Consider the following 72,089-nt stretch of genomic DNA (forward strand, 5'->3'; position numbering starts at 1 on the left):
TCTTCATTAGCAGCTTGAAGAAATAATTCAACCTTGTTTGGTCCTAATGTTAATTTTTCCATTTTCAATAATAAAAAAAATTGCCTTTCAAATTTTCTTAATAATTCTGTAGCTTGTAAATTTTTGTTAGTTTGTTCAATCCATTTCAAGAATAATTCTTGGTAACTCGATTGATATTTATCAAAAAATATTCATCCTTCAATGCATGTGAAAATATCTCCCATGAACTTCCAAATTTCCTCATAATAGATCTTATATGCTCTCTTATCTCTAGTACTGTAGCAAGATCAAATAATTGAATCATCTCCTTCTCAAAAATATGATTCAATTCCATTTCCCGTACATAACATCTTAAATATTTAGAAATATCCCTCCCATCAAATTGGTCAACCTTGTTAATCAGTGCTTGCAATGCTTTGGTTGCCAAAGCCTCTTTGTAATCATTGCCTTCTTGTTGTTGTATAAATAATGTAAATGCTTGAAATATTTTTTTAGTATTTAGATCAACGTATATACCTTATTCACCAATAGAAATTCCACTTGAAGTTGCGCTTGAAGATCCACTTGAAGGTCCATCCAAAGCTCTATCAAAAAGTCTAAATTCAACCTTCTTCTCTTCTTGCGCCATCAATTTCAAATAGCCACAAATATAATCCAATACCTTCTATCTCAAACTTTCATGTTGGTTTCACCACTTATATAGTATTACGTGTTGTCTTGCTCAGGAATGCATCTGGCACCTAGCTGTGGAAGGTGAGATTATGTTTCACAAGTAGGCAAGAAATCCTAATAGGTTTCATCCATGCAAGAAGAATATAATCTGAATTTCAATTAAAAAGTGCTAAAAACACTCTACTTAGTAGTCTTAATCATACATAAGTTCCAATTACCTTGTTACTTTCATATTTAAGGAATTTAGATTTTTCTTGTAAGCCCTAATCCTAATCAGTGAGCTTTAATAAGTTGTAACATCCAATCCGACCGTCCACTTGATGTGGAATTTTGCATACAATTATCAATGCAAGTCTTTTACATGCTCAAGAATTTTTAGCCCAATCCAACTTATAGATTGTGAGAAAACCTCCAAAAAATTGTACTGATGTCACTCGGCGACCAACTTGAAAAGTGAAGCAGAAATCCCAGTAGTGATTTCTTCCTTTCGAATTGTTAAGTTTGTCTCAAAATTAGTATGTAGCTTGATCTTCAAGTCCTTCAATACTATGCCAAACTTCACCTTGATTCAATTGGTAGATCTTTAGATATCATAGAAACCCTATCCAACCTCAAATTGCCACCTTCCATAATCCTCTTGTGCTAAAAACTAGATATCTCTAAACCCTTCCATTAGATTATTACAAAATTTTGTATACACTTAGCACATCCAATAATCCAAATAGTATCAAATTTTTAACTGTAGATATTATGCTAATTACATGAACTAGCCAAAATTACTAGCCATAATTATATTATATAAAATCCAAATCATTGATACAAACCCTGACTTTGAACAATAATTTTTAATTCCATAAGAACCTTTCAAAAACAATTCTTATGCCTCCAAAAGGAACTTCAATCTAGCTTTCAAACCTTATTTTACGAACTTCAAATGCCTCCCTTACTTATCCTTGGTAGTCGTTTTAGTGATGAGAGGTCTGATTTCGATCCTATCTCACAAATGGTCGATCCTTCAATATCAATCTAACTTATATTAAGGTATTTTTAGCCCAATTCTATCCTTAACTTAATCCTTATATCAATTATAATAACTATTTATCTCTTCTACCCTGATTTTATGAATTTATGGTCTTTCTAAGATAATAGAAGTGTCTCTACAACCTAGAAGGTAAAATTACTAAGTAACCTTCAATCTACTAACTATTAAGATAAGAAAATAATCTAAGAGGCTTTTATAAAAGCCATGTTTAGATACCTCAAATTATAATTAAATTAAGATAATTAGATATTAATTAGAAATTCAATATTGATTATAATTTCACTATATAGTCGTATTACATCATGACAACGTTTTATCTTGCCATTTATTCGAGGAAGAACATGTCATTCTTGAGGATCTTCATCTTGATTTTGTCATCTTGAAGGTTGTGACAATCCCGATGTGTCATCTGGTAAGTCCGCAAATAAAAGCTCTTGAGTTGAATCTGATTGTTATTAGTGCTCTATCTCATCACAAATACACAGAAGCTAGAATAAAAGATAGAAGGTAGAATTTTGTTTTCTTTTAATTTTTTTTTTTTATAGCAAAGGTTTTCTATTCTTTATCTTGGTTTTGATGGATTTTGTTGATGAAAGAATCTAACTTTCTTTGTTGCATTTACAAGATTCTTTGATGGCTTCCATGTGTGTTCACTATTATCATATCCATGCCAATGAATAAGATATTCCAACCTATTTTGGCGCCACCTTGAGTCTAAGACTTCTTCTACCTCAAACTATTAGTTATTAACCACTTCTATAGAAGGAGGTGGCATTTTTCTTCTTCTCAAGATATTTAGTGTTTTATACAACTCTAGAAGAGATATGTGAAATATAAGGTGGATCTTCATAGACTCTAGTAGATATAATCAATAGGCAATAGGATTGATTTGCTCACAAATAAGAAAAGATCCATGCCAACGATGTCGTATTACATGCTATCTAGCTTAAGAATGTATTGGGCATCTAGTTGTAGAAGATAAAATGATGTTTTGTAAGTATTCAAGTAGTCTAGTAGGTTTCAACTATCTCATCACAAACTATTTTAGATTTCAATATAATAGCTTAATCCTAATATAAAGTACTTAGAATACTATTTTTAATAGCTTCTAGATATTATAAGCACAGATTCTTTTGTTATTTTTTATTTTTATTTTTATTTTATTTTTTTATTATTATTATTTTATTATTTTATTTTTTTTATTTTTTTTTAAAACCCTAACCTTAGCTAATGAGCCTAAACAAGCTATAATTCTCAATCTGACCGTCTGATTGTTATGACACTTCTACCACTAGTGTCTTTACAAATCTTCTAAATGCTTAAGAAGTTCAATCCAATCCAACTTACAGATTGCAAGAAAACACCATAAATCCACGCTGAAGTCCCTTGACCGTTGCCTAAAAGATTGATGACAAACTTTAACTTACAATTTCTCCTTCTCTGACCGTTAATTCTCATTCAAACTTTGTATACAGCTTTGTCTTTAAGTCCTTGATTTATCGCATCAAAATTCACCTTATTCTAGCTGGTAGATCTCAGATATTATAAAAATCCTAAACAACTCGAATATGTCAACTTATGATACCTCTTAACACTAATGATCAAATATCCTCTATTTGTACAGTAAGATTAATACAAATTTTTGCATGCACTTACTATACTCAATCATCTAGACACCTCTAAAATTTCAACCACAAATGTTTCTTTAATTTTGGAAAACAATAAAGAGTACTAGCCTTTACTTTATTCCAAAAATCCAATTCACCAATACAATACTGACTTTGAACAATGATTGCAAAGTCCTCCCAACTCCTATGAAACCCAATTCTATACCTTTTGAAGGAGCTTGAAGTTAACTCTCCGACCTCCAAAATCTCGATCTACAAATGCCCTCTTTTTTTTCCTCTCTTTTCTTTCAACTCCGTGAAGTCTCCTATTCTTCTGCCTTAGACTCTGAATTGGAACAGCAGACCCGCTTCCATGGAATTTCCGCCTCTTAGAGGAGCTTGCTATGAAAAGAACGTTTTTTCAAAACAGCATAGAAAACAGAACAGCTTGAAATGGAACTGAAGCCTCCGTAATCGGAACCTCATTGGGTTGTCCAACCAAGTCAGGTCTCATACTGAGTAAGAGTCCATTACCAGGACCTGGATTGGATGTCCCCATAATTGGGTCAAATTCGCCCTTCACATCAGACTCACCCGAATATTAAATTGGTCCTTTCTCTTTTTGTCGATTCCAAGTAAGAACAACTCGGACTCATTCCACCTAAATTACTAGAAAATTTTGAGGACCTCGATTTATCTCCTCAATTTTTTCTTGGCTTTGGATCTGTTGATCCCGATTATTAAAATTAAATGGAGCATTATATTGTTGATAAGTATGCCCCAATTGCTTGCTATTCCCACACACTGGCACATAATTATCATTGCCTTTAGGATTGAGACATTCATTAGCATAATGACCAATCTATCTGCAACGGAAACAACGAAGTAGTCTTCTTGTACCCCCATCAGGCATATTGGGTGTCTCCACTGATAGATACCTAAAATAAATAGCTAGAGCATATGTAGGATGAAGACCATCTCGATGTTGTATATTAGAATACGCTTGACAAATATCACATGACTCTATAAATAAGAGCACATCTCGATACATATTTTTCCACCAATATCATTCCTTAAGTTTAGCAAAAGTAGCCCAAATTCTTCTATGTCATATCCATAAACTATCATGAAATTCCTTTAATAATTTTTATTTCTCTTCTTTATTGCCTATCACTCTTTGTGGTATTTCAATTCCTTTCTTTGGTCTCTTCCATAAGAATCCTTCTTGAAGCAAAAATCTATATGCCTTTTTTCTTATTTGTTTAAATTTTTCTGTAGACCAATTTTCTTGGTTAGTCAAGGTATTCAAATAATGACCAATATCCAATAATTCTTCTTCATAAAATTCTTCAAGAAATAGCTTATCTTCTTTGTTAAGATTTGATACTAAATAGAATTTTGATCCAACATCATCATTGTCTTCAACCATTTCGTCTTCTCTTTCATATCTTGCTTGAGATAACATGTTTGCTATTAAATTTTCCTTTCTAACAACATGCTTAAATTCTGGATCTAATAACTTAACATAAGCAATCCATCTTAACATTGCAATATCCGGCATTGAACAATTAATAATCATTCCAAGTAATGGCAAGCAATCTGTTTCAATTACTAATACTGTACTTATCAAATAATCCCTTTCAGCTTTCATAGCCAAAACAACTCTCCAAAGTTCTCTTTTGACTTGCGAATATGTATGTTGATGAATACTTAAAACTTTAACTCCATATCGAACTGTAAATCTATTTCCACTTGAATCATCTTCACCTATAGTCCATCCAATAGCAATAAGACTAGTATCCATAGTAAGAATTACTTATCTATTATAATCATAATCAATTTTTCTTAAAACTGGAGGTGTCACCAATAACATCTTTAGCTTCTGCATTGCTTCAGTATGCTTTTTTTTTTTCTATTTAAATTGATAACTCTTACGTAAAAATTCATACCATGGATCTACTACATGAGTATAATAAGAAATCCATATACAATAAAATACACAAGCTCCTAAAAACTTGCGTACTTCTATTAAAGAGTCACATGAATCCTTCATCCTTCCAATTACATCAATTTTGCTTGGATCTCGCTTTTTCCTATAAAATCTACACAAATGTCCAACAATAAGAACTTCTTGCAATCCAAATATAGATTTTGTTCCTGAAAGTGTAAGATGAACCTCTTCAAGTCGAGTTAAAATCTTTTTACAATCTTATATATGATCAATAACATATTTGCGACATCCCTTTTCATCTAAAGTTTCATCTTTTTTTCCTTCTTACATCCTTTGATAGGAACATCATCTAAAAAAGGCATAGTTTTTTCAGGAATAAAGTCTCTTAATACCTTATTCATCCCATTCATCATATGTACAACTGAGTTAGTAGCACCTTATGGGAGAGTATATATTTTAAGCAATCCAAGTGGCATTCTCATTGTTGTTAGATCTCTACTCCCATACGTAAGTTGAAATTGATTATAACTCGAATATAAATCACTCATTGAATAAATTGTCCTTCCTGCAAACGCTTCTGTAAACTCATCTACTAAAGGTCCTATACATACATTTTTTATAGTTACTGCATTCATTGGTTGCATATCTTGAATAAAATGTAACGATCCATTTTTCTTAAGCACCATAAACCAACGACTAGAATATGGAGCAAAAGAAGGCTCCAAAATTTTTATTTTTATTTTTTCTTTCAATAATTCCACCAATTTAGGTAAATGTATCCTTGGCATGGAAATTGGCCTTAAGTTCCAAGGCACATGAGGTACTGTAAAGATAACCATATGAGCAACAATATTAGGATCTACACATCCTATTTCACGAGACCTAAAGACAAACGATTTACCTCGTTTCGCAAGCATTTTTTAAAATATTCAAATTCTATTGGAAATAAAGAACCATCACATCCAATCTTCAATTCTTCAAAATCTCCTTTCTAAACTCATGTCCAATCTTCTTTGGATCTCTTAAACTCTCTTCTTTTGATGTTTCTTTTATTTGTTCCTTAGAATCTTCTAGTAAAGGTCTGCCAACACATTTTACTTTTTTATCTACTGTTTTATATTTTGTTCCTACAATAACTTCTAGTGCTTGAAAAGATTCAAGTATAGTATAAACCTCCTTCGAATGAATTTCCACAATCTTATCATTATCCCCTTATCGAATAGATGTAGTTAATTCTAAAGAATCATCCAATCTATTTTCTTCATAAATACCTAAAATCTTTTCATCATCTTCTAATGTCCCTAACTTGTGTAATTTCCTTTCAATATTATATATATATATATTTTTTTTTCTTTTAAAATCATCAACTTTCTTCTACATAATATTTCTATTTTTAAAAATATCAATAAAACTCACATCAAAGGCACCTTCATCTCGTGAGAGTACCTCCTCTTTTGTACCTCCATAATTCTACTTTATAGTGGTACTTCTCTAAAATCCTTAAATCCTTCAATAATCTTTGGCAATGGTTTCTCCCTCAATCTATCTCGATTTCGTTCATGATTAGGAGGTACTATTAAAAATTGTACAGCTTTCCTTCTATCTTCACTACGTACCCTTTCATAAGCAGAACCATCATCAAGTACTTTTGTTTTCATCCATGTTGCCATAATATAAGGTTGTCCTAAAATCAATAGATAAGACATTGTATCTTAAACAAAGAAATGTTATTCTGTTATAACATCATTAATCCGAATTTTGATATTTAGACAAGCTCCATATAATTTGCCTTGTGTATTATTAGCTGCTCGTATTGTCGATCCATGTTCCATATCAATTGACCATTTCTGCTTCTTATAAAGATCCTTAGACATAAGATTTTATTTCAGAACCATGGTCAACTAAAGCAACAATTTATTCTTCTATATTTCTTATTTTTACCAATACTTCAATAGTTGCCCTTGCCCAATGTTTCCGAGTATAATGGCTTGAAGCTTCTATTTCTTTATCACTATAATCTTCAAAACGTATTCATTGATTATATCTATTCTTTTCATTTGTTGATTGCTTGTAACCATTATCAACCTCTTCTTCATCTTTATATAATCTTGCATCAATAGCATGACTCATTCTAGCTTCGCCCATTAATTGCCTCTTTTACTTAATGCTGTCAATGATAACATGAAGAAACTCCTTCTTTGCAATTTCCAAAATTTCTTTCAATGTGAGTTCTATCTTAGCATTTAATATACATTCTTCCACCCCTTTTAAATTTGTTATCACTTCAATATCAAAAAATAGCTTACAAGCAATTAATTTACCCTTATCTTTTGTCTCCTTTGCTTTTTCTTACAATGATGTTGAAGTATTCTTTATAGGCAATTCTTATAAAGCCGCTTCACAAGCCATGTCTCCTCAAATTTTTCTCTTAGAAGAATTTCTTTTTCTTGTATCATCAAAATTTCCTTGTCTCTTTTCTTCCATCAAAGCTTCATGTTGGCTCTTAGTAACATATGCATGAACTGAAAGAGACTCAACAGGATCTTCCCAACTTGTTGCACCTCGTATTATAGCTGCAGTCCTCAATAACGCTTTCCGAGGCATTTTTCCTTTTTGCATTGTGGAAATGGCAGAAGTCCAAAATTCACTAGTCTCTATACTTCTATCAAAGTCATCATCTACTCTAGTGCCATAACTTGCACTCTCTCGTGTTGCTATTTCATGTTCTATTAAATAATCTTGAATCAATGCTCTCATACATCCTTTGCCAAAATTGGGTTGAAGGAGATCCTCTATATCCTTTAATGTAATGTTTCCATCTTTTCAGTAAATAACTCCTTGTTGCATCATATTATTAAATTCATTGCAATCCTTCCTACAATGCAAAATGTCATCACATCAGATACATCTTTGTACATACCCTTGTTTTGAAACATTCTTCAAATTATTTGTAGAAGTATTTTTTTCAAGTCTTGCCAATTTGATTTGAAGATCTTGTATTCTACATATAATTTCTTCAATCTCCATCTCTTTTTTTTTTGATAAAGATGTTGAAGGTTGAACAGTAGACATTGTTGGTCATATTGTATGTATTGGAATTTTAGGTGCTTGTACTACTTTTGGAATATTACTCCTATTCTTCCTCCTTTCTCTTTTTGCAAGCAAATCCATGATATTTTCAACATTTTTCTACTTTGTTGTCAATCCTTCAGCTTCTTCTTTGTCTTCAAGAAGCAACTTCAATTTTCTTTGTAACTCTCCATCAGCACCTTGAAGAAATAATTCAACCTTATTCGGCTCTAATGTCAATTTTTCTACCTTCGATAATTGAGAATATTACCTCTCAAATTTCCTTACTAGCTCTGTTGCTTGCAAATTCTTATTAGGCAATTCAATCTATTTTAGAAATAGTTTCTTAGTAACATAATCAATGTCCTCTAAGAAATATTCGTCTTTTAATTCATGTGAAAAATCTTCCATAAATTTCCAAAATGCTCCATAATTGATATAATATGCTCTCTTATTTCTAGTATCATGGCAATTCCAAATAATTCAACCATCTTCTTCTCACAAATCCAATTTAATTCCATTTTTCAACCATAACAACTTAAATACCTTGAAATATCTCTTTCATTAAATTGATCAATTTTATTCATCACTACTTGCAATGCTTTGGTTGCTTAAGCTTTTTTGTGATCATTGCTTTGTTGTTACTGCATAGATAATGATAAGGCTTAAAACATACCAGCAATGGATGGATCCATGTACATATCTTGTCCTTTAGAAGAAGCTCCATTTGAAGTTCCTTCAAAATTTTTATGCTCGTTCTCTATAAGAAAAAAATGAAAATAAATGAATGCCAATACCTCCCACCTTAAGCGATTCACCTCAGATTCACCACTTATGTTGTATTACATATTACCTAGCTTCGAAAATGTAATTGATATCTGATTCTCAATCTGACTATCTGATTGTTGTGAGACTTCTACCACTAGTGTCTTTATAAGTCTTCTAAATACTCAAGAAGTTCAATCCAATCCAACTTTCAGATTGCAAGAAAACATCGTAAATCCATGTTGAAGTCCCTTGATTTCCGCCTAGAAGGTTGATGATGAACTTTAACTTGTAATTTTTCCTTCTCTGACCATTAATTCTCATTCAAACTTTGTGTGCAGCTCCGCCTTTAAGTCCTCGACTTACCATGTCAAAATTCACCTTATTCCAATTAGTAGATCTCAGATATTACAGAAACCCTAAACAACTCCAATATGCCAACTTCTGATATCTCTTTATATTAATGATCAAATATCCTCTCTCTGTACCATAAGTTTAATACAAATTTTTGCATGCACTTACTATACTCAACCATCTAGATACTTCTAAAATTTCAACCACAAATGTCTCTCTAATTTTATAAAACAGTCAAGAGTACTAGCTTTTACTTCATTGCAAAAACCCAATTCACCAATACAAACACTGACTTTGAACAACGATTGCAAAATCCTCCCAAATCCTATGAAATCCAATTCTACATGTTTTGAAGGAGCTTGAAGTTAACTCTCCGACTCCCAAAATCTCGATCTCCAAATGCCTTTTTTCTTTTCCTCTCTTTTCTTTTAACTCCGTAAGGTCCCCTATCTTTCCGCCCTGGACTCCGAATTGGAATAGCAGACCCGCTTCCATAGAATTCTCGCTTCTAAGAGGAACTTTCTATGGAAAGGACGTTTCTCCAAAATAGCATAGAGAACAAAATAGCTTAAAATGGAACTGAAGCCTCCATAATTTGGACCTCATTGGGTTGCCCAATTGAATCAGGTCTCATACTGGATAAGAGGCCCGTAACAAGACCTGGATTGAATGTCCCCGTAATTGGGTCAAATTGGCCCTTCACATCAGACTCACCCGAATATTAAATTGGTCCTTTTTCTTTTTGCCGATTCCAAGTAAGAATAGCTCGAACTCATTCCACCTAAATTACTAGAGAATTTTGAGGACCTCGATTTATCTCTTTATTTTTTTCCTGGCTTTGAGTCTGTTGATCTCGATTATTGAAATTGATGAAACATTACATTGTTGATAAGTATGCCCTGACTACTTGCTATTCCCACACACTGATGCGTAATTGTCACTAGCTTTAGGATTAAGAAATTCACTAGCATAATGACCAATCTGTTAACAACGGAAACAATAAAGTGGTCTTCTTGCACCCCCATCAAGCATATTGGGTGTCTCCACTGGTATATACCTACTAAGCTTGTTCCATGTAGAATTAAAAAATGATCTTGGTCAATCCATTGGTACAGTGTCATGATGTAATACTGCTAACAAGTGAAAGGATGAAGAAAATATCATGTTTTGAGGATCTCACTTCAAAAATATTGTAGCAAATTATCTTGGAAAAATAGATATTAGTCAAAGGGTAGAAAAATTAAAGGTGCTAATGTTGCTTTTTTACAAATTATGCTTCTATTTACTTTGTAAGGCCATAAATAAGACAAAACAAGGTAGATTAGAAAAATAAAGGATATAGGCATATGTAGGGAGGAGTTAAGAGTGCAAATTAGAAAAAATTACCTCAAGAAGACGAAAGTTGATACCCGAGGATGACCGGTTATGAACCTGGGTCGAAATCAGACCCCAAGGAACAAAACCATGCTCTGACGGCAACTCAAGGATTCTTTGGAAGATCGAAGAGCGGAATTAGGAAGAAGACTTGTGGATGGATTCTTGAAAGGTGATTTCGTGTCGTTTGGATCAGTACTAGATTTTTGAGGGATTTTCAAAGCGAGTGATGTTCTCTGTGAATTCAGATCTTGGAGAAATAAAACCAGTTTACAAATTTTTGGATTTCGTGACTTTTGTAGTATTTTTACAAGTGAAAATTTAGAAACTTATTGGTATGCTTGTTGTAAATGTGTATAAGGGATTTGAGGTCAATCGAATGGCTAGATTGATACATATGAAGGTTTTTGTGGGCTAAGGTCTCGAGATTTAGGGATTTGAGGACCAGTAAGGATTTCTTAGATATCTAGCAATCTGCTAATTAAATTAGAGAGATTTTTGGTTCTATCAATAGAAGACTTGATTTTCTATATGCAAGTAAAATTTAAAAGCAATCGAACAATGGAAAAGGGAGATATCAGCACTGGAAGTTGGCATTAAGATTGGAGAAGGAGAGACCTGCCAACATCTGAGCAGAATTTTGAGGTCATCGACTAATTGGTAAGTGCAATTTTCTTCAAAATTTGTGAGCTGGTTTCTAATTTAAACTCCAAGAAGTGTACAAATTTTGAATTAGAATCAATGATTCAATCTTTAGTTATTTAATTTTTAAATTTGTGATTAGGGTTTGGTTTGGATTAGGGTTTGGTTAGGATTTGGTTTAAGGTTTAGGATTTAGGATTTCGTTTAGGATTTGATTTAGAATTTAGGATTTGGATTAGGATTTGGATTAGGATTTGGATTAGGATTTAGGATTTGGTTTAGGATTTGGTTAGGGATTGATTTAAGGTTTAGGATTTGATTAAGGTTTGATTAGGATTTGGTTTAGGATTTAGGATTTGTCTAGGATTTGATTAAGGTTGGACTAGGATTAGGGGTTGGTTAGAATTTAAGGTTTTATTAGATTTTTGTTAGTATTTGACTAATTTTTCTTTGATATTCTTTCATATTTCTTTAGGATTTCTTTGTGTTTCTTTTATAACTTCAATAAAATTTAATTGAGCTTGCTTAATATTTGATTATGATTGTTAACATTTAATTGTAAATTCTTTATAATCCTATTGGATTGTTAGGATATTTTTTTGCAATTTTTTTTTACCTTCCACAATCAGGTGCTCAGTGCATTTTCAAACAAGACTTCACGTTATACGACATATTTGGTGAACCCGACGTGAAAAACTTGAGGTAGGAGATATTTGGAGTTTCTTTGATCTATGTGGGTTATGGAGAAGGAAGGAAAGAGAATGGAAGGAGGAGCTTTTGGTGGTGCTTCAAGTAGAGTTGGAAGTGGAGCTTCAATTGAAAGACAAGGTATGTATTTTGATCTCAACTATGCAAGCATGTTTGAGGTATTGGCCTTATTCATGCAACAACAATAAGTTAAAGATCGCAAAGAGGGCATGGTAGATAAAGCATTACAAGCTGTTGTAGACAAGATTGATCAATTTGAAGGGAAGGATATTACAAAATATTTAAGGTGTTACGTAAAAAAAATGGAATTGTAGTATATTTCAGAGAAGGAGATGGTTCAGCTATTTGAATTGGTTATTGCACCAGAAATAAGAAATCATGTAAAATCCATTATAGGACATTTTGGAGGTTCATGGAAAAAATTATCTCAAGCATTAAAGGATGAGTATTTTTTAGAAGATAGTGACCGAGTTATAAAGAAGTCATTCTTTGAATGGATTGAAAGGCCTAAGAAGGATCTACTAGCAATGGAGTTACTAAGGGAGTTTAAAAAGCAATATTCTTATTTATCAAAGAAGGAGAGGTAATTATTAGATCCAAGTAAAGTGGAGCTTTTTCTTCAAGCGACTAATGTAGAGTTGCAAGAGAAGTTGGAAATTTTGCTGGAAAATAAAGAAGAAGTTGAAGGATTGACAAAAAATTGGGAGAAAGTAGAAGAGGCAATTGGGGTACTTGCGAAAAGAGAAAGGAGAAAAGATAGGATAGAAATTCAAAGACTATTGCAAGCATCTAAAGGAAAAATGCCTGCTATCTATCCTACATCTATCATTCAACCTTCAATGGCTACATCAAAGAGAGTAGAAATGGACATTGATAAAATCATACGAGGGATGAGAGATTTGCAAATAAAATTTATAAAACTTGAAGAGATCAGTCAATCATCAAGAATATCAACAAGACAAAATTTAAGACCAATAGAAAGTATGGTACAAATCATGAAAAAAATAGGGATAGTTTGAGGGAACATCCTTTGCCAAAGATACATAAAGAATTTAAAGATCTTGAAGACTCAAAGGATTTTTACTAGATGCCATTGTAAAGCAGAATTGCAATGGTAAAAAGAGTGAAGGCTTCCCGCCTAATAGAAAGGATGAAGATATTGTAGGATTATCGCAAGACGGATATATTTTATTCAAAAACATAAATAATTTTAGTAGGATAGATAAGAAAAATGTTAAGAATATAGAACAGGGATTAAAGAAATGTGGAATAATTGGTGAAGATGAATACATTTCAGGGATGTTTGAAGAATCTAGTTTTGGTGATACTATGAATGATTTACAAATATTATTGAATGAAGATTTTGAAAGAGGTAATAAAGTAATAAATATCTATTCTAAGAAATTTTATGATGGAATAAAAGAATATATGGATAGATATGAAGTGAAGGTGAACAAAAAATAGAAGACTGTTGCAAAGAAGATTAAACCAATGGCATTGCCACTACCATCAAATTTTGAAGAAAGAATTAAAAGGGCTTTTATGCAACCTAATTTAAGAGATGTAAGGAAAATAGGCCATGAATTCAAGGATAATTTGATGTTAGATGGTTTGAAAATTGGATGTGATAAATTGGATGTGAAAAAGGCCCATTTGCCAAAGCTAGTTGAATTATTCAATGAAAAAATTAAGATGGGAATTTTAGAACCATCTATTGCACCATATTCCAATCGGTAGTTCATAGTACCTAAAAAAAATGGAACATTGAGGTTTATTCAAGATATGCAACGAGTAAATAAAAAAACTATTAAAAACATAGGCTCAAGTTCAATTGTGGATGAGTTTGTAGAGGCATTTGCAGGGAGATCAATTTATTCTATAAGAGATCTTTACTCAGGATACGATCAATTTCAATTGGCAATGCAAAGTAGAAATTTGACAACTATGAAGATACCATTGGGATTGGTTAGAATATGTACATTACCACAAGGGGCTACAAATTCTGTGGCACACATGATGAATGGAATGCATAAGGTACTATGAGATTTCATTTGAAGAATAATAATGCCTATTCTAGATGATGTGCCAATTAAGCGATGTGAAGAAAAAAAAAAGGATGAGATATTGGATTCAAAGGGATATAGGAAGTTTGTGGCAGATCATATTGATGATTATGAGAAGATTTTGATAAGGCTAGAAGAAGTTCATTTAATCTTATGAGGGACAAAATCAATATTTGGAATAAAAGAAGTTTTGGTAGTAGGGCACATGTGTGGTTCATATGGATGTAAACCAAGTAGGAAAAAATTTGATATTATAAAAAAAATGAAAGAGTGTGTAAATACAACAGAAGTCAGGAGGTTTTTAAGAGCATGTATTTTCTATCATATATAGATACCTCATTTTGTACATATAGCAAATTTATTATATGAGTTGTTACAAAAGAATAAAAAATTTCAATGGAAAGAAGAACAAAGAAAAGCTATAGTAAAGTTAAAAGAATTTCTTTCTTCACTTCCAACTTTGAAGAAAGTAAATTATGAATGTGGAAGGCCAGTAACATTAACAGTTGATGCAAGTCCAATTGGAGTAGGTTGGACAGTTGGACAAGATGATGAACAAGAGAATACATATGTAGTAAGGTTTGGAGCAAAGATTTTGAATGCTAGACAAAGGATATATGCACAAATCAAAAGAAAATTATGGAGTATATTAATAGCTATGAAAAATAAAAGGGAGTATTTGATTGGTGCATCAATAGTTGTTGAAACAAATTGTCTACCTTTATTGAATATGATTACAAGTTATTCAACTTCCAATATTGCTATATTAAGGTGGATGGCATATATCAAATCTATAAATCTAGAATTTAAACATATTACAGGAAAAGAAAATTCAATCGTATATATGTTATCAAGAGCAAGGTATTACGATGAAGAAGATATGATAGATTTAGAAGATGATGTGGGTACAAATTTTTATACTAATGGATTATCAAAGGAAGAAAGTATATGTTTGAATATACCATTAGAAACATTTTCAAGAGATCTATATGAAGAAGAATGGAAAGACATTGAGGAGTATTTAAGCACATTAAAGTGACAAGATAGTTGGACAGATCAAGAATTTAAGAAAATTTGAAAGAAAGCCTATGGATATTTTTTACATGATGGATATTTATGGAAGTATCGAAAGAAGAGAGGAGAAGTACCACAACGAGTGATATGTGGTTTAGAAGCTCAACAAAAGATTATTAAGAAATTTCATGAAAGTTTATGGACAAGGCATCGAGGTATTTGGACAACATTTATTAAGTTGAAAGAAAAATATTGGTAGAAGGGCATGTATAGGGATGTGGCGGATTTTTTAGGATCTTGTGAAACTTACCAAATATATTCAAATATTCATCATCGAGATGGTTTACATCCTTCATATCCATTAGTAATTCATTATAAATGGGTGGTTGATTTAGTTGTAATGCCAATGGGATTTGGTCAAAGGAAATATTTGGTACTTGCTTGGGAAGATTTGACAAATCAAGTAGAGGGAAGAGCACTTTCAACAAAGACTACAAAAGGAGTATGTCGGTTTATTTTAGAAGAAATTATTTGCCGGTATGGATGTATTGGAAAAATCACTGCAGATAGAGGAGAATTGGATGCAAATGAAGCATGAGAGTTCTTTGGAAGGATGGGTATTAAACTTGCATTGTCAACAGCATATAATCCGGAAGAGAATGGCAAGAGTGAACGTGGACATTTTCTGATTATTAAAGCATTGATTAAAGCATGCAAAGGTAAGATAAGTGATTGATCTAAATTATTACCATTTATATTATGGGAAAATCGCACAACTCATAGTACAATTATAAGATACATGCCAATAAAATTGATATATGGTGAAAAACGGATAATGCCAATAGAAGAGGTTGTATCAACATGGACTATATTAGCTTGAGAAGATGGTTTAACAAGAGAAGAGTTATTGGCATTACAAATTTGACAACTTGAAAGAAGGCTCAAGGACATTGAAGTAGCTATGAAAAAGTTGAAAGAAGCGAGAGAAAAAAACAAGGAGAGATTTGACAAAAAGCATCGATTGCATCCAAAATCAATTCAAAATGGTGATTGGGTGTTAGTTTATAATAGTAGTTTGGACAACCAACATAGTACGGTAAAGAAATTTACAAGGAGATGGTTTGGACCTTATGTTATCAAACAAGTGCACAAGAATGGAACATACTTGTTATGAGAACTGGATGGTATAGATTTAAAGATACCAATAGCAGGCAAACAAATCAAATTGTTTAATCAAAGAGATAAAGACATTTGTTTTGATGAAGAACAAAATCTAATAAGAGATATTGAGATGGAAGAAAAAAAAACAAAATAAAGATCAAGAATTTGACTAAGATGAAGAACATTCGATATCAATATAATGAAAGAACTTGCTGCATACGAGAGGACGCACAGGTTCAAGGGGGGTGGATGTCATGATGTAACATCGTTAACAAGTGAAAGGATGAAGAAAATATCATGTTTTGAGGATCTCACTTCAAAAATATTGTAGCAAATTATCTTGGAAAAATAGATATTAGTCAAAGGGTAGAAAAATTAAAGGTGCTAATGCTGCTTTTTTACAAATTATGCTTCTATTTACTTTGTAAGGCCATTAATAAGACAAAATAAGGTAGATTAGAAAAATAAAGAATAGAGGCATATGTAGAGAGGAGTTAGGAGTGCAAATTAGTAACAATTACCTCAAGAAGACAAAAGTTGATACCCAAAGAAGACCGGTTATGAACCTGGGTCGAAATCAGACCCCAAAGAACAAAACCGCACTCTGATGGCGACTCAAGGGTTCTTTGGGAGATCGGAGAGCGGAATTAGGGAAAAGACTTGTGGATGGATTTTTGAAAGGTAATTTCGTGTCGTTTGGATTAGTATTGGATTTTTGAAGGATTTTCAAAGCGAGTGATGTTCTCTGTGAATTCAGATCTTTAAGAAATAAAACCAGTTTACAAATTTTTGGATTTCGTGACTTTTGTAGCATTTTTACAGGTAAAAATTTAGAAACTTATTGGTATGCTTGTTGTAAATGTGTATAAGAGATTTGAGGTCAATCAAATAGGAGTGGAAGTTGGCATTAAGATAGGAGAAGGAGAGACCAGTCGACATCTGAGCGGAATTTTGAGGTCATCGATTAATTGATAAGTGCGATTTTCTTCAAAATTTGTGAGCTAGTTTCTAAATTAAACCCCAAAAATTGTACAAATTTTGAATTAGAATCAATAGTTCAATCTTTCATTATTTTATTTTCAAATTTATAATTAGAGTTTGTGTAGACGAAGTAGTTATTTTCAGAATGTAGATACCTAGTATATAGTGTAAACAGGGATAGATAACTGTTGAAAAGGTGGTTCAGTAGGTAGAATGGATGAATAGTCAGGAAAAGTAGTTATCATCTGTAGTATAGGAGTTGGTATCTCAGGATAGTATAAGGAGGATGGGAGAGGGGAAGAAAATGTCAGACTGTGAGAGTCGTAAGCCAAGGATCAGACTGCGATAGTACTGAGCCGAGGATAAGCTTGGTGCTATTTCTTCTTTTTAGTTTTCTTGTTTCTTTTGTGTTAGTGTTGATTCTAGTGAAGAGAATCAATTTAATGAATTAATGTTTGATTTACAAAGTTGTTTATGGATCACTGTTTATCAATTGTTGTGAAAGATTGAGGACGTATGGAAGTTTCCAGTCACTATTTATCGCAAGGTTGTAAGTTTAGTAGAGAGGAATTGTAATTGAAGGAATTGTCTTGATGAGATTTTGTGGATTGAAATTTATTCATTCTAAGGTTTGGAATATATTTATGTGTTCATGAATTACACAGGGTACTAAAATCGTTGTCATGGATGTTATTGTATTGATATGAGAGAGTGGACAATAGGAAGAAAAGTTAAGTGTTCTTTAATATGGTAAGCATTCAGCAGTAGCGGTTAATTGCGTGATCCTAACAATTGGAGCTCATATACATGGTCTTTCCCTGTGTTCGAATATCCCCCATACGAATTTATTTTGGGAGGTTTCTTTCGAAATAAGTAAAATGAGCAATCACATTTTGGCGCCACTGCTAGGGATTGACAACATTATTGAGTGTTAGGAATTAACTGTCGAAGCAGTAAAGGAGATTAGGAAGCAAACTCAGTAGAAATAATGAAAGAATATGGTTATTAAGAATGAGAATTTAACAGCAAAGAGAATTCAGCAATCAAAGGAAAAAACAGAGCGATCGCAAGCAAGAAATTTGTTACGTAATGAGCAAGATTATAAATTAAAAAAGAAGCATCAACAAAGTTGGATTAAGCCGTGGTTGCATGCCTGTCGGCATATTCAATCGTATCCAGAAGATGATCAACCTCTAATATTTCAGAAGTACATATCGTTAAAAAAATTGCCAAGAGCAATCATGGGGAGTGGTGCTAATAGTCCAGCAAACCTCTCAAAGCCATTAAAACAAGGAAGGTACAAAGGAATTAGGTACCCCACTGGGTATCTTTTCAATTGAAAATACATCCAATCCTAACAAGACTGGTTTTAAAGATTGGCATAGATCACTTGCCAATAAAGACCAATTCAGAGTATATCAAAACTTGTTATTTTCACCTCATATTCAACTAGTAAAATTATTTGGGGAGAATAACAGTCAATGGGGAAGGCCTCGAAGTCCGAAAAAGACTTTTGCGAGAGACAGTTTTTATTTTAATAAGAAATTGAGCAGAACACCACCATCTTTAATGATATTTGGAGGACCAGCAGTTCTGATTGTAGTTCAAATGGGTGTAGTGGGCGATCGAACGACTAGCATCGTACCATTGCCTACTTTTTGGGGTTTGCCAGGTGCGGATCTAGATCAATATTTGTCTCAATTTTTGATGGCATGTGTAGCCAATAATAGAAAAATAGAAGATATTTAGCTGAGATGGCTATGAGCGACATTGAAAGACACAGCGTTTGAGTGATACAACCGCCAACCTGTGGGACAATTTATCAATTGGGAGGCATTGAAAAATATATTTTTAGCCCATTTTTGATCAATTGGTTTTAAAAAACGTCTTAGAAAAAAATTAATAAACAGTAAAATGGTACCAGGGAAAGCGGTACAGTCATATTATAGTCGTGTAGCAGATATACTTCAAAAATGGCTAAATAACCAAATGTCGAAATCATTTGTATTGTCCATATTGGTTAATGGACTATACCCACCACAATTAAAAATGTTTGTAAAGGAGGCCCAATCAGCTACCATTACATCATCTCTTGAACGAGCAAAAGTATGGAAGGAATGTCATTATGATCAGAACTTAACAGTTGGAGCCACGATGATTCCATCTCAAGGAGGTTATCAAATGACAAATTGGAATGACGCATCGGAAAGTTATCTAGGAAGGAATGATTATCGTACAATTCCACAGGGAATAGTGGATGCCGTTCCATTACAAGCTGTACCACTATCATCATCACAACCGTATGCACCTTATTCCGCGTTTCAGAAACCAATACCTACAAAGGAATTGCCAAATGTATTAGTATCAAAAGATCCCAATGAGTCATTGCTATTAACATTGAGGAAAAAAATAGATGAATTGGCTGTGAATCTGGCCAAAGATAAGGAAAAAAGGCATAAACCAACCAATATGCGTCCCAATGTCTAATGCAGCAATTATAAGGGGCAAGGTCATTTAGTAATAGAATATCCTTCACCACCTCAAATGACTGTACAATGTACCTTTTGTGGGAGTAAGCATATTACCACCAACTGTTGGAATTTACGGAAGCAACAACAACTCAGTAACCAGATAATGACTCAACCAACTTCGTGGGATGTCAATCAAGTATAGACAAATAATAGGTTTGGCTGGAATGGAAATCGAGCGAATAAACAAAATAGGAATTATTTTAATTTCTTCAACTCTGAATTTTACTAAAAAAGTCTATCTTATACTCACGGATTGGCGATAAACCAACCAAGTTACCATCAATATCCATCCATGACAAAACCAATGCCAGATTCTACAGTAACAATGGGTCAATCAAGATCTTTTACTCATTCGACATGAAATAGACCTAGCCGTTATATACCAGTAGAAACACCCATTATCCCTGAAGGAATTGGCAGGAGACCACTTTCTTGCTATCGTTGCAAATAAATCAGACATTATACGTATGAATGTCCTAATCCAAGGGCCAATGATGAATATGCTCTAATATGTAGAAATTGTAAGCAGTTTGGTCACACTTATCAACAGTGCAATGTACTCTTTAATTATAATAACCGGGACCAGCAAATGCAAACAAGCCAACCGGTGGAGGACAAAGGCCCTGTTCAATGAGACTCACTAGTACATCGTGTTGAGGTGGTGAATGTAGTGCTTACTAGAGGCCAACAAAAAGACAAGAATCTAATTCAAGACATAGATGAACTAATCGCAGGAGAACAAGTAGCACCGTCCACGGAGCTAAATGAACCAATATCAGTATTGGGACGTATCCCAATATTGAGACCTCAACAAACTGAGGAACTCAATTCGGTTCCACGTGCTAATTTTTCGGGACCATCCAATCCAGGTCTTGTTACGGGCTTTGTATTCAGTATGAGACCTGACTCGGTGGCGCAACCCAATGAGGTCCCAATTATGGAGGCTTTGCTTCTATTCCAAGCAGTTTTAATATCTACGCAATTTTGAGAAATGTGCTATCTGTTGAAAGATCCTCTCGTGGGTGGAAATTCCAAGGAATTTCTAGCTGCTGTTCCAATTTTGAGTCTAGGGCAGAAGAATATCTTACTTCATGGATTAAAATCGAAACCAATGAAACGCAAAAGATCATTAGAAATTACTCTCAATATGGAACCCTACGACATTCTGAGGGATTTGGATGTTATTCAGCCTTCAATTACAATGAAGCAACTTTTGGCTGTAGCACCGGAATGTCGATCTATATTGAATTCAGCGTTAATACGATGAAGATTCTACACTAAAGAAATTCATGAAGTTAGCTTAAACCCAGATCCAGGAGCACCAACAATCGATGTATCAATCGATGGCATTTTAATTCCATGGATACAAGTCGACAGTGGCTCTAGTGTGAATATAATGAATACGGTGTCATGTTGTAACACGAGTATACCGTGAAAATATAAAGAAAGGGGATTTTTATTAATATTCAGTTACCTCAAATATTGGGAACAACGACCAATTCTAGTACAAATACTGAGTGGCCAGGTTCAGTCACCCCGTTATAGTCAGCCGGGACATATTGAAATGCTCCGTTTGATTCCAATAACGGGAGTCAGCAGGAAGGACAAGGACCAATTCAATGACGGGTGAGCTTGGTTCGAAGAGCCAATTGGATCCAATTTCAAGACATCCAATTCAGGTCCTATTACAGGCTTTTTATCCAATATGAGACCTGACTTGGTCGGGCAACCCAATGTGGTCCAATTACGGGAACATCCAGGTCTTACTACAGATCTCTTAGTCAATATGAGACCTGAATTAGTCGAGCGACTCAATGTGGTCTCGATTACGGGGTTTGGATTCTATTTCATGCTATCTTGTTCTCTGTGCCATTTCAGGGAACGTTGTTTTCGGTAAAAGGATCTCTAAAAGATAAAAACAAAGGAGAGAACTTTGAGGACGGAGCCAATTCCGGATCTAAGACGGAAGATTGAAGAAATTCAGAGGCTAGGATTTGAGAGAGGAGAGAATTAGGGTTAAAGGAGAGGATAGGTTAAGAAATGGAGGGAGGAGAATAAGTTTTTTTAAGAAGGGTCGGAGAGCAAGCTTCATGCTTCGGAGCGGGAAAAAAAGATAGAGAATTGGGTTTTTTTTTTCTTCATAGGGTTTTAACAAGACTGAGGTAATCGTTGCTGAAGTCAGTGTTGTACTAGAGAATCAGGATTTTAATGAAGTGGGTATGATTACTCTTGATTGTTTCATGAAATCGAATTACATCTATGATGAAGAATTAAAAGGGTATCTATAGGATTGAGTATGCGGAGTGAATGAAATTTATTGGATTAATCTAATAAGACAGTTAGTGGATACAAGATCATGAGTATAAAGCGGTATCAAAGATTAGCAGTTTGAGTTGTTCGGGGTTCTCTCTAACGTTGTCGTATTACATATTGTCTTGTTCGGGAATACACTGGGTATCTGGCTGTAGAAGGTAAAGTTGTTTTTGCAAAAAACAAAGAAACTCTAATAGATTTTATCCATGTATGAAGAATATAATTGAAATATCAATTTCCAAGTATTTAAAAACACTCATAGTCATTTTAACCATACAATATTCCAATTGCTTTATTTCTTTTATAATTAAGTTGTTTTTTTTTTTCTTAATAAGCCCTAATCCTAGCCAATGAGCTTTGACAAGCTGTAACTTTTGATCCAACCGTCCACTTAGTATGAAATTTTGCACTCAAATACCAGTATAAGCCTTCTAGATGCTCAAAAAATTTCAGCCCAACCCAACTTACAGATTGCAAGAAAACGCCCAAAAACCGCACTCATGACACTTGGCTGCAACCTTGAAATTTGATATAGAAACTCTAGAAGTGATTTCTCCTTTGTCAACCGTTAACTCCAACTCAAAATTGAATAGCTGCTTGATCTCCAAAGCTTCTATTACTAAGCCAAAAATTACGTTGATCCAATTGGTAGATCTTCAGATATCACAGAAATCCTATCCAATCCTAGACTACCAACTTCCGACAACCCTTTGTACTAAAACCCAGATATCTCTTGATTTCATTGTTAAATTAACACAAATTTTTGTATACAGTTAGCACACCCAACTATTCAGACAATACCAAATTTTGATCCATAGATGCTAAACGACTTGCACAAACCGATTGAGAATGCAAACCATCAATGTTTTACATAAAATCCGAAGCACCAAAATAAACACTGACTTTGAGCAGCGATTGCTCTCCACTTACAAATCCTAATGAAACCAAACTAGTGACCTTGAAAAGAACTTGAAGCTAGCTCTTCGATCCAAAAAACCTCGATCTGAAAACCCCCCCTCCCCCCCTTTTCTTAACCTTCCTCCTCTTTAACCCTAATTCTTCCCTCTTTCAAACCCTAGCCTCTGAATTTCTTCAATCTTCCGTCTTGGATCCGGAATTGGCTCCTTCCATCTTGGATCCAGAATTGGCTCTGTTGTCAGAGCTTTCTCCTCCATTTTTATCTTTAAGAGATCTTTTTTCCAAAAGGACGTCCCCGGAGTAGCATAAAAGACGGAACAGCTTGAAACGGAATCGGAGCCCTGTAATCGAGACAACATTGAGTTGCTCGACCAATTCAGGTCTCATATTAGATAAGAGGCCCATATTAAGACTTGGATGTTCCCGCAATTGGACTGCATTGGGTTGCCCGACCAATTCAGGTCTCATATTGGATAAGAGGACCTGGATTGGATGTCTTGAAATTGGATCCAATTGGCTCTTCGAACCAAGCTCATCCGTCGTTGAATTGATCCTTTCCCTTTCTGCTGACTCTCATTATTGGAATCGAATGGAGCATCTCAATAAGCCCCGGCTGATTGTAATGAGGTCACTGAACCTAGCCTCTTAGTATTTACACTAGAATTGGTCGTTGCTCCCAATATTCAAGGTAAGTGAACATTAATAAAAGTCCTCGTCCTTTATATTTTCACAGTATACTCGTGCTACAACGCGACAACGTCTAGAGACTTACCGGCTGGGACAAAAAGGATTTTGGCAAGCAGTCGAAGGACATCCGTATAGATTTACAATATATTCTCGTAGTTGTTTATATTCCAACAGTTAAAAACCGATAGACTACTTGAATATTGGCGAATCTCCATACTACCTTCTATAGCCAGACACCCAGCGCGTTCTTGAGTAGGAAAGCACGTAATACGATACAAGTGGTGAACTCGACGTAAAAGCTTGAGGTGGAAGGTATTGGATTTTGTTTGGTTTTATTTTTATTTTATGGAAAACGAAAATAAAAATTTTGAAGGATCTTTGGGAGGAGTTTCTGGTGGGGGTTCTTCTAAAGGACAAGGTATGCACATCGATCCGTCTATCGCTAGTATGTTTCAAGCCTCTTCATTATCAATGCAGCAACAGCAAAGCAATGATTGCAAGAAAGCTTTGGCAACCAAAGCATTGCAAGCAGTGGTCAATAAAATTGATCAATTTGATGGAAGGAATATTTCAAGGTATTTAAGATGTTATGTTCGTGAAATGGAATTAAATTAGATTTTTGAGAAGAAAATGGTTGAATTATTTGGACTTGCCATGATATCAAAGATAAGAGACCATATTACATCGATTACGGATCGTTATGGGAATTCATAGGAGGTTTTTTTACATGCATTGAAAGACGAATATTTCTTGGAAGATGTTGATCGCGTTACTAAGAAGTTGTTTCTGGAATGGATTGAACGGCCCAATAAGAATTTGTAAGCAACGGAGCTACTGAGGGAATTTGAGAGGTAGTACTCTCAATTGTCGAAGGTAGAAAAATTGACATTGGAGCCGAACAAAGTTGATCTATTTCTTCAAGCTGCTGAGGGAGAATTGCAAGGAAAATTAGAACTCCTTCTTGAAGACAAAGAAGAAGATGAAGGATTGACAACAAAGTAGAAGAACGTTGAAGATGTGGTGGGGTTGCTTACAAAAAGAGAAAGGAGGAAGGATAGGAGTAATATTCTGAAAACAGTACAAGCACCCAAAGCTCCAGTACGTACAATACCACCAACAATGCCTACAGTTCAATCTTCGACATCCTTATCAAAAAAAGCAGATATGGGGATGGAAGAAATTATATGAGGAATGTGAGATCTTCAAATTAAATTGGCAAGACTTGAATAGAATACTTCTACAAATAATTTGAAGAATGTTTCAAAACAAGGATATGTACAAAGATGCATTTGGTGTGATGATGCTTCACACACTAGGAAAGATTGCAATGAATTTAATAATATGATACGGCAAGGAATTATTTGATGGAAAGATGGGAAGATAGTATTAAAAGATAGAGAGGATCTTCTTCAAACTAATTTTGATAAGGGAGGAATGAGAGCATTGGTTCAAGATTACTTAAAAGAGCATGAAATAGCATCACGAGAAAGTGCAAGTTATGGTGCTAGAGTAGATGATGACCTTGGTGGAGGTACGAAAACTAGTGAGTTTTGGCCTTCTGCCGTTTCTACAATGTAAGAAGGGAAATTACCTCGAGAAGCGTTATTGAGGATTGCAGCTACAATACGAGTTGCAACAAGTTGGGAGGATCCTGTTGAGTCTCTTTCAGTTCATGCATATATTACTAAGAGCCAACATGAAGCTTTGATGGAAGAAAAGAGACGAAGAAATTTTGATGATACGAGAGAAGAAAATTCTTCTAAAAGGCAAGCTCGAGGAGACAAGGCTCGGAAGGCAGCTTCACAAGAATTGCCTGTAAAGATACCTCAGCATGATTGGGAGAAAAAACTAGGAAAACAAAAGATAAGTGCAAATCAATTGCTTATAAGCTACTTTTTGACATTGAAGCGGCAATAAATTTGAAAGGGGTGTTGAAAGAATGTATATTAAACGCTAAGGTGGAATTCACATTGAAAGAAGTCTTGGGAATTGCAAAGAAGGAGTTTCATGATATTATCATTGACAACATTAAGCGAAAGAGGCAATTAATGGGTAAAACTGGAATGATTCATGATATTGATGCAAGAATATATGAAGATGAAGAATAGGTTGATATTGGTTACAAGCAACCAACAAATGAAAAGAATGGGTATAATCAACAAGTACGTTTCGAAGATTATAGTGATAAGGAAATGGAAACCTTGAGCCATTATACTCTAAAGCATTGGGCAAAGGCAACTATTGAGGTATTGGTGAAAGTAGGAGATATAGAAGAATGTCAAGGACAAGAACTTGATGAAAAAATAATTAAAACAAGTGAGCCTTCATTCAAAGAGAGGTAACAAAATATATATAAACAAGTATATATATTGAAAGAGAAACTAGAATGGCTATTGCCAAAAGATAAGAAAACTAGAGATCCTTGAAACTAGACTAGAAGTAAGAAAAGAGTTGACAAGAGTGAAGAAGCCTTCACTCTTGTCTCTATATATACTATCTAACTAGGGGCTATGTGGCGACATTCTATAGGACCTCCAATATGTGTTGACTTTATAGGATACATGCCTTGACTTACAAGGCAAGTTTTTCTACGTGTGGGCCACATAGTTAGCTTGATCTTCAAGCTAACAACATGTGTGGCACATGGCCAACTTGTTGACCACGTTTTTAATCCAAAAAGTCAATTAAAGACACCTATGAAGTCAAAGCAGCATCTGGGAAGCTTCTAAAAAGCTTACATATTAAATATTATAGAATTAATTTACTTTTATCTACTTTTATTTACTTCTACTTATTTGTATATGTAATTATTTGCTTACATGATTATGGCCGTGACATTATCCCCTCTTCTAGAGACGAGTTCCACGAGGAGCGGTCATCATATGTTGAGGAAATCTATGATGCGACGAATTGTATTCGCCTCATACTCTGATCTCTATTCTCTTCGAAGATGATTGATAGGGCCTCTCAACCATCGATAGTGTCCCATACTAGGGCGGGAAGACCATCCAGTTATTTGATCATTGTTGAGGCCTTCGTAACTTCCTTCGAATAGAATATTTGGAACACCATCAGGAATTGTTCCTACCTCTAGCAAAATCATCAAACATTGGGAGTCCCTTCCCAAATCGTGATACCAAATGCGTCGTATCTCACCATCTATTCAAGGAAGTACATATCATTCTTGAAGATCTTCATTTCGATTATGTCATCTTGAAGGTTGTGACAATTATACAGTCTCGTCTGACAAGTCAACAAATTAAGGCTCTTGAGTTGAATTCGCTGGTTGTTGGTTCTCCATCTCTTGAGCGTCACTACTACAACGAAGCTACGAATAAGAATTGAAAGTAGAATGTTATCTTGCCTAGATGTTGTTTCTTATATAAAGAAGGTTTTCATCTTGATTTTGATGGATGTCGTCGATGAAAAGCCTGCACCGCCTTTTCTGCATTTGCAAGATTTTTTATTGGCTCCCATGAGCATTCACTAATACCATATTTGCGCCAATGGATAAGATATTCTAATTTATTTCGGCGTCGCCTTGAATCTAAGACTTCTTCTACTTCAAACTCTTCATTATTGTCCACTTCTATAGGAGGAGGTGGAGCTTGTCGTCTTCTTGGTATGTCCACTGTCTTGTATGGTTCAAGAAGAGACACGTGGAATACTGGATGGATTTTCATTGACTCCGGTAGATGTAAATGATATGCAACTGGATTGATTTCTGCAGAAATAAAAATGGTCCCAGCCTTCGATAGTCCAACTTGTCACAAGGACGAGTGGTCTTGATATTGCGACGAAGTAGCCATACTTTATCACCCAAGACGAATGATGGTTGTTTCTTTTGATAGACTGCCTTCCTTATTTGAGGCCACCGAAAATCCCTAGATATCTGCTCCAAAGTCTTATTATATCTAAAATGTCCTTCTGTTGGGAAGTCATGACGAGCTTGAAGAACACGTAAACGAGCTTCTCCTTCTGGAACATATAGGCGTCCTTCGAAATAGAGTAGGTTGTTCTTGAATTCAAATTTAGATGGATCATGAGATTTAGAATAATTGTTCTTGATATCATGAACAAGAGGGTCTGAAGACATACTTAACTGGACTTGCTTAAGGAAAGTTAAATCAACAGTCAATGTTGATTTTATTGCTCGAAGATGAAATTGTTCCGGCTTCAAGAGAACCGTTCTTTATTGCTCAAAAGCTGCATCTCCTTCTTTTGGTGCAAGATAAAAACGTCTAGACAAGGCATCGGATAAACCTTGTTGTTTTTCTGGCCGATAAGTGATGATGAACTCGAATCTTGATAAAGACATGTTCCAACGAGCTTAGGGACGATTTAATACACGTGTTGACATAAAATATTCGAGGTTCTTGTGATCCGTATACACGATGACTAGATTAGAAGCGCCTTCTAGATAATGACGCCATTCTTGAAAAGAATCCACAATCGCAAGAAGTTCTTTGTCGTGGATCTCATAATTGATTTCTGCTCCTGAGAATTTTCTTGAATGAAAGGCTACTAGATGAAGTTTGTCATCTGTTCCCATTTGTGATAAAACTGCACCAGAGCAAAGTCTGATGCATCTGTTTCCATAAAGAATGCTTTGGAAAAATCAACTTGATACAAGATTGGTGCAGAAACAAACACTGTCTTCAAAGATTCAAAAGCAACTTTCACTTCTTGGTTCCATTGGAGTTTGTCTTTATAAGTCAAACATGTAAGTGGAGCTGCAACTCGAGAAAAGTCTTTGATGAAGATTCGATAGTAGTTGGCAAATCCCAAAAAGCATTGGACATCTCTTACTGTTTTTGGGCTCTTCTAATCTATAATAGTTTGAACTTTCTTAGGATCCATCATAAGTCCATCATTTGAAATGATGTAACCTAAGAAATCGACTTGAGTAGTGTGGAATACATACTTTTCTATCTTGGCATAGAGTCCTGCATCTTTAATTTTTTGTAACACCCGACGAACATGAAGTTCATATTCTTTTGGATTCTTAGAATAGATCAAGATGTCGTCTAGATAACATACCACAAAATCGTCCAAAAACTCTCAAAAAACATCATTCATTAGATGTTGAAAAGCTGCTGGTGCATTTGTAAGTCTAAAAGGCATGACGTTGTATTCAAAATGTCCATACCTAGTTCGAAACGCAGTCTTCCATTCATCTCCTTCTTTGATGCATATTAGATTGTATGCTCCTCGAAGATCTATTTTTGATTCAATTGATCAAGAAGTCCGGATATTAAAGGTAGTGGATACCTCTTTTTGATGGTAATCTTGTTGACTCCTCTATAATCAACACACATTCGCAATGATCCATCTTTTTTCTTCATAAATAGAATTGGAGCTCCTGCTGGAGATTTAGAATGGCGTATGAAATTCTTGGCTAGATTTTCTTCAATATACTCCTTGAGTTCAGCCAAGTCATTTTGTGATAAACTAAAGATTGGTCCGAATGGCGGTTGTGCTCCTTCTTGAAGGTCAATTGAGCAATCATAGGGACGATGTTTCGAGAGTGTATCCGCATTCTTTTTTTCAAATACATCTTGAAATTCTTGATATTGGCTTGGAATGCCACGTGAAGTCTTTTCACCAGTAGAAACGGGTGTAGCATAAATAATGTATGGTGATTCTTTCATAGCAGCATGCAAGAAAGCTTTTGCACTTATAAATACGGGTTTAATTGAACTGAACTTATGACTCTCTACTTGATTAACTACACTGTTAATTATACTTTTAGAGAAAGTAGGAGTTCCAAAAATCCAATTTATTTGAGGGTTGTATTTTTCTAACCACGATAAACCTAAAATGACTATGTTAGAGGGAGATCTAATGATATTAAATACTACAAAACTATTATGACGATTGATTATTACTTCTATAGGAAGGATTTCATGAGCAATATCTCCAGAAGACAATGGACGACCATCTATGACTTCTACATGAACAGATTTAGTTTTCTTTACTAAAGATATGCTATGTCTTTTAGTAAATTCTTCATCTAAAAAACACGCTGAGGCTCCTGAATCTAACAAGGCAGAGGCTTTGTAATATTTAGGTCCTAAAATAACATTTTATATAAAACAAGGAGAGGGCTTTGAGGAGAGAATAGGACCTTTATTAGAAGTTGTGCAAGGTTCCAGCCGCACGGTCCCTATTGTAGCTAGACAAACTTGTTTTCCAACATATTATCTTCTTTCACAGCCATACTCCTCATTTTGTGATTGCGTTGTTTCTTTGGACAATGCTGAGCAGTGTGCTTTGGTTCTCCACAATATATACATAATCCTTCTTGACGACGACGAGTCTTTTCTTGCTCAGTAAGAGGTTTGAAACGTACTGCATCAATTTGCATATCCTCTACTTCTGAATGTATGTGTTGAAGAGATATTGGTGTTGCCATTGAATTATAGTAACGTTGAAGTCCACTTGTATGGTTCTCAGATTGGAATTCAAAAAGGCGATTGTCGCACTTCACAGTAAAGTCAATTGCTTGACTCAATGTTTGAGGATCATGTAAGTTGAGCATTAATATTTTTACCTCATATTATAATCCGTAGAGAAATTGGCTAATAAGTGCAACATCATCCCACTTGATATCAGTTGCAAGTTGTCAAAATTGTGAAGCATATAACATTACTGATCGATTTCCTTGTCGTAAAATATGGATCTTATTGGTTGCAACATGAATTGCATCATGTTCTCCATACATGGATCGAAACCTCTAGATTATCCAATATTAGATCTCGTTGTTCAAGAAAAGATGAAAACCATGATAGTGCCGAATGTGAAAGAAGCATACCAATGAATCTAACTTATGATCTTGGAGTTGGATAGCTTCGAGGTTGAAGTTCAATCACAAGTTACACTTGATTGATAAATCCTTAAAACTTGGATCTGGTGCCATCAAACTTCTCGGGTAGGGCAATTCTTGGTTCTGTAACATTTGAAGGGCGTTCCACCATAGGAGAAAGAACATGATTTGGTGCAGATGTTGAAGCAGCTTCAACCATTTCAATATCTTCACTTCCTGCCAATCTTGTTGCTCCTTCTGGTGGTAAATTGAGTTGATGCATCGCAAGCATTAACTCCTTCAATTGCTCTTGCATTTGTGCCATTACACTCTCCATTTCAAGAAATTCTGCCATGATAATACTTAGAAGAGAGAAGATGTCTAATATCGCTCAAGACAAATAGAAGAGAGGACTTGCACACAAAGAAAATACTAAGGACAATATTAGTTTAGAAGACGGTAATCCGCAACTTTTAATACGCTTATATCTTATCAAGAAAAAGGGGTAATCCACTCTTAATCAAGATTAGACAAAGCTCTGATATTATAGGTGTACTCTTGTCAATCTATCAAGGACAAGAACTTGATGAAAAAATAATTCAGACAAGTGAGCCTTCATTCAAAGAGAGGTAACAAAATATATAAAAACAAGTATATATATTGAAAGAGAAACTAGAATGGCTATTGTCAAAAGATAAGAAAACTAGAGACCCTTGAAACTAGACTAGAAGCAAGAAAGGAGTTGACAAGAGTGAAGAAGCCTTCACTCTTGTCTCTATATATACTATCTAACTAGGGGCTATGTGGCGACATTCTATAGGACCTCCAATATGTGTTGACTTTATAGGATACATGCCTTGACTTACAAGGCAAGTTTTTCTACGTGTGGGCCACATAGTTAGCTTGATCTTCAAGCTAACAACATGTGTGGCACATGGCCAACTTGTTAACCACGTTTATAATCCAAAAAGTCAATTAAAGACACCTATGAAGTCAAAGCAGCATCTAAGAAGCTTCTAAGAAGCTTCCATATTAAATATTATAGAATTAACTTACTTTTACCTACTTTTACTTACTTCTACTTATTTATATATGTAATTATTAGCTTACATGATTATGGCCTTGACAAAGAACTAATTGTTGCTTTAGTTGACCATGGTTCTGAAATAAATCTCATGTCTAAAGTTCTTTATAAGAAGCAAAAATGGCCAATTGATATGGAACATGGATGGGCAATACGAGCAACTAATAACACACGGGGCGAATTATATGGAACTTGTCCAGATGTCAAAATTTGGATTGGGGATGTTGCGATGGAGCAACATTTTTTTGTTCAAGATACAACATCTTATTCGTTGATTTTAGGACAACCTTATATTACAGCAACACGGATGGAAAGAAAAGTACTTGACGATGGTTCTACTTATGCAAGGGTACATAGCGAAGATGGGAGGAAAGTTGTACAATTTCTAACAGTACCTCCCAACTATGAACGGAATCGAGATAGGTTGAGGGAGAAACCATTTCCAAAGATTGTTGAAGGATTTAAGGATTTTCGGGAGGTACCACTATAAAGTGAGATTATGGAGGTACAAAAGAGGAGGTACTCTTGCGAGATGAAGGTGCCTTTGATGCGAGTTTTATTGGTATTTTGGAGAATGGAAATATTATGTATAAGAAAGTTGATGATTTAAAAAAAAAAAAAAAAAAAAAAAAAAAAAAAGATTATATGATATTGAAGGAGAATTACGCAAATAAGGTACGCAGCAAGAAGATGAAAGTGATTTGGATAATGAAGGTGATGAAGACGAACTGGGCAAAGACGTAGAGATTATATTTTAAATCAAACAGCAATTGAGTAAATTGATGCATACCAGAGGATGCACAGGTTCAGAGGGGGTAGATGTCGTGTTGTAACACGAGTATACCGTGAAAATATAAAGAAAGGGGACTTTTATTAATATTCAGTTACCTCGAATATTGGGAGCAATGACCAATTTCCGCGCCAATACTGAGTGGCGAGGTTCAGTCACCTCGCTACAGTCAGTCGGGGCATTTTGAAATGCTCCTTTCGATTCCAATAACGGGAGTCTGTAGGAAGAGAAAGGACCAATTCAATGACGGGTGAGCTTGGTTCGAAGAGCCAATTGGATTTAATTTCAAGACATTCAATCCAAGTCCTATTACAGGCCTCTTACTGAATATGAGACCTGACTTGGTCGGGCAATCCAATGCGGTCCAATTACGAGATCATCCAAGTCTTACTACGGGCCTCTTGACCAATATGAGACCTGAATTGGTCGTGCGACTCAATGTGGTCCCGATTACAGGGTTTGGATTCTGTTTCAGGCTGTCTTGTTCATTGTGCCATTTCAGGGAACGTTGTCGTATTACATGCTTTCCTGCTCGAGAACGCACCGGGCATCTGGCTGTAGAAGGTAGTATGGAGATTCGCCAATAATCAAGCAATCTATCAGTTTTTGACTGCTGGAATATAAACGATTGTAAAAATACATCGTAAATCTATACGGATGCCCTTCGACTGCTTGTCCAAGTCCCTTTTATCCCAGCCGGTAGGTCTCTAGACGTTGCAGAGAACCCCGAACAATCCAATCTAGTAATATCCGATACCGCTTTGTACTTACAATCTTGTATCCACTGACTGTCTTGTTAGATTAATCCAATAAATTTCATTCACTCCACATACTCAATCCTATAGACACCCTTTTAATCCATCAATCACAAACGTAACTCGATTTTACAAAACAGTCAGGAGTGATCACACCCACTTCATTAAAAATCCTGATTCACCATTACAACACTGACTTCAGCAACGATTGCCTCAGTCTTCCCAAAACTCTATGAAGAAGAAAAATCCAATTCTCCGTCTTTTCTTCTCCGACCCGAAGTATGAAGCTCTTCTCCAATCTCCTTGATCTTCAAAAACCTCCAATGAAAAAAAACTCGTAATCTTCCCAAGAGCTTGAAGCTAGCTCTTTCCTGATCCCAAAAAAAAAAACCCCCCTTCCTCTCTGATGTGAAAAAAAAAAAAAAACTCCTAAAAACTTATTCCCCCCCTAACCTTATCTTCTAAATTTCTTTAATCTTCCGTCTTGGATCCGGAATTGGCTCCCGCCGTCAGAGCTTAGATCCAAAATTAGCTCTCGCCATCAAAGCTTTCTCTTCCGTTTTTACCTTTAAGAGATCCATTTATCGAAAACAACGTTCCCTGAAACAGAGAATAGGACAGCCTGAAACAGAATCGAACCCTGTAATCGGGACCACATTGAGTCGCCCGACCAATTCAAGTTTCATATTGGATAAGAGTCTAATAGTAAGACCCGGATTTTCCAGTAATCAAACTACATTGGGTTGCCCGACCAATACAGGTCTCATATTGGGTAAGAGGACTCGGATTGGATTCTTGAAATGAGACTGTATTGGGTCGCCCGACCAATTTAGGTCTCATATTGGGTAAGAGGACCCGGATTGGATTCTCGAAATTAGATCCAATTGGCTCTTCGAACCAGGCTCACCCGTCGCGTGAATTGGTCCTTTCCCTTCCTGCTGACTCCCGTTATTGGAATCGAACGGAGCATTTCAGTATGCCCCGGCTGACTCTAACGGGGTGACCGAACCTGGCCACTCAGTATTTACACTGGAGTTGGTCGTTGCTCCCAATATTCGAGGTAACTGATCATTTATAAAATTCCTCTTTCTTTTTATTTTCACTGTATACTCGTGTTACAACACGACAACGTTGTTTTCGGTAAAAGAATCTCTAAAAGATAAAAACGGAGGAGAGAACTCTGACGGCGGAGCCAATTTCAGATCTAAGACGGAAGATTGAAGAAATTCAGAGGCTAGGGTTTGAGAGAGGGGAGAATTAGGATTAAAAGAGAGGATAGGTTAAGAAATGGAGGGGAGAGGATAAGTTTTTTTAAGAAGGATTGGAGAGCTAGCTTCATGCTTTGGAGCGGGAAAAAAAGACAGAGAATTGGGTTTTTTTTTTTCTTCATAGGGTTTTGGTAAGACTGAGGCAATCATTGCTAAAGTTAGTGTTGTACAGGTGAATCGGGATTTTAATGAAGAAGGTATGATGACTCTTGACTGTTTCGTGAAATCGAGTTACGTCTGTGATGAAGAATTAAAAGGATGTCTATAGGATTAAGTATGTGGTGTCGTGTTGTAACACGAATATACTGTGAAAATATAAAGAAAGGGGACTTTTATTAATATTTAGTGACTTCGAATATTGGGAGCAACGACCAATTCCAGTGCAAATACTGGGAGGCCAAGGTCATTCATCCCGTTACAGTCAGCTGGGGCATACTGAAATGCTCCATTCGATTCCAATAATGGGAGTCAACAAAAAAGAAAAAGGACCAATTCAATGATGGGTGAGCCTGGTTCGAAGAGCCAATTGGATCCAATTTCAAGACATCCAATCCAGATCCTCTTATCCTATATGAGACCTGAATTGGTCAAGCAACCCAATGCAGTCTAATTATGGGAAAATCCAGGTCTTACTATGGGCCTCAGCCAATCTGACACGAAGGACCAATTTGATCCAATTATGGGAACATCCGGGTCTTACTACTGGATTCTTATCCAATATGAGACCTGAATTGGTCAGGCGACTCAATGTGGTCCCGATTATGGGATTTCGATTCTGTTTCAGGCTGTCCTGTTCTCTGTGCCGTTTCAAAGAATGTTGTTTTCGGTAAAAGGATCTCTTAAAGGTAAAAGCGAAGGAGAAAGCTCTGACGATGAGAGCCAATTTTGGATCGAAGCTCTGACAGCGGGAGCCAATTTTGGATCTAAGACGGAAGATTGAAGAAATTCAGAATTAAGGTTAAGAAATGAGAAGAAAAGAGAAGAAGTTTTTTTGGGGGTTTTGAAGGATCAGAGAGCAAGCTTCATGCTTTGAGAGGAAAAAAAAGACACAGAATAGGGTTTTTTTTCTTCATAGGGTTTTGGAAAGACTGAGGTAATCGTTGCTAAAGTCAGTGTTGTAATGGTGAATCAAGATTTTTAATGAAGTGGGTTTGATTACTCTTGACTGTTTTGTGAAATCCAAGTTACGTCTGTCATTGGAGAATTGAAAGGGTATCTATAGGATTGAGTATGTAGAGTGAATGAAATTTATAAGATTAATCTAACAAGACAGTCAGTGGATACAAGATCGTGAGTACAAAGTGGTATCGAAGATTAGCAGTTTGAATTGTTCGGGATTCTCTGTAACATATACAGACCTATCAATTAGGATAAAAAGGACTTCGACAAGTAGTCGAAGAGCATCTATATAGATTTATGATGTATTCTTGTAGTCGTTTAAATTCCAACAATCAAAAATCGATAGACTGTTTGAATATTGGTAAATCTCCATACTACCTTCTATAGCTAGACGCGCGGCGCATTCTCGAGCAGAAAAGCACGTAATACGACATAAAGTGGTGAATCTGACATGAAAGCTTGAGGTGGAAGGTATTGGATTTTGTTTGGTTTTATTTTTATTTTATGGAAAACGAAAATAAAAATTTTGAAGGATCTTTGGGAGGAGTTTCTGGTGGGGGTTCTTCTAAAGGACAAGGTATGCACATCGATCCGTCTATCGCTAGTATGTTTCAAGCCTCTTCATTATCAATGCAGCAACAGCAAAACAATGATTGCAAGAAAGCTTTGGCAACCAAAGCATTGCAAGCAGTGGTCAATAAAATTGATCAATTTGATGGAAGGAATATTTCAAGGTATTTAAGATGTTATGTTCGTGAAATGGAATTAAATTAGATTTTTGAGAAGAAAATGGTTGAATTATTTGGACTTGCCATGATATCAAAGATAAGAGACCATATTACATCGATTACGGATCGTTATGGGAATTCATAGGAGGTTTTTTCACATGCATTGAAAGACGAATATTTCTTGGAAGATGTTGATCGCGTTACTAAGAAGTTGTTTCTGGAATGGATTGAACGGCCCAATAAGAATTTGTAAGCAACGGAGCTACTGAGGGAATTTGAGAGGTAGTACTCTCAATTGTCGAAGGTAGAAAAATTGACATTGGAGCCGAACAAAGTTGATCTATTTCTTCAAGCTGCTGAGGGAGAATTGCAAGGGAAATTAGAACTCCTTCTGGAAGACAAAGAAGAAGATGAAGGATTGACAACAAAGTAGAAGAACGTTGAAGATGTGGTGGGGTTGCTTACAAAAAGAGAAAGGAGGAAGGATAGGAGTAATATTCTGAAAACAGTACAAGCACCCAAAGCTCCAGTACGTACAATACCACCAACAATGCCTACAGTTCAATCTTCGACATCCTTATCAAAAAAAGCAGATATGGGGATGGAAGAAATTATATGAGGAATGCGAGATCTTCAAATTAAATTGGCAAGACTTGAAGAGAATACTTCTACAAATAATTTGAAGAATGTTTCAAAACAAGGATATGTACAAAGATGCATTTGGTGTGATGATGCTTCACACACTAGGAAAGATTGCAATGAATTTAATAATATGATACGGCAAGGAATTATTTGATGGAAAGATGGGAAGATAGTATTAAAAGATAGAGAGGATCTTCTTCAAACTAATTTTGATAAGGGAGGAATGAGAGCATTGGTTCAAGATTACTTAAAAGAGCATGAAATAGCATCACGAGAAAGTGCAAGTTATGGTGCTAGAGTAGATGATGACCTTGGTGGAGGTACGAAAACTAGTGAGTTTTGGCCTTCTGCCGTTTCTACAATGTAAGAAGGGAAATTACCTCGAGAAGCGTTATTGAGGATTGCAGCTACAATACGAGTTGCAACAAGTTGGGAGGATCCTGTTGAGTCTCTTTCAGTTCATGCATATATTACTAAGAGCCAACATGAAGCTTTGATGAAAGAAAAGAGACGAAGAAATTTTGATGATACGAGAGAAGAAAATTCTTCTAAAAGGCAAGCTCGAGGAGACAAGGCTCGGAAGGCAGCTTCACAAGAATTGCCTGTAAAGATACCTCAGCATGATTGGGAGAAAAAACTAGGAAAACAAAAGATAAGTGCAAATCAATTGCTTATAAGCTACTTTTTGACATTGAAGCGGCAATAAATTTGAAAGGGATGTTGGAAGAACATATATTAAATGCTAAGGTAGAATTCACATTGAAAGAAGTTTTGAGAATTGCAAAAAAAGAGTTTCATGATGTTATCATTGACAGCATTAAGCAAAAGAGGCAATTAATGGGCAAAACTAGAATGAGTCATGCTATTAATGCAAGAATATATAAAGATGAAGAAGAAATTGTTATTGGTTACAAGCAACCAATAAATGAAAAGAATGGGTATAATCAATGAGTACGTTTCGAAGATTATAGTGATAAGAAAATAGAAACTTTGAGCCATTATACTCAAAAGCATTGGGCAAGGGCAACTATTGAGGTATTGGTGAAAGTAGGAGATATAGATGAACCAATTGTTGCTTTAGTCGACCATGATTTTGAAATAAATCTCATGTCTAAAGATCTTTATAAGAAGCTAAAATAGCCAATTGATATGGAACATGGATGGGCAATACGAGCAGCTAATAACACACAGGGAAAATTATATGGAGCTTATCGAGATGTCAAAATTCAGATTGGGGATGTTGCGACGGAGCAACATATCTTTGTTCAAGATACAATGTCTTATCCGTTGATTTTAGGACAACCTTATATTACGACAACACGGATGGAAACAAAAATACTTGACGATGGTTCTGCTTATGCAAGGGTACGTAGCAAAGATGAGAGGAAAGTTGTACAATTTCTAATAGTACCTCCTAACCATGAACGGAATCGAGATAGGTTGAGGAAGAAACCATTGCCAAAGATTATTGAAGGATTTAAGGATTTTGAATAGGTACCACTGTAAAGCAAGAATGTGGAGGTACAAAAGAGGAGGTACTCTCGCGAGATGAAGGTGCCTTTGATACGAGTTTTATTGGTATATTGGAGAATGGAAATATTATGTATAAGAAAGTTGATGATTTTAAAAGAAAGGAAAGAAAAAGATTATATAATATTGAAGGAGAATTATACAAGTAAGGTACATTGCAAGATGATGAGAGGATTTTAGGTGTTTATGAAGAAAATGGACTGAAAGATTCATTGGAATTGATTACATCTATTGGGTAAGGGGTTAATGATAAGATTGTTGAAATTCATTCAAGAGAGGTTTATACCATGCTTGAATCTTTTCAAGCACCAGAAGTCACTGTAGAGACGAGATATAAAACAGCAGATAAGAAGGTAAAGCCTGTTGTCGGACCATTACCAAAAGATTTTAAAGAACAAATAGGAGAAGCATCAAAAGAAGCAAGTTTAAGAGATCCAATGAGAATTGGACATCACTTTACTAAAGAGACTTTTGAAGAATTGAAGATTGGTTCTGATGGTTCTTTATTGTCGGTGTCGTAATACGTGCTTTCTTGCTCGAGAACGCGCCGGGTGTCTAGCTGTAGAAGGTAGTATGGAGATTCGCCGATAGTCAAGTAGTCTATCAGTTTTTGACTGCTGGAATATAAACGACTGCAACAATGTACCGTAAATCTATACGGATGCTCTTCGACTTCTTATCGAAGTTTTTTTTTTTGTCCCAGCTGATAGGTCTCTAGACGTTACAGAGAACTCCGAACAACCCAAACTGTTAATCTTCAATACCCCTTTGTACTTACGATCTTGTATCCACTTACTGTCCTGTTAGATTAATCCAATAAATTTCATTCACTCCGCATACTCAATCCTATAGACACCCCTTTAATCCTTCAATCACAGACGTAACTCGATTTCACAAAATAGTCAAGAGTATTCAAACCCACTTCATTTAAAAATCCCGATTCACCATTACAACACTGACTACAGCAGCGATTGCCTCAGTCTTCCCAAAACTCTACGAAGAAGAAAAATCCAAATTCTATGTCTTTCCTTCCTCGACCCGAAGCATGAAGCTCCTCTCTCTAATTCCCTTGATCTTCAAAAACCTCCAATGAAAATCGAACTGGTAACCTTGCAAAAGCTTCAAAACTCGCTCCCCCCCCTATTTTTGCGAAAAAAAACCTCCCCCTTCAAAACTATATCCCCCCTAACCTTATCCTCTGAATTTCTTCAATCTTCCGTCTTAGATACGGAATTGGCTCCTACCTCAAGCTTGGATCCGAAATTGGCTCTCGCCGTCAAGCTTTCTCCTCCGTTTTTACCTTTAAGAAATCCATTTACCAAAAACAACATTCCCTGAAACGGCACAGAGAACAGGACAGCCTGAAACAGAATCGAACCCCGTAATCGGGACCACATTGAGTCGCCCGACCAATTCAGGTCTTATATTGGGAAAGATGCCCGTAGTAACCTGGATGTTCCCGTAATTGGGTCAAATTGGTCCTCGCATCAGATTGGCTAAGACCCGTAGTAAGACCTGGATTTCCCATAATTAGACTACATTGGGTTGACCGGCCAATTTAGGTCTCATATTGGATAAGAAGACCCGGATTGGATTATCAAAATTGGATCCAATTGGCTCCTCGAACCCGTCGTGTGAATTAATCCTTCTCTTCCTGCTGACTCGTGTTATTGGAATCGAACGGAGCATTTCAGTATGCCCCGACTAACTGTAACGGAGTGACTGAACCTGACCACTCAGTATTTGTACTGGAGTTGGTCGATGCTCCCAATATTCGAGGTAACTGAATATTAATAAAATTTCCATTTCTTTTTATTTTCAATGTATACTCGTTTTACAAGAGGACACCGGAAGAAATTACTTGCTTCAAAAAGATATTGGCTAAACAAGGTAGATCGTTTGCCTTCGAATCTCATGAAATTGGGTGTGTGGATCCGAATATTATAACACCTATGGTTATCTTCACTGTACCGCATGTACCTTGGAATCTAAGACCGATTCCAGTACCGAGGGCACATTTACCTAAATTGGTTGAACTATTAAAGGAAAAGATAAAGATGAAAATATTGGAACCTTCATTTGCACCGTATTCTAGTCGATGGTTTACGGTACCTAAGAAGAATGGGTCACTACGGTTTATTCAAGATATGCAACCGGTGAATGCAGTAACTGTCAAGAATGCAGGAATTGGACCTATTGTAGATGAATTTACTGAGGCGTTTGCTGGAAGGGCGATCTATTCAATAGGTGACTTGTATTCAAGTTATGATCAATTTCAACTTGCCGAAGGAAGTAGAGATATGACAACAATGAGGACACCACTTGGATTGGTTAGAATGTGCACTCTTCCTCAAGGCGCAACCAATTCAGTTGCGCATATGATGAATGGGATGAATAAGGTATTGAGAGATTTTATTCCGGAAAAGACTATGCCTTTTCTGGATGATGTTCCTATAAAAGGGTGCAGAGAAGGAGACAAGGATGAAACTTTAGATACGAGGGGGTGTTGCAAATATGTTGTTGATCATATACAAGATTGTCAAAAGATTTTAACTCGGCTTGGAAAAGTTCATCTTACATTATCGAGTATGAAGTCCGTATTTGAAATACGAGAGGTTGTAATTATTGGACATTTATATGGATCTTACGGAAGAAAACCAGATCCGACTAAAGTTGATGCAATTGGAAGGATGAAAGAGGATTGTGATTCTTTAACAGAGGTTTGTAGGTTTTTGGGTACATGTGTATTTTATCGAATCTGGATCCCTCATTTTGCTCACATAGCGGATCTATTATATGAACTGTTATGCAAGGGCTACCAATTTAAATGGGAAGAAAGGCATATTCAAACAATACAAAGATTGAAGAAATTATTGATGTCACCTCCAATATTGAAGAAGGTTGATTATAAGTGCAATAGACCAGTGATTCTTACTGTGGACGCTAGTCCAATTGCCATTGGATGGGCTAGGGGTCAAGATGATTTAAGTAGGAATAGATTTGCAGTTCGATTTGGAGCTAAAGTTTTAAGTATTCGTTAGCGTACATATTCGCAAGTCAAAAGAGAACTTTGGAGAGTTGTTTTGGCTATGAAAGCTGAAAAGGACTATTTGATTGGGGCAGTAGTAGTAATTGAAACAAATTGCTTGCCATTGCTTGGAATGATTATTAACTGTTCAACGCCAGGTATTGTAATGTTGAGATGGATTGCTTATATTAAGTCACTAAATCTAGAATTTAAGCATGTTACTGAGAAGGACAATTTAGTAGTAGACATGCTATCTCAAACAAGATACGAGAGGGAGGACGAAATGGTTGAAGACATTGATGACGTCGGATTGAAATTCTATTCAATATCAAATCTCAACAGAGAAGACAAGCTATTTCTTGAAGAATCTTATGAAGGAGAATTATTAGATATTGGTCATTACTTGAATACCTTGACTAAGCAGGGGAATTGATCTACAAAAAAATTCAAACAAATAAAAAAAAAAGCATATGGATTTTTGCTTCGAGATGGATTCTCATGGAAGAGACCGAAGAAAGGAATTGAGATGCCACAACGAGTGATAGGCAAAAAGGAAGAAAAATTAAAATTATTAAAGGAGTTTCATGATAGTTTATGGGCATGGCATAGAGGAATCTGGTCTACTTTTGCTAAACTCAATGAACGATATTGGTGAAAAAATATGTATCGAGATGTACTCTCATTTGTAGAGTCATGTGAAATCTGTCAATCGTATTCTAATATCTGACATCGAGATGGTCTTCATCCTACGTATCCTCTGACTATTCATTTTAAATGGGTTGTTGATTTGGTTATTATGCCAGTTGGGTTATGGCAGATGAGATATTTGGTTTTAGCTCGTGAAGATTTATCAAATCAAGTAGAAGGAAGAGCATTGAGGACAAAATTTACAGAGGGGATTTGGAGGTTTTTGCTTGAAGATGTCATTTGCCATTACGGATGCGTAGGAAAAATCACTGCAGATCGTGGAGAATTAAATGCATAAGAAGCTTGTAAGTTCTTTGAAAGATGTGGAGTTAAACTATCACTGACTACTGCTTATAATCCGGAAGGGAATGCAAAAAGCGAACACGGTCACCCACAGATTGTGAAAGCATTAGTTAAAGCTTGTAATGGAAAAGTTAAAGAGTGGCCACGACTTTTGTCATTTGCATTACGGGCTGATCGAACAACACATAGTTTGGTGACAGGATATATGCCAGTAGAACTTATGATAGGTCGAAAACCAATTATGCCGATTGAAGAAAAGGTACTTACTTGGAGTATGCTACCATGGGAAGATGGATTGACAAGAGAAGAACTTCTGGCTGTTAGGATTCGACAATTGGAGCAAAGATCGGAAGATGTGCAAATAGCATTGGAAAGGTTAAAAAGAGCAAGGTTACAAAACAAGGCGCAATTTGATAAGCAACATTGATTGAGACCTAAATCAATCGAAGAAGGTGACTGGGTACTTGTTTATGACAATAGTCTGGATTATCAACATAGTACTTTGCAAAAATTTTATAAATGTTGGTTTGGACCATATGTAGTAACAACTGTTCATGATAATGCGACTTACTCATTACGGGAGTTAGATGGTACAAAATTGAAAATACCAATTACAGAGAATTGAATAAAAATATTTAAACGAAGACACGCGGAGATGAATATGGAAGACCTTAATGAAGGTATAGAGATTCCGTAGCAAGAAGATGAAAGTGATTTGGATAATGAAGGTGACGAAGATGAACTGGACAAAGACGTAGAGAATATATTCTAAATCAAACAGTAATTGGATAAATTGGTGCATATTGGAGGTTGCACAGGTTCAGAGGGGGTGGATGTCGTGTTGTAACACGAGTATACTGTGAAATTATAAAGAAAGAGGACTTTTATTAATGTTCAGTTACCTTGAATATTGGGAGCAACGATCAATTCCAGTGCAAATACTGGGAGGCCAGGGTCAGTCACCCCGTTACAATCAGCCGGGGCATACTGAAATGCTCCGTTCGATTCCAATAATGGGAGTCAGCAAAAAAGAAAAACGACCAATTCAATGACGAATGAGCCTGGTTCGAAGAGCCAATTGGATTCAATTTCAAGACATCCAATCTAGGTCCTCTTATCCAATATGAGACTTGAATTGGTCGGGCAACCCAATGTAGTCTAATTATGGGAAAATCCAAGTCTTACTACGGGCCTCAGCCAATCTAACGCGAAGGACGAATTCGATCCAATTACGGGAACATCTGGGTCTTACTACTGGACTCTTACTCAATATGTGACCTGAATTGGTCGGGCGACTCAATGTGATCCCGATTATGGGGTTTTGATTCTGTTTCAGGCTGTATTGTTTTCTGTGTTGTTTTAAGGAATGTAGTTTTCGGTAAAAAGATCTCTTAAAGGTAAAAATGGAGGAAAAAGCTCTGACGAGGGAGTGAATTCCGGATCCTGGCTCTGAAGGCGGGAGCCAATTTCGGATCGAAGATGGAAGATTGAAGAAATTCAAAATTAAGATTAAGAAATGAGAGGGGAGATGGAATAAGTTTTTTGGAATTTTGAAGGATCGGAGAGCTAGCTTCATGCTTCGGGGCAGAAAAAAAAGACAGAGAGTTGGGTTTTTTTTCTTCATAAGGTTTTGGGAAGACTGAGGCAATCGTTGCTGAAGTCAGTGTTGTAATAGTGAATCGGGATTTTTAATGAAGTGGGTGTGATTACTCTTGACTGTATTGTGAAATCCGAGTTACGTCTGTGATTGGAGAATTAAAAAGGTGTCTATAGGATTGAGTATGTGGAGTGAATGAAATTTATTAAATTAATCTAACAAGACAGTCAGTGGATACAAGATCGTGAGTATAAAGCGGTATCGGAGATTAGTAGATTGGATTGTTCGGGATTCTCTGTAATGTCTAAAGACCTACCAATTGGGGCAAAAAGGACTTCGACGAGCAGTCAAAAGGCATCCGTATAGATTTACGGTATATTCTTGTAGTCGTTTATATTCCAACAGTCAAAAATCGATAGACTGCTTGAATATTGGTGAATCTCTATACTACCTTCTACAGCCAGACGCCCGAATCGTTCTCGAGCAGGAAAGCACGTAATACGACAGCGGAGTGAATGAAATTTACTGGATTAATCTAAGAAGACAATCAGTGGATACAAGATCATGAGTATAAAGCGGTATCGAAGATTAGCAGTTTGGGTTGTTTGGGGTTCTCTGTAATGTCTACAGACCTACCGGCTGGAACAAAAAGGATTTGGGCGAGCAGTCGAAGGACATCCGTATAGATTTATGGTATATTCTTGTAGTTGTTTATATTCCAACAGTCAAAAACTGATAGACTGCTTGAATATTGGCGAATCTTCATACTACCTTCTATAGCCAGACGCTTGAAGCGTTCTCGAGCAGGAAAGCACGTAATACGACAATGGATACAATGGAGGACTTGGATCTAAAGCAATTACTACCTACGACATTGGTCTTACGAATGGCAGATCGTAGTCAGGTAAAGCCAATAGGAATCTTACGCAATATTGCCACTGTAATTGCGGGATTGACATACAAAATTGATTATATTGTATTCTGATTATAGAGTTCTATATTATCGTATCCCATTTTATTGGGCAAACCTTGGCTTTATCAAGCCAAAGCTAAGAACGATTGGGGCCAAGGCACATTGACAATTAGAAAAGGTTGTAACCAGATTGTTTTACAGATGTATCCGGTATAATATCATGGAGAATCTCAATTATCAGAATCAAAATTTACATTGAACATCGAGACTCAATTGATTAAGGCGGATGGCGTTGCTATAGGTTCACAATAATTTGGGGTAGGATAAAATACTTTAATAGCAAAGACAGGAGTCTACCAATGTGGAGGTTTCGGCAAATATTTATTGCATCAGGAGAATGTGACTAACTCGGATCATGCTATTGCCGAATGGATGAATAATTCCACAGTCAATAGAGTGAGCACATTGGAACTAGATTTGGGTGGTTCCCATATGTCAAATAATAGAAGATATTCAGTTGATGTGTGTGAGTACCAGATTATTTTGGAGCAGGATGTTATGCCAGTTCGTCAAAGAAAACACTGGCTTAACCCAAAATATTTCCTTTTAGTGAAAGAAGAATTGGATAAACTTCTTGACGTGGATTTTATTTATCCAATACCAAATAGTGAGTGGGTTTTTTCAATCATGATGGTGCCAAAGAAAATGAGAAAATATAAATTTATCAGGATTTCTCGAAACTTAATACAGCCACCAAGAAAGATTACTTCCCAATACCTTTCACAGACAATAGGAGTAACATGTTGTCATTATCACCAAGTAGTAAAAGAATAAGAGTGGGGCACCAGTTAAAGTCATTCTGTGGTGTTGTTTTGGATTGGCTAGAGTGCCATTTTCTTATATTTCTTGTCTTTTTGAGAGTAGTGGTTTCAGTTAAGAGCTAATAGTGAAGATCTGGTCACAAGTATCAATTGAAGATGTTCTAGAATGGATGAGTCAGCAGAAGCAACAATTGGAACTTTGGAATGTCCAGATCTTGAAATTGGAAGCTCAAGTCTATGTACTGGGTGAGTATAATGAAGATCTGTCAAACCAGTTGAGGCAAGAGTCGATGGAAGGATTGGAAGAGGACGAGATTTGTAGTTGGAACTGGAATTGGTGGAACCAATAACAGATATTGCGGCAATTGATTAATTAGATAGGCCAGAGGAACTAGTAATTTTTGTAGAATTTTATTAGATAATTTTTAGATAGGTATCAATTGAGTATTTGAGAGGACGTTGCATAGTTAGGAGTGGGGCTATGTAGAATAAGTAGTTATTTTCAAAATGTAGATATCTAGTGTATAGTATAAATAGAGATAGATAACTGCTGAAAAAGTGGTTCAGTAGGTAGAATAGATGAATAGTCAAGAAAAGTAGTTATCATCTGTAGTATAGGAGTTGATATCTCAGGGTAGTATAAGGAGGATGGGAGAGGGGAAGAAAATACCAGACTGTGAGAGCTATAAGCCAAGGGCTAGAATGCAATAGTACTGAGCCAAAGATAAGCTTGGTGCTATTTCTTCTTCTTAGTTTTCTTATTTCTTTTGTATTAATATTGATTCTAGTGAAGAGAATCGATTTAATGAATTAATGTTTGATTTACAAAGTTGTTTATGGATTACTATTTATCAATTGTTGTGAAAGATTGAAGACGTATGGAAGTTTTCAGTCATTGTTTATCGCAAGGTTGTAAGTTTAGTGGAGAAGAATTATAATCGAAGGAATTGTCTTGATGAGATTTTGTGGATTGGAAGTTGTTCGTTCTAGGGTTTGGGATATGCTTGTGTGTTCGTGAATTATACAGGGTACTAAAATCGTTGTTGTGGATGTTATTATATTGATATGAAAGAGTGGACAGTAGGAAGAAAAGTTAAGTGTTCTTTAGTATGGTAAGCATTCAGTAGTAGAGGTTAATTACATGACCCTAACAATTGGAGCTCATATACATGGTCTTTTCTTGTGTTTGAATCCCCCTATACGGGTTTATTCTGGGAGGTTTCTTCGGGAATAAGTAATACGAGCAATCACAGTTTGATTTGAGTTAGGATTTGGTTAGGATTTGATTTAGGATTTAGAATTTATTAAGGTTAGGATATGGTTTAGGATTTATTAAGGTTAGGGTATGATTTAGGATTTAGTTTAGGATTTAGGATTTAGGATTTGGTTTAGGATTTGATTTAGGGTTTAGAATTTGGATTAGGATTTGGATTAGAATTTGAATTAGGATTTGGGTTAGGATTTAGGATTTGGTTTAGGATTTGATTAGGGATTGGTTTAAGATTCAGGATTTGATTAAGGTTTGATTAGGATTTAGTTTAGGATTTAGGATTTATCTAGGATTTGATTAAGGTTTGATTATGATTTGGTTTAGGATTTAGGATTTATCTAGAATTTGATTAAAGTTGGATTAGGATTAAGAGTTGGTTAGAATTTAAGGTTTTATTAGGTTTTTGTTTGGATTTGACTAAGTTTTCTTTGATATTCTTTTATATTTCTTTAGGATTTCTTTGTGTTTTTTTTATAACTTCAATAAAATTTAATTGAGCTTTCTTAATATTTGATTATGATTATTAATATTTAATTATAAATACTCTATAATCCTATTGGATTGTTAGGATATTTTGTTGCAATTTTCTTTTATCTTCCACAGTCAGGTACTCGAGTATTTTCAAGCAAGACTTCACGTAATACAAAAACGGAGGGTACTTGATTCAATGATGTCGGTAGAGTATACATTGTTGTCACATTTGCTGGTACAGCTTACAATGGGGTGACATTAACTGGCCCCTGAATATTGGCACTGGAATTGGCCACTGTTTTTAACATCCAAGATGACTAAATATTAATAAATCTTTTCCATTTATATTTTCAGCATATAGTCATGTTACAACATGAAAATGATAATCTAATTTATTACAAAGACAAGTAGTCTTGATATTACGATGAAGTAACCATACCTTGTCACTCATATTATATTATAGTTGCTCATTGCGATAGACATATGCATTGGTCTTTTGTCACTCTTGAGCTTCCTTTAATTGTATCTTTATTTTTGTATGTAGCTCTGACAAGCAATTTGCTAAATCTTTTGCCATAAGATTATCAACTTTTGAAAAGTCATAAATATCAAGACATGGATGATAACCATAATTGGCAAAAAAAGGTGTTTGTTGAGTTGAAGAATGTACTGAATTATTATATATAAACTTTGCTAATGTTAAAAGAATTGTCAAATCATCTTGATGATAGTTGATGGTACATTTCAAATATTGCTTTAGAACTTAATTTACTTGTTTCGTTTATCCATCAGTTTGAAGATGAGAAGCTGAAGAAAGCTTTACATCTACCTTTTGAATCTTGAAAAGGATTCTCCAAAATCTTGATACAAATTGAGTCCTCCTATTTGATATAATATCCTTTGATAATTTATGATAGCGATAGATATTATCAATGAAATGCTTAGCTGTTTTTTTTCTTATGATAGATTTTGTACATGATACAAAATGTGCCATCTTGATAAAACAATCTATTATTACAAATATAGAGTTATTAGAAGATCTATGATGAAATCCATAGAAACAAAAGACCATGGTTGTTCGGGAATAGATAATGGTTGAAGAATTCTATAAAGTTAATTACGAGGAGTTTTGGATCTTGAGAAAATATCATAAGATTGTAAAAAATCTTTGACACCCTTCCACATTTGCAACCACCAAAAATCCTTGGATATTAATTCCAAAGTTTCATTATACCCAAAATGTCTTACTGTTAGTAAGTCATGACAAACTTGAAGAACACGTAATCGAGCTTCACCTTCTGGAACATATAGGAGTCCTTCGTAATATAATAGATTATTCTTGAATTCAAACTTGGAAGTATCATAGGACTTAGAGGAAGTATCTTTGATATCTTGAACAAGAGGATCAGAGGACATGCTTGATTAAATTTACTTTATAAATGTTGAATCAATAGTCAATGTTGATTTTATAGCTTGAAGATGAAAATGCTCAGGCTTCAAGAGAATTGATCTTTGTTAATCAAAAGATATATCTCCTTCTTTTGGTGCAAGATAAGAACGCCTAGAAAGAGTACCTGATAGACCTTTTTATTTTTTAGATCGATAAGTGAACTTGAAATTGAATCTAAATAAAGACATGCTCCAACGAGCTTGATGACAATTCAAGACACGTACTGGCATGAAGTACTTGAGGTTCCTATGGTTTGTATACATAGTAACTGGACTTGAGGTGCCTTCTAGATAATGACGCCATTTTTTAAATGAATTCACGATTGTAAGGAGTTCTTTGTCATCGATCTCATAATTAATCTTGTCTGCTGAAAATTTCTTCAAATAGTAAGCTATTGGATAGAATTTATCATTTTTTCCTATTTACGACAACATGGCACTTATAGCAAAATCTAACGCATCTATTTCCATAAAAAATACCTTAAAAAAGTCAGTACAATATAAGATTGGTGCAAAAATAAATTCCTTTTTTGAAGCATCAAATGATGCTTCTGCTTCTTTATTCCACTCAAGATTGTCTTTACAAGTCAAATGTGTAAGAAAAGCTATAACTTGAAAAAAAATTTATTGAAGATTTGATAATAATTAACAAAGCTCAAAAAGCATTGTACATCTCATACTGTTCTTGGAATCTTCCAATCTATGATAGTTCGAATCTTCTTGGGATCCATCATAAGGTCTTTGTTATTAATGATGTATCCTAAAAAGTCAAATTTAGTACTATAGAATACATACTTTTTCAACTTGGCATATAAGCCTACATTTCTAAGTTTCTGTAACATGCGACAAACTTGAAGCTCATATTCTTTTGTGTTATCAGAATAGATTAGAATGTTGTCTAAATAGCAAACAATAAAATCATCTAAAACTCACAAAAAATATCATTCATAAGATGTTGAAAATTAGCCAGTGCATTTGTGAATCCAAAAGGCATGACATTATATTCAAAATATCCATCCCTAATTCAAAAAGTAATCTTCCGTTCATCTCCTTCTTTGATACTATCTAAGTTTTATGCTCCTTATAGATCTATTTTAGTATAGATCTTTGCTTGATTGAGTGGGTGAAGAAGTCCTGAAATCAAAAGTAAAAGATACCTATTTTTGATGGTGAACTTGTTGAGTCCTCGATAATCTAGACACATTCGTGTAGATCTATCTTTCTTCTTTATAAATAAGATAGGAACCCCAACTGGAGATTTAAAATGGCGTATGAAGTTCTTTGCCAAATTCTCATCAATGTACTCCTTTAATGCAGCTAACTCATTCTGTGATAAGCCATAGATTGGTCTGAATGGTGGTTGAGCTGCTACTAGCATATCAATCATAAGATCAATGCTCGGGAAGAATATCTACATTTTTTTTTTCAAAAACATCTTGGAATTCTTGATATTGCTTAAGAATATCACTCGATATTTTTTTACCACTAAAAATGGATGTAGCATATATAACAAAAGATTATCTTTCTTTTGTAGCATGCATAAAAGATTTTGCACCTACTAATAAAGTTTTGGATGTACTAGACTTACGTATTTCTACTTTACTAATGCGATCTTGGATTATACTATCAAGAAAGTTAAGATTATAAGAAATCAAATCTATTTGAGGATTATATTTTTTTAGCCATGATAATTCTAAAATAACTAGATAAGAGAGTGATTTTATTATATTAAATACTACTACACTATTATGATCTTTAATTGCTACATCTATAGGAATAATTTCATGGGTAATATTTCTAGAAGACAACAAATGACCATCTATGACTTCTACATGTACGGATTTAACTTTCTTCACTAAAGATATTTTTTGATTTTTGGCAAAATCTTCATCTATAAAACATGCTGAGGCTCTTGAATCTAACAAAGCAAAGACTTTGTGATTATTAGGTTCTAAATATACTTCTATTATAAAAAGATGTGAGAGGTCTGAGGAGAGGATAAGATCATTACTAGGTGTTGCATATGATTCTAGCTACACGGTTTTTATTGTAGCTGGAGAAACTCATTTTTTGACACGTTATCTTCTTTGGTAATTGAGCTCTCCATTTTGTAATTGTATTGCTTCTTTGGACAATGTTGAGTAGTGTGCTTAGCTTCTCCACAATATTAACACAACCCCTCTAGGCAACGTCGAGTCTTTTCTTGCTTTGTGAGAGGTTTAAAACATATCATATCAATTTACATTGATTTCGACTTTGATGAATATGTTTAAGAAAACTTGGGAGCTGCCGCCATTACTTGATTTGTTCTTCTCCAACCCAATCTTTGTTCTTAATACCTTTTAAATAAATAATTATCGCATGCAATGGCTTGAGTAATAAATTATTTCAAAGATTCTCTTTTTGACACTGTTAATAACAAATCTTTGATGCTATCCTTCAACCCATATCAAAATTGGTTGATAAGTGCTATGGCGTTCTAATCCACATCACAAGCGAGGTTTTGGAATTATGCAATATATATAGTGTCTCATCGTGAACTTTGCCTAAAGGATAAAAGTTTAGTCTTTGCTACTTGTTCTTGATCACTTTCTCTGAATGTGGCCATTGTCAAGGAAAAGAGAGTTTGCGTTGAAAAAGCGTTGGGCTTTTGGTTGACACTTAATTCTCAATTAATCATAAGATGAAAAATACTCCAAGATTATTTATAATTTTGTTTTTATTCCTTTCCATAATATTAAACATAGTAGCAATAAATATCAAATGTCAAGTGTCTAGTAATAGTAAAAGTTATAGCGGTAAATAATAATTATTAACTTTTAGTAATAGTAAAAGTTATAGTAGTAAATAATAATTACTTGACCTCCAATAATAGTAAAAGTTGTAGTAATAAATAATAATTACCAAACCTCCAATAAAAGTAAAATCAGTCAATAATTTCCAAATTTTTCATAATTTCTAAAACCCTTTTTATAGTAGTAAAATCCTTGTAATACCAAAATTCCTTCAATACCGAATCTCTTTGATGCAATGAAGTTTAAAATTTGTTAATTCTCAATCCAACTGTTAGATTGAGCTCAAATTATTTGAGAAGTAAGGCAATACCCTTAACTCTTTTATATTCAATTTTCAACTGTTGATTCTTTACAAAACTCTAGATAACACAATTTCAGTAGCACAACTTTTACATATTGACTTACAAACACATATGTACTGATTCTACGATTTCTTACAAACCCAACATTCAAATGACATGAAATTTTTTTTGTGTAGCTTTTCAATAATATAACCACATCTTTGGCAAGTTTGAGCCAAAATTCATTCAAAAATGCTCAAAAAAATGACTCAAAACATAACCATCAACAATTCGATTCACTTACTACCTTAATTTATAAGCTCTGGCTTTGACCAGTCATTTCTTCCTCACTTTAGATCTGATTTTATCAAATCTTATACAATAATAGAAGTCCTTAAAGTCAACTTTTCAATTCCACCTTTCAATTGTTAAATGCCTTTCTACAACTCTTTATATGATTGAAAGAGTGATAGTAGGTACAAATTTCAAATCTAGACTTTAAACAGCCATAACTCTCTCATTGTAGACTCAATGTTAACAACCCTTGCACAAAAATTGTATTTCTTCAAACCAACTTTCCAACGATACCTTTCATTTTCTAGAAAATCCTCTACAAATTTCTATATGCTTAAAAGAATGACAGTTGATAAACAATTCACACCCTAACTTCAAACAACCTTAACTTCTTCATACAAAACTCAAATAACAAACTTTATACACCAAAATTATAGGCTAAAACACAAGCTTTCTGAATCTCCTCTCTAAATCCTGAAATGCCCTCGAAGAAGTGGCCTCTCCTTCGGTTTTCTCTCAGACAGCCCCTTGAAGCTCATTGGTCATGACCTATAGCCAATGAGAGTGAAGATCTTCTTATCCTTGCCTGATCTATCTACATAGATGGCCTAAGGCCACAATATTATAATATCAATACCCATATCTTTCTACATCTTTCATATTAAATAATCCTAATACTTCTACTTTTACTTATAAAACTTACATAAGTTATTTAAGATTTTTATAAACTATGAAATTCTATAGAAAATAACTCATTATTTTCTAAGGTCATTATTAAATAACATCAATATAATAACCATTATTTTTACACTATGAATAAATTATATTATAACATCATTAATAGTTCTAAGAATGAATTCAAATTAGAAACGAGTAGCAAATCTTTTTTCATTAAAGAAGCAAACTAAGAGAGAGCACTTCTTGAAAGAAGTGCACCTATAAATCCAACTTAGATAAATCCATCAAAATATTGGAAAGGATGCAACCTTAATTAGAGCTTGACTTATAACAAAAATCCTCAAAATTTTGTTCTTATTTCGTCAAACTGCTTAGGCATACTTATTCTTGTCTTTGTCATACTTGTAAAAATGAAACTCATTGGATTTGGTTGTGAAGTCGATCTACTTGCTTCTTTCAACTGCACAACTTTTTGCTGCGGACTCTGAACTTCTTCTATAGGCATAGGCATAGTATTTTCAAAATTTACATTAGAAATACATGAGATTTCTATTCTTAGAGTGTTGATAAGCTCATAAAGTTCTGTCATAGTTGCAAATCTATTCTCACTTTAGTTGAGAGTTGCATTGATAATCTTTCCTTCTATAAATAACTCAAATGAATTTAAAAGCTAAATTAGAAGAGAGTAATCTACAACCTCTAAAAACAAATCCCACAAAGCGGAGTAATCCACTCTTGTGATTGTTCGTTTTACTTATTCCTCAAGAAACCTCTCAGAATAAACCCATATAGGGAGGATTCGAACATGGGGAATGACTAGTTGCTTAAGCGTTCACATTAGGATCACATAATCAATTACCTCCTGAATGTATCATCTCTATTTTTAATATCTGAACACACAAGGAAACTATAATCTCTCCCTTTACCTTATCAGTCTCTTCCTTACAGAAATTCAATCATACCAATAACTGCTATTTCCACCAATATATTCACCCTCATAATCTCCAACTGTAATATTGAGCCCTCACAGCTTTCAGCACACAATTATCCTTATTCCAATCACTAGAATTCTTCACACAAAACTGCCATTCACATTACGGTGTTTCACACAAACACAGACTCATTCTCTCTGCTGAACTACAATCAGATTTCAGCATTCAATCTTTCTTCTTCTCAAATAATACCAATCACATTTCCATTCCATAATTCACTTCACAATATTCAGAAAGTCTCAATCCTCTTATTCAAAGAAAATAACAAACAAAAGAAAAGAGGTAGCACCAAGCTTACCCCGACTCACACTATCACAGCGATGGCCCTCGGCTTACGACTCTCATAGTCTGACACCTTAATTAACTTCTACAACTCCTATATACTTTTCTTTGATTCTCTAGATTTTAATCGTAATTCTGTAATTAACCACTTTTAATAACTAAATCACTCATCCGTCTTTCTGAATTTCCTATTATATGAACTATTAATATATTTTACCAATATCTTTCAAAAATAAATTAATATCTATTCTACATAGCCCCACTTCTATCTGTGCAGCGTCCTCGCAAACACTCAATTGATACCTATCTAAAAATTATCTAACAAATCTCCACAAAGTTACTAGTTCCTCTGGCCCACCTAATTAATCAATTGCTTCATTATCTTTTATTGGTTCCACCGATTCCGATTCCAACTGCAAATCTTCTTCTTCTTTTAATCCTTCTATTGGCTCTTTCGTCAACTGATTTGAGAAATCTTCATTATATTCACCTAGTACACAGACTTAAGCTTCCAATTTCAAGATCTCGACATCCCAAAGTTCCAATTGTTGCTGTTGACTCATCCATTCTGGAATATCTTCAATCGATACTTGTGACCGGCTCCTCATTGTTAACTTTTAACTGAAACTAATACTCTCAAAAATACAAGAAATACAAGAAAATGGCACTCCAACCAATCCAAAACAACACCATAGAATGTCTTTAACTGGTGCCCTACTCCTATTCTTTTACTACTTGGTGATAATAACAATATGTTACCTATACTGTCCGTGAAAGATAACATATTGTCTTCTCCTGATCTGAATATCTTATATTATCCGACATATGGGAACCCCCCAAATTTGGTTCCAATGTGCTGATTCTATTGATTGCGGAATTGTTCATCCATTTGGCAATAGCATGCTCCGAGTTAGTCGCATCCTCCTGATGCAGTAAATATTTCCTGGGACTTCCACATTGGTAGACTCCTCCCTTTGCTATTGAAGTGTTTTGTCCTACTCCAAATTACGCTGAACCTATAGCGTCGTCAACTGCCTCAATCGATTGACTCTCATTGTCCGATGTAAATTCTGATTCTGGTAATTGAGATTCTTCATGATATTGTACCGAGTATATCTGTAGAACAATCTGATCCTGGCCTTTTCTAATTATCAATGTGCCTCGATCCCAATCATTCTTAGCTTTGGGTTCATAAAGCCAAAGTCTGCCTAATAAAATGGGATATAATAACGTAGAACTCTGTAATAAGAATACAATATAATCAATTTTGTATGTCAATCTTACGATTACAGTGGCAATATTGCGTAAGATTCCTATTGGCTTTATCCAATTATGATCTACCATTCGCAAGACCAATGTCATAGGTAGCAATTGCTTTAGATGTAAGTCCTCCATTGTATCTACGTTCATTAAATTTACACTGGAGTCACCATCGACTTGTACCCCTGAAATTAAAACACCATCGATTGATACATCGATTTTTGGTGCTCCCAGATTTGGGTTTAAGCTAACTTCATGAATTTCTTTAGTGTCGGATCTTCGTCGTATTAATGCTGAATTTAATGTAAATCGACATTCTGGTGCTACAGCCAAAAGTTGCTTCATTATAATTGAAGGCTGAATAACATCCAAATCCTTCAAAATATCGTAGGATTCCATATTGAGAGTAATTTCCAATGCTCTTTTGTATTTCATTCGTTTCGATTTTACTCCATTCAACAACAATTCCTTCCTGGTGATTGGGATTGCCGTTGGTAACTTCGCCAACTTGTCTACCACTAAAGGTTCCTTTAATGCATAAGATCTTTTATTGAGTTGTACAGGTATTGGTACTTGGTCAGTTGGAATCGATCTTGATGGTCCCAGCAAACTGGCATGTGGGACCGAATTGGGTTTCTCAATCTGTTGAGGTCTCAATATTAGGATATGTCTCAATACTGATATTGGTTCATTTAGCCCCATGGATGGTGCTACTTGCTTTCTTGCGATTGGTTCATCCATATCCTGCATTAGATTCTTGTCTTTTTGTTGGCCTCTAGTAAATACTACGTTCACTACCTTGAGATGATGTACTGGTGAGTCTCGTTGAACAGGGCCTCTGTCCTCTGCCGATTGGCTTGTTTGTATTTGTTGGTCCCAATTATTGTAATTAAAGGGCGCATTGCACTGCTGATAAGTGTGACCAGACTAGTTACAATTTCCACATATTGGAGCATAATCATCACTAGCCCTTGGATTAGGACATTCACTCGCATAATGTCTGATTTATTTGCAATGATAGCAACAAAGTGGTCTCCTGCCAACTCCTTCAAGGATAATGGGTGTCTCTACTGGTATATAATGGCTAGGTCTGTTCCATGTCGGATGAGTAAAAGATCCTAGTTGACCCATTGTTACTGTAGAGTCTGGCATTCACTTGCATAATGTTCGATTTATCTGCAACGATAGCAACAAAGTAATTTATGCCTTTTTTCTTTATCCTTGGCCAGATTCACAACCAATTCATCCATTTTTTTTTATCAATGTTAATAGCAATGACTCATTAGGATCCCTTGATACCAATGCATTTAGCAATTTTTTTGTAGGTATTCGTTTCTGATACACGGAATAAAGTGTATACGGATGTGATGATGATGGTGGTACAGCTTGCAATGGAACGGCATCCACTATTCCCTATGGAATTGTACCATAATCATTCCTTCCTAGATAACTTTTCAATGCGTCATTCCAATTTATCATTTGATAACCTCCTTGAGATGGAATCATCGTGGCTCCAACTGTTAAATTCTGGTCATAGTGATATTCCTTCCATACTTTTGCTCGCTCAAGAGATGATGCAATGGTGGCTAATTGAACCTCCTTTACTAATATTTTCAATTTTTGTGGGTGTAGTCCATTAATCAATATGGACAACACAAATGATTTTGACATTTGATTATTTAGCTATTTTTGAAGTATATCCGCTATACGACCATAATATGATTGTACTGCTTTCCCGGGTACCATTCTGCTGTTCATTAATTTTTTTTTAAGACATTCTTCAAAACCAATTGGTCAAAAATGGGCTAAAAATACATTTTTCAATGCCTCCCAATTGATAAATTGTTCCACAGGTTGGCGGTTATACCACTCAAATGATGTGTCTTTCAATGTTGCTCGCAGCCATCTCAGCCAAATATCTTTTGTTCTCCCATTATTGGCTACATACGTCGTCAAGAATTGAGACAAATGTTGATCTGAATCCGCACTTGACAAACCCCAAAAAGTAGGCAATGGCACGATGCTAGTCATTCGATTGCCCACTGCACTCATTTCAACTGCAATCGGAACTATTGGTCCTTTGAACGTCATTAAAGATGCCGATGTTTCACTCAATTTCTTATTAAAATAAAAACTGTCTCTCGCAAAAGTCTTTTTCGGACTTCCAGGCCTTCCCAATTGACTATTATTATCCCCAAATAATTTTATTGGTTGAATATGAGGTAAAAACGATAGATTTTGATATACTCTAAATTGGTCTTTATTGACAAGTGATTTATGCCGATCTTCAGAACCAGTCTTGTTAGAATTGGACGTATTTCCAATTGAGAAAATACCCAGTGGGATACCTAATTCCTCTATGCCTTTCTCGTTTTTTGTTAATCGCTTCGAGAGGTATCCACAACTATTAGCAGCACTCCCCGTGAGTGCTCTTGGCAATTTCTTTAATGGTATGTACTTCTGAAATATTAGAGGTCGTTCGTCTTCTAGATACGATCGAATATGCCGATAGGCATGCAACCACAACTTAATCCAACTTTGTCGATGCTTCTTTTTTAATTTGCGATCTCGCTCGTTACGCAATAAAGTTCTTGCTTGCAATCTCTCTGTTCTTTTCTTTGATTACTTTATTCACTTTGCTGTTAAATTCTCATTCTTAATAACCATACTCTTTCTTCAAATGCTACTGAAATCGTCTTCCATTTCCAATTTTCTCACACGTTTGGTAATTAAATCCTAACACTCAAAGCTATTATCACTCCCCAATAGTGGCGCCAAAATGTGATTGCTCGTTTCACTTATTCTGGAAAAAACCTCCTAGAATAAATCCGTATAGGAAGATTCAAACCTAAGAAATGACTAGTTGCTTAAGCGTTCATATTAGGATCACATAATCAATTACCTCCTTAATATATCGTCTCTATTTTTAATATCTGAACACACAAGGAAACTATAATCTCTCCCTTTACCTTATCGATCTCTTCCTTACAGCAATTCAGTCATACCAATAACTGCTATTTCTACCAATATATTCACCTTTATAATCTCCAACTGTAATATTCCGCCTTCACAGCTTTCAGCACACAATTATCTTCATTCCAATCACTGAAATTCTTCACACAAAATTACCATTCACATTACGGTGTTTCACACAAATATAGACTCATTCTCTCTGCTGAACTACAATCAGATTTCAGCATTCAATCTTTCTTCTTCTCAAATAATATCAATCACATTTCCATTCCATAATTCACTTCACAATATTCAGAAACTCTCATTCTTCTTATTCAAAGAAAATAACAAACAAAAGAAAAGAGGTAGCACCAAACTTACTCCGACTCAGTGTCAAGGACAAGAACTCGTTGAAAAAATAATTTAGATAAGTGAGCCTTCACTCAAAGAAAGGTAACAAAATATAAATATAAAAGTATGTATATTGAAAGAGAAACAGGAATGGCTATTGCCAAAAGACAAAGAAACTAGACACCATGAAACTAGACTGGAAGCGAGAAAGGAGTTGTCAAGAATGAAGAAGCCTTTACTCTTGTCTCTATAAATACTATCTAACTAGGGGCTACGTGGCGATGTTCTAAAAGACCTCCAATATATGTTGACTTTGTAGAACACATACCTTGACTTACAAGGCAAGTTTTTCTATGTGTAGGCCACATAGTTAGCTTGATCTTCAAGCTAACAACATGTGTGGCACATGGCCAACTTGTTGACTACTTTTCTAATCCAAAAAATCAATTAAAGACACCTACGAAGTCAAAGCGCCGTCTATGAAGCTTAAAGGAAGCTTTCATATTAAATAGTATAGAATTAACTTGCTTTTACCTACTTTTACTTACTTCTACCTATTTCTATATGTAATTACTAGCTTATATGATTATGTCCAGGACACTCAGACTATCATAGCAATGGCCCTTGGCTCACGACTCTCACAGTCTGGCACCTTAATTAACTTCTACAACTCCTATATACTTTCTTCTGATTCTCCAGATTCTAACCGTAATTCTGTAATTAACCACTTTTAATAACTAAATCACTCATTGTTAGAGACATATTCCTTAGAACTTTCTAGAGAGAAGTTTCTTGAACCTTCTAGAAAACAAGCCTCTAGAACCTTCTAGAAGAGATGCCTCTGGAACCTTTTAGAGAGAAGTTTCTAGAAGCTTCTAGAAAGGAAGTCTCATGAACCTTCTAGAAGAGAAGTTTCTAGAAGCTTCTAGAAAAGAATCCCTTAGAACTTTCTAGAAGCTTCCTAGTTAATAGAAGTAGCTCGAGAAGTTTCTAGATCCTTCTAGAAAGGAAGCCTCTGGAACCTTCTATAAGCTTCTTAGTTAATAGAAGTAGCTCGAGAAGCTTCCTAAGTAGGAGTATATATAGGGATCAAGGCTGAAGAGTTCTTCAGTCTCGACAACACATCTCTTGGAGTTCTAGCTCACCTTTCTGGTATTGTTCTTGTACTCATCTGTTTAATCTAGTTTTGCCACTTCTTCTTGAACTTCTTCTTAGATTTCAAGTCTGTATTTTGTGTCCGTGACAGTTTGTCGAGACTACACTAACTTGAGATATCAGAGCTAGTTCTTTCTTAGTAGAGTGTGGATTACCCCTCTACTTGAAGGTATACTAGCATTTTTTAGAGGTTGCGGATTATCCTCCTCTAAACTGATACTTCTTCTGTTACAATATTGGAGTCTTATTCTTCTTGGAGAGAGTGGATTACCCCTCTTCTTGAAATTCTTAAGGTATTTTATAGGTTGTGGATTACCCTCCTATAAACCAATATTGCCTCTTATAGGGTCATTTTTGTCCTTCTTTTAGAATGGCCGGAGGTCAAGACATTAGTATGATAGAAAGTTCGAAGTCTAAGTTAGATGCTATTATGAATGCCCTCGCTACGTTATCACAAAGAACTGCAGAGATTGAAGGAGTGGTGGCAAGGCTTCATAATGATTGAGTATCTGGGATAGCACAATCTAAACTACACTAGCCTCAAATTTTGGCACTTGGAGAAACAACTTTACCTCAGGTTCGACAAGAACCACTAGTTCTACAACATAAGGAGCCTCGAGTTAGCCTTCCAGATAAGTTTGATGGAACACGTTCCAAGTTTCGAGGATTCGTCAATCAAATCAGGTTGATAACAGTTTTACAGCCCGAACGATATCCAACGGAGGAGTCACGTGTTGGGCTTGTTGGAACCTTACTTACGGGACAAGCTCTATCATGGTTTGCTCCTTTGTTTGAGAAACGATCATCCATATTAAACAACTTCGAAACCTTTTTGGAAGCATTTCCAGAAGCATTTGGTGAACACAATAAGGTTCGATGGGCTACAACAAAGATCCGGTCGCTACGACAAGGCATGCGTTCTACATCAGTCTATGCTTCGAATTTCAGGCAATTAGTATGCGACATCAATTGGGATGAAGAAGCGTTGATGAGTCAATTCTATTGGGGTTTAAGAGATGATGTGAAGGATTTGCTATTAAGTCTTCCTGATCCACGAATGCTCAATGAAGCCATTAACCAAGCTATGAAGTGCGATAATCGCCTATTCCAACGTCGCCAAGACCAACGCTCAAGACAACATACAATTCGCCATGCTCCAACTATGTTGGCAAGCGGTGTGAATTCGCATTCAGAGGTGGAAGACATGCAAATTGATGCGGTATGTATCAAATCTCTTACTATAGAAGAAAAAAAGTGACGTATAGAGGAAAATTTATGCTTGTATTACGGTGGAGAAGGCCACAAAGTCGGAAACTGCCCCAAAAAGCAAAATCGAGGCATAATCAAGACTAGGAGAGTATTTGTTCAGGAAAACGAGGATGCCCAGCCACAATAGGAACCGTGCGGCTGGACAATGAAATATCCCAACAACAATCAGGTTCCTTTCTTTCTGCCCAACCTGCACTTTGTTTTACAATCTCTCTGTTTATCGGCCCTCAAAAACTGAGAACCTTAGCACTACTAGACTCAAGAGCATCTGCTTGTTTTTTAGACGAAGAATTTGTAAAGCATCATAAGTTCCCTTTAGTACAAAAATCAAAACCTGTTCATGTTGAGGTCATAGATGGGCGACCTTTATTGTCTGGTAGCATCACCCATGAATCAAAACCTATAGAAGTAACGTTTAAAGATCATAGTAGTCATATTATTTTTAATATTATTAGAACCCCATCAAATCCTATTATTCTTGGTCTTTCTTGGTTGGAAAAACATAATCCATTGATAGATTGGAGGTTGCGAAAGATGACTTTTCCCACAAAACCACCCAAGAAAAAACCTAGTAAAAAACCTCGAAAAAAGAAATCCTTATTCATTGGAGCAAGAGCATTTATAAGATCATCTAAGGAAGGCACTCCATTTGTCATTTATGCGGCTCCAACTACCGAGGAGAAGATCTCAACAGCAAGTACACCGGAGCAATATAAAGATTTTGAAGACGTGTTTCAAAAGAAGAACGCCGACATACTACCGGAACACCGACCATATGATTGTGCCATAGACTTGCAAGAAGGAGCACAACCACCTTTTGGCCCAATCTACAATCTATCGCAAATGGAGTTGGCAGAGTTACGAAAGTACATCGACGAAAATCTAGCCAAGAACTTCATTCATCATTCAAAATCATCAGTTGGAGCACCCATCTTATTTGTGAAGAAGAAAGATGGATCATTACGGATGTGTGTGGACTATCGAGGCCTCAACAAGGTAACAAAGAAAAATCGTTATCCATTACCCTTGATTTCTAGTCTCTTAGAACAACTTGGACGTGCAAAGATCTTTACAAAAATTGATCTAAGGGGAGCTTATAATCTCGTACGAATCAAGGAAGGAGATGAGTGGAAGACAGCATTCCGTACAAGGTATGGTCATTTCGAATATAATGTCATGCCTTTTGGTCTTACCAATGCTCCAGCGGTTTTCCAACATATGATGAATGACATCTTTCGAGAACACCTCGACGATTTTGTTGTCATCTACTTAGACGATATTCTAATATTCTCTAAAAATAAGGAAGAGCATGAGGAGCATGTTCGTTTGGTCTTGGAGAAACTACGCAAGCGAGGACTATATGCCAAATTAGAAAAGTGTTTATTTCACCAGACGGAGATGGAATTTTTGGGATTCATTGCGACTACAGAAGGTTTGAAGATGGACCCCAAGAAAGTAGAAGCAATCATGTCTTGGGAGATTCCGAAGACGGTTAGAGGCGTACAATACTTTCTTGGTTTTGCTAACTTCTATCGGATCTTCATCAAGAATTATTCTCAAGTTGCTGCTCCTTTCACTCGATTAACATGTAAGGATAAGTTGGAATGGGGATCTTTGGCGGAGAAGGCGTTTCAAGATTTGAAGACAGCATTTACTACAGCTCCAATTTTGGTACATCCAGACTTTACAAAGGCCTTCCATTTAGAAACTGATGCTTCAGATTTTGCTTTGAGAGGTGTGCTTTCACAAATGAGTGAAGATAAGAAGCTCCATCCAGTTGCATTCTATTCTCGGAAGTTCTCTACTGCTGAAATCAATTATGAGATCCACGATAAGGAACTTCTTGCTATAGTGGATTCTTTCGAAGAATGGCGTCACTTTCTTGAAGGAGCTGCACATCCAGTAACCATATATACGGATCACAAGAATTTGGAGTATTTCATGATGGATCGAGTTTTAAATCGGCGTCAAGCTCGGTGGAATATGTCGCTATCTAGATTCGATTTTGTTATCACTTATCGACCTAGAAGGCAGCAAGGACTATCCGATGCTTTATCAAGGAGATCGTATCTTGCACCAAAGGCTGGAGAAGCAGCGTTTGATCAACAATGTACAACGTTATTGAAGCCAGAGAGATTTCAACTTTGTGCTATTATTGTATCATTTTATGCTGACTTCCTAAACCAGGTATGTGCTATGACCATTAAAGATTCAGTAGCCATTGATATCAAGCAACGTACCAATGACGACAAGTTCAAGGTGGAGGGAGATCTTTTATACTTTGAAGAGCGATTGTACATTCCAAAAGGACTAGCACGACTCCGAGTTCTTCAATCTCGCCATGATTTTCTAGCTGCGGGACATTTTGGATTCAACAAGACCTTGGAGCTTATTTTCCGAGATTTTTGGTGGCCCCAAATGTGGAAGGATGTGAAAGATTTTGTCCTCTCTTGTGACATTTGTTCAAGATCTAAGAATCCTCAGCATCGCCTTTATGGACTTCTACAGCCATTGCCAATTCCACGTCGATCATGGTCTTCAATTTCTATGGACTTCATCACGGACTTGCCATCATCAAACTCATTTGACAGCATCTTTGTCATGGTAGATTTGCTTACGAAGATGGCACACTTTATTCCTTGTAAGAAGACATCGTCCAGTGAAGTCACAGCAAGACTCTTTCTCGATAATGTGTATCGATATCATGGACTACCAAATGATATCATATCAGATCGAGGTACCCAGTTCATGTCAAAGTTTTGGAGATCTCTCTTTGGGATATTGAAGGTGGATATCAAGCTTTCTTCAGCTTTTCATCCTCAAACTGATGGCCAAACGGAACGGGTGAACCAAGTCTTGGAGTAGTACTTACGATGCAGCATCAACTATCAGCAAGACGATTGGACTGCATATCTACCGCTAGCTGAGTTTGCATATAACAACACCCTCCATGCGTCGATTCAACAAACACCATTCTTTTCCAAATATGGATATCATCCAAAGCTTGATTTATTGAATCTGTCAACAAATAACAATCCAGCAGCTGAAGGATTTGCGAAGCAACTATCCGAGCTTCAAACTATGTTGAAGCTTCAATTACAATCCGCTCAAGAATCCTATAAGACGTCTACAGATAGACTTCGGAATCCAGCACGTAGTTTCAAAGTTGGAGACAAAGCCTGGCTTCTTTGATGAAATATCAAGACCAAGCGACCATGTGATAAGTTGGACTATCGAAGATTGGGATCATTTATCATCCAGAAGTAAATTAATCCAGTGGCATACCGGCTGGAGTTACCGGCTTCTATGAAGGTACATCTAGTCTTTCATGTTTCTCTGTTGGAACCTTATCGAGAGTCATCTTTTCTTGGAAGAGTGCAATGTCCGCCACCTAGTATTGAAATCGAGAACTACAAAGAATACGAGGTTAAAAAGGTATTGGATTCACGGCGAAGGTGGGAAAAGTTAGAATATCTTGTTCATTGGTGCGGCTATGACATTAATGAGCGAACGTGGGAGCCAGCTGAAAATCTTACGAATGCGCCACAAAAGGTATAGGAGTTTCATCAACGACATCCCGATAAACCTAAATCAATTCGATGATAGCTTCTTTCTGAAGCTTGTTCTTCCAACAATATAAGAAAAAGGGAGAGCACCAACAAAATTCATAGTTGATGTAGTTATTTTCTCCTAGATAGATCGTAGTTTGATCTTTTGATATGCATAGCTAAGAGATAAATACTATGCCAGTCAGAGTATCACAACCGAGTAGTTCACGAAGGCGACCCCGAGATGAAGAACTACATGTACCACGATGACGACGGAGGATACCGAGTAACCGATCACTGGTGATCGTATTTGAGATCGAGCCTACTTACGATGGTCAACCAGAAGGCATGTTTGTAGGACAATTTCACAATGAGGACACGGAAGTTCATGCTTGGTCAGAAGTCGAAGGCGTGGGCCACTACCGTTGGCTTCAAGGGTCGATGAATCACTTGCCTCATGAACAACAGTTGGAGTTCATAGCAGAAGTTATGCGACAAATCTTCATTTTCTTGCGTTGGTACTGATCAACAACATTGCTTCTAAGAGACCTCGAAGCTAAAGGAGGGGGTGATGTTAGGGACATATTCCTTAGAACTTTCTAGAGAGAAGTTTTTAGAACCTTCTAGAAAACAAGCCTCTAGAACCTTCTAGAAGAGAAGCCTCTAGAACCTTTTAGAAAGAAGTTTCTAGAAGCTTCTAGAAAAGAATCCCGTGGAACTTTCTAGAAACTTCCTAGTTAATAGAAGTAGCTCGAGAAGCTTCCTAAATAGGAGTATATATTGGGATCAAGGCTGAAGAGTTCTTCAGTCTCGACAACACATCTCTTGGAGTTCTAGCTCACCTTTCTGGTGTTGTTCTTGTATTCATCTGTTTAATCTAGTTCTGCCACTTCTTTTTGAACTTCTTGTTAGATTTCAAGTCTGTATTTTGTGTTTGTGACACTGATCTGTCATCTTGAATTTCCTATTATATGGACTATTAATATATTTTACTAATATCTTTCAAAAATGAATTAATATCTATTCTACAACTCTCTTTAAGAAAAATATTAGTGTTAAAAAATAAGATTTTTTGTTCGAAGGTAGGTAGTTTGAAATTTTTAAAATACAACAATAGAATTGGAATAATCTACTTACTTATAAAATAAGATAGAAATAATATATTAGGATTCTTGTCAAACTATCATGGACATCAATTTCAAAGAAAGAGAATCCTCAATACACTCTTCCATTACTGAAGAGTATTAAAAATTCACTCAAAAATTGATGTAATATTAACTATAATGGCTACTACCAAAAACAAGAAGACTAGAAAGTCTTAGGACAAGACTAAGACTAGAAAGGCATTGATATGAGTGAAAAAGGCTTCATTCTTACCTCTATATATACTATCCAACTAAGAGCTACTTAGCGATGTCTTATGAGACCTTCAACATGTGTTGATTTTGCTAGCCATATGTCTTATCTTGCAAGGCAAGTTATCTATATATGTGCCATGTAGTTGGCTTATTCTTCAAGCTACTACATAGAGATAACTTGTTCCTCAAGCTTCCAATACATGGTTAGCTTTTTGGCCAAGTTTCTAACCTACAAACACATCTAAAGTCAAAACTACGTCTATAAAGCTTCTAGGAAGCTTTTCTAGAAGACTTTATGAAATTATTCTATCATTACCTACCTCTACTTAATCATATAAGTAACTATTGAGGTAAATATATATGTCCGTGACATAATGTTCTATATGTCCCTTTAATATGTGTTGACTTTGTAGGACACATGTTTTAGCTTACAAGGCAAGTTTTTCATATATATGCTATATTTTTAGCTTATTCTTCAAGCTATTTATATGTGTAATACAGGGCCAACTTGTTGATGATATTTTTAGCCTAAAAAGTCAATTAAAGATACTTATAAAGTCAAAGTAGTGTCTATAAAGCTTTTAGGAAGCTTCTATTGAAGATATTATAATATTTATCTACTTTGATTTAGTTCTACCTATTCTTATTATCTAGATAATTATCAAGGTAAATATGTATGTCTATAATATTATCCCCCTTTTAGGGACGAGTTTCATAAGGAATTGTGATTACATGTTGATAAAGTCTAAGATGTGCCAAACTATATTTGTTACATATTTTGATCTTTATTCTCTTTGAAGGTATTTGATAGGTCCCTTCAACCATTGATAATGTCCCATACTAGGGCAAGAAGACCACCCTGATATCTGATCATTATTAAGGCCTTCATAACTTCTTTCAAAAAAAATATTAGTAATACTATTAGGAGTAGTTCCTACCTCTGAAAGTATAACTAAATACTAGAAGTTCTTTCTAAGGTCGTGGTACCAAACGTGTTATATCTCGCCATCTATTCAAGTAAGAATATGTCATTCTTGAGGATCTTCATCTCGAGTTTGCTATTACAAAGGTTCTAATAGTTGTAATGTCTCATCTAATAGCTTAGCAAATGATAGCTCTTGAATTGTATCTGCTTGTTGTTTATTTTTCATCTCTTAAGCACTAAAAATACAAAGAAAAAATAATGTAAGATAGAATGAAATCTCTATTAGGCTTACTTTGCTTTATAAAAAAGAATTTTTTAACTCTTCATCTTGATTTTGATAGATGTCATTGATAAAATGCTTTAACTTTGACTGATGCATTTGCTAGATTCTTGGATGGCTCCTATATGCATTCATTAATATTATATCGATGCCAATGTACTAGATATTCTAACCTATTTTGGTGTTGCCTTGAATCTAAGACTTCTTCTACCTCAAATTCTTCATTATTATCTACTTCTATATGAGGTGGTGGTATTTTTCTTCTTTTTTGTATATCCATTGTCTTGTATACTTCAAATAAAGACATATAAAACACATGATGGATTTTCATAGACTTCAATAGTTGTAATCAATAAGCAATTGGATTAATTTGTTCACAAATGAAAAATGGTCCAAGCCTACGATAATCTAGCTTGTCACAAGAAAAAATAATTTTAATATAATAATGAAGTAACCATACCTTATCTTCCACATGGAATTGAGGTTGTTCCTTGCAATAGACATATGCATTGGCTTTTTCTTGTTCTTTAGCTTATTTTATTTGTACCTTCATTATTGCATGTAGCTCTAACAATTGATTTGTCACATCTTTTGCTACATGATTATCAACTCTTAAAAAGTCAAAAGTACCAAATCATGGATGATAATCATAATTGGCAAAGAAAGGTATTTATTGAGTAGAAGAATTATCAAAATATTGTAAGCAAACTCTGCCAATGGCAAAAGAGTTGTTCAATCATCTTATTGATAGTTGATGATACACCTCAAATATTACTCTAAAATTTGATTTATTCATTCTGTTTGTCTATCAATTTGAAATTAGAAGCCAAAGATAGTTATATATCCAACTTCAATATCTTGATAAAAATTCTTCCAAATCTTCATAAAAATTGAATTCTTTTGTTTAATATAATATCTTTTAATAATCCATGATAGCGATGTCGGGGTAGAGAGAGTTTGCTTCAAAAAAGCGTTGGACTTTTGACTGCCACTAAATACTCAATCAAGTCTAAGATATAAAAAACAAAGTTTATACATATAATATTTTGCTTTTTTGGGCAATTACATCAAAACATGAGCCTAAGTACCAAAAAAAACATCCAAATGTATGATAAAGTGTCTTAAAACCTTATTTATCCTTATGAGAAATATTTTCCAAACCTCAACAACTTATATCTTACAATCGAACCATCTAAAAAACTTACAATTTTACATGAAGTACTGATATACTTTCAAAAACTACTACAAAAAAATCATATTGCAAATTCGCTACGGATCTTGAGATATCATCAAAATCCTGACAGCAACTTAAACCCTAGCTTATATATACTCACATGCTAATTTCTTCATATCTCACAAAATAAGTACTTAAATACCATAAAACTTTGATCTATAGCTTTTTAACCTAATAACTCACACTTATAAAAAATTTGAATCAAAAATTTGTCCAGAAACTTAAGATATGGCTCCAACCATTACTATCAACAAAATGATTCACTAGCTACCTTTGAATTACATGTATTTTCTTCAATTTCCTATAACTCTTTTATTCCGACTTAGAATTTATCAAATAGTATATGTAAAGTATAGCCAAGAAAGTTTTCTCTCCAGCTCCAGTTGCTGATCTTTCATTGCTCTCTGTACGCATATGTTATGCCTTAAAGAATGACAATAGGTACAAATTTGACACCTTAACTTTGAATACCTATATCTCCTTCACTGAAATTCGAAATCATACAAAATCTTCACCCAAATTATATCCAAAACCTTGAACTTACTGATTCTAGCCTCCAAGCTCGAATGACTTCGAAAGAGAAACCTTAATTCCTAATAAGACCTCAGGCAGCCTCCTTGAAGCCCATTGGGCATGGCCTTCGACCAATAGGAATGAAGATCTTCATTTCTTGCCTTCATCCAACCATGCCTTACTTGCATCCCTCCCAATAAGCCTCCTACTAGTTAAGATTTTCTTCTTTAGGCTTTAAACTCCTCTCAAGGCTTCATACTAAATATTTAGGTCTTATAATCTTTTGAAATGCTATAATAAAAAAAGATAAAATTCAAAATAAATTTTCTTATATCCACTCTGTTCAAATTAATCTATCAATAATCCTAACATATACCAAGACTTATGAACATATTATATGTTCAAACTAATTTTTACATATCATAAGCATTTAAATTGTGACAATGGAGAAAAACAATCCAATAGCAGATATGTTATCTCGAGAAGTATATGAAAGAGAAGATGAGATGGTTGAAGATATTGATGATGTTGGAACAAAATTCTATTCAGTATCAAATCTTAACAAAGAAGACAAGATATTTATTGAAGAGTTTTATGAAAGAGAATTATTAGAAATTGGTCTTTATTTGAATACCTTGACTAAATAAGAGAATTGGTCAATAGAAAATTTGATCAAATAAGAAAAAAAGCTTATGGATTTTTGCTTCAAGAAGGGTTTTTATGGAAGAGACCAAAGAAAGGAATTGGAATGCGAAGATGAGTAGTAGGTACCAAAGGAGATCAACAAAGACTACTCAAAGAGTTTCATGAGAGTCTATGGGTGGGACATAGAGGAATTTGGACTACTTTTGCTAATGTAAAGGAACGATATTGGTGGAAGAATATGTATTGAAATGTAACTTTTTTTTGTAGAATCTTGTGTAACTTTTTATATATATTCAAATATATGACATTAAGATGGATTACATCCGACATATTCTTTGGCTATTCATTTTAAATAGATTGTGGATTTGATTATTATGTCGATGGGACTATAGTAAATGAGATATTTAGTTTTGGCTTGTAAAGATTTATCAAACCAAGTAGAAGGCAAGACACTAAGAACAAAGTCCACAGAAGGAATTTACAGGTTTTTACTTAAAGAAGTTATTTGTTGCTATGGATGTTTGAGAAAGATCACTGCAGATTGAGGAGAATTGGATGCACATGAAGCTCGTGATTTTTTAAGAGATGTAGGATCAAATTATCATTTACTACTACTTATAATCTAGAGAAAAATGTAAAGAATGAACATGAACATCCATCAATTGTAAAAGCTTTAGTTAAAGCTCGCAATAGAAGAGTGAGAGAATGGCCTCAACTTCTACCTTATACATTATGAACTGATCAAACAACACATAATTCGGTGACAGGATATATGCCAATAGAACTTATGACAAGTCAAAAATCAATTATGTCATTTGAAGAAAATGTGCTAACTTGGAGTATGTTACCATGGAAAGATGGGTTGACAAGGAAAGAATTCTTAGCTATTAGAATTTGACAATTTGAACAAAGATCGAAAGATGTGGAACTAGCATTAAAAATGTTACAAAAAGTAAGGTTAGGAAATAAGACTCAAATTGATAAGCAAATCGATTGAGGCCTAGAGCAATTAAAGAAGGTGATTAGATACTTATTTATAATGGCAGTCTGGAAAACCAACATAGTACTTTGCGAAAGTTTTTAAAACGTTGGTTTGGACCATATGTGGTAGTAGCAATTCATGATAATCTCACATATTCATTAAGAAAATTAGATGGTATCAGGTTGAAAATACCTATTTTTGGGAAGTAAGTGAAGTTTTTTAAAAGACGAGATAAAGAAATCAATATCAAAGATCATACTAAAAATATCAATATTTTTGAAGAAAACAATTGTTTTGAAGAGGATGGTAAAAATAAAAATGAAGGATTTGAAAAAGAAAATGAAGAGATGGTATGATGCCAATTATGATATATGGTTCATTTTACGCATGCCCAAAGATGCGCACGTTAAGAGAGGATGGGTGTCATGATGTAATACGACTATATAGTAAAATTATAATCAAAATTGAATTTCTAATTAATATCTAATTATCTTAGTTCAATTATAATTTGAGGTATCTAAACATGGCTTTTATAAAAGCCTCTTAGATTATTTTCTTATCTTAATAGTTAGTAGGTTGAAGATTACTTAGTAATTTTACCTTCTAGGTTATAGAGACTCTTCTATTATCTTAGAAAGACCATAAATTCATAAAATCAAGGTAGAAGAGATAAATGGTTAATATGATTGATACTAGGATCAAGTTAAGGATAGAATTGGGCTAAAAAATCCTTAGAATAAGTTAAATTGATACCGAAGGATCGACCATTTGTGAGACAAGGTCGAAATCAAACTTCTGGTCACTAAAATGACTGCCAAAGGCAAGTTAGGAAGGGCATTTGAAGATCACAAGATCGGATTTGAAAGCTAGCTTGAAGTTCTTTTTAGAAGCATAAATATTATTTTTGGAAGGTTTTTATAGACTTAGAAATTATTATTCGAATTCAGGGTTTGTATCAGTGATTTGGATTTTATATAATATAATTAGGGCTAGTAATTTTGGCTAGTTTGTGCAATTGGTGTAATATCTATAGTTAAAAATTTAAACTGTTTGGATTATTGGATGTGCTAAGTGTATACAAAATTTTGTGATAATCTAATGATGTGGTTTAGAGATATCTAGTTTTTAGTACAAGAAGATTTTAGAAAGGTGGCAATTTGAGGTTGGATAGGATTTCTCTGAT

The sequence above is a fragment of the Physcomitrium patens genome, chromosome 20 (genome assembly GCF_059467195.1).
Source record: "Physcomitrium patens ecotype Gransden chromosome 20, ASM5946719v1, whole genome shotgun sequence".
NCBI lineage: Eukaryota > Viridiplantae > Streptophyta > Bryopsida > Funariales > Funariaceae > Physcomitrium > Physcomitrium patens.